At 32.5% G+C, this 59,923-nt stretch overlaps 1 protein-coding gene and 1 long non-coding RNA gene across 3 annotated transcripts; one reads left to right on the top strand and one right to left on the bottom strand.

Moving 5' to 3' along the window:
* Positions 1-17,939: 17,939 nt before the first annotated feature.
* LOC129003921 (uncharacterized) lies at positions 17,940-23,441 on the top strand. Its single transcript, XR_008491660.1, has 3 exons — positions 17,940-18,019; positions 20,054-20,306; positions 23,122-23,441. It is a non-coding gene; the product is annotated as an uncharacterized LOC129003921 (long non-coding RNA).
* Positions 23,442-27,558: 4,117 nt separating this feature from the next.
* Positions 27,559-39,224, bottom strand: LOC129003125 (uncharacterized). 2 transcript variants are annotated; one of them, XM_054431367.1, is made up of 8 exons: positions 39,093-39,224; positions 36,340-36,589; positions 35,527-35,643; positions 33,820-33,957; positions 31,826-31,900; positions 31,254-31,340; positions 29,243-29,329; positions 27,559-28,027 (listed from the first exon to the last, which is right to left on the bottom strand). In XM_054431367.1, the coding sequence occupies exons 2-8, from the start codon at positions 36,577-36,579 to the stop codon at positions 27,689-27,691; spliced, it is 1,083 nt and encodes a 360-aa protein (XP_054287342.1). In that variant the 5' UTR covers positions 36,580-36,589; positions 39,093-39,224; the 3' UTR covers positions 27,559-27,688. The 2 variants fall into 2 exon arrangements, with proteins under 2 accessions (XP_054287342.1, XP_054287341.1); XM_054431366.1 differs by having other exon boundaries at positions 31,826-31,906.
* Positions 39,225-59,923: the final 20,699 nt, after the last annotated feature.

The raw sequence follows: 59,923 nt of genomic DNA on the forward strand, positions 1-59,923 counted from the left end.
AGCTGCGTTTTTGACCGACTGCTTTCAGAGCAGTCGAATCTGAGTTACGCTGCGTTTTAGACATATCTTGTGCAATGGATTTGGAAGTAAATGTTGTACAAAAGGCAAAATTCTCCAACAACAACGAAAAATTGATTGATTTAGTATTACATTTCATATCATTCGTTATGTAGTATTAATTTTCCCATAATGTGTAATAATTTTAAAATTGAATTCCTTTATTGAATGTTCCTGACAATTAATTTGACCTCACAATTTTTTTATTGTTGTAATTTGTAAATAAACCTAATGTTGACAAATATTCTTTTCAAGTCAGCTCAACACCAACTTCCAAAAATAAGAGCCCCCATAATTATTTTAAGAACTCCTGAACATCTTAGTTAATAACCCTATATTAATTACTAAAAGAGTGTCCGTCCTTCACGGGGTTGTCGTATAAGTATGAACTGCTTATTGCAGTTATACCCGTAAAATGTATTTTCGTCTACTTGGTAAATCAAGAATAGGTAAATATAATAAATGTAAAAGCAAAGATGGAGAGGGTAAAATAAGATTTATTGTTTACATTTTAAATTTACAAAACATCCGTGAGGGCCACATACAGTTCCTACTCATGTACTTTTCACTGCTTACGCTTCTTCGAAGCTTTTAATGTCAAAATATCCATTTCATTATCTAAATCATCGTACCTATAACATCATAGTAGCCACTAGTAATCTCTCCCGTAAACTTATGTTACGCACCAACCGTGTGTATTGTACGCAGTCTAGGAAACCACTCACGACGTCTGCGTTTTTGGACCTAGATAAAAGCCGCAGCGCATCTAAACCGCTGCGCATCTATTACGCGTCTAGGAAACCACAGCCTAAAAAAGAATCATAAGATGATAAAATTAGGTCCGATTTCAATTAAATTTGGCTGAAAGGTGTAGGGCAAGATGAACTTGAATGAGGTCGCAAACCAACATGATCGGACCATGGGAACGGGTACATAAAATACCCACTAAAAATAGTTAAGTTTAAGTGTTTTTAATTGCATTAAATATAAACAAATTGGTCCATATTCAGATTGTATTTATCCTTACATGTAACAGAAGATGTGTAGAAAATGTAAATAACTAATTATGAAGATTATAAAAGTATGTAGCCTTATCGGAGAGTATATTTCTTTTTAGCGAATTTCCCTATAGGGAAGTAGCTATTACCGTAGGTGGCATGGTAAGACCTAAGCCCGGGAGCGATTTACTTTTTCATTTTGATGTCCCCAGAGGCCAAAAAAACCATTCCTTCAAATTTTTATATATGTATATATATATATATATATATATATATATATATGTCCGTGAACGCGATAACTTGAGTAATTTTTGTCCGATTTTGATGAAATTTGGTTTAAAGGTGTAAAGCGGGATAAACTTGAATGAGTTCGCGAACCAGCATGATCGGACCATGGGAACAGGGCTTTACGGGGGGTTTTATGGGGTAAAAATTGGTTTTTCTCACTTTTGACCTTCAAAACACAAAGTTTCCCAATTTCTCTTTATACCTTTTTAAAGAGCTTAAAAAACAAATAATTTAGTATATAAAAGTATTTTTGTACGGTTATTGGTAACGGAGAAAATTTAAAAAATTGTAAATTTAAAATTCCCATGTTATTCTTATGGAGAATATTGTAAAATGTTGTAGTTTGGTTGTTTATGGATATATTTTGATCAAACTTGGCAAACTTATTTTAAGCTAATAATATTACTAGGGTTAATAAAAAACACACTTTATTAGTTTCCTTGTAGCAGCAAACCTAGGTACTCGACCTATAATGTTATTTAAATATATTTAATTGAAAATCAATTCAGACAAATGGAAATTCGCTTAGTTGTCAGGTTTGCCGCGACGGGGGTATTTGTCATACTGCAGCAAAAACAGCCGTCTTTAATGCACGCGTTGCGGGCATACTCCCTAGTAAAAACTCCCTAGTAAAAACTCCCTAGTAAAAATCTGCTGTTGTAAACAGCTTCGATTGTTGCGATATTATCGATATAAATTATTTATTGATTGATTTATTTGGTAAGGTGCTATCTATTGTTGTCGATCGCTCGACATATCGATGGTATTAAATACTGTAACACAATCGTAATAGACGAAATGATTGAATCACTTACTAAACAGCTAGATTAACAGAATTGAAAACAAGCTGGAAGTCGTTTTAAGAAGCTATTTTACATTTAAAATATTTCTTTTAAAAATAATAAAATATAACTCTCACAACTGTACATTTTTTAAAGCCAATTAACATTAATCAAGGTCACCGGTTGACGGGTTGAACGTATAACATTTCGTCTGACGATGATTGACTTGTTTGCGACATGTCAAACTAAGATAAATTGAACAGTAATAAGTCCAACTATAACGATGATGTCAACGATACATGTTGATGCACAAACTAAATATATCCATAACTTACAAAAAGCCATAAAACATTACTTAGTATACAAGCTACAAGTATGGTTACAAATTAACTTGTTTTTTGTTATTCACGTAACTACAAAAGCATGAAATGACAAATATTTACGTCAAAAACTGAATTTTAACGCATGTAAACTAAATTGTAAACCTAGATATCGTTTCCATTCGTAAAAAAACTAAGCTAGCAACTTTAAAAAACAATCGGGTGGAAATTTAAAACGGATTTTCAAAACCAGACCAAGGGCAGGTTTTAGATCACAATAAAGCTATGTATAATATAATAAGTTATAGTATAGTATATTTCATCACTAGGGCATAAAGTGACTCTTTTTGACCAAAACCCAAGTTTTACAATCGAGACGAGGCCGAGGTCGGAAAATGAGCGAGGGTTGAAAATACACTTTTTGCCCATGTGATAAATTATATTTTTTGTCATATTGCACATTATTTGAACAAACTGTGTGACAAACTAAAATAATTTTCATTTAAAGAAAACCTCTCAAAATACTTCTAACTTGTTTTCATTTTAACCTTTGAATGGAAACAATCAGCTGTTTGGTAAGTAATACGATAATTTTGTCTATACAACTTACAACTTATTTTGTATATGTTAGTGTACATTGTACTATCGATATGTCTATTTACTATTTACTATTTACTACTATTTTACTATTTACATTAAGACAACAATTGATTAAACAATCAATACATACTTTTGATACATGCAATTTTGTTTACAATCGAAATTTATAACTGAGATTACAACAGCTGATTTCCACTCCATAGGGGGCTAAAAATGCTTTTTCCTACAGTTACCTAACAATGTACATGTTCTCTCACTGATTTGAGAAAGCAAAGTGGCCAATTCGCTCATCAGTGAGACAATGTTAACATTGTCTCACTCCAGATTTGCAAAGTGAAGGCACGAAATCGTGAGCGCATAACATGCAGACAAGGTCGTGTGTGCGAAATACGTTGGTAGCACTTGCTGTAAATCAGCTGGTCAGCTGTTGTACTGTTGTATCATTAAATGCCATATTAAAAGTTCACTTCTGTGTAAAAATATGTTACGTTTCTTTACCAATTTATTTGTGTCATGGTAACTGTAGGAAAAATATAATGTGACGGCTCGTGAGTAAGGATTTCTCTCGAGTTAGGCAATTGCTTACTTTGCTCACTAGCTGCACAAATAGGCCTAACTGTTTCCTTCAAGAGTAAAAATGCTACTTTACACTCGCAAAGCATCCATTAAAACGGTTCTTATTTCTGGAGTACTGTATGATGAAAATAAACTTTCGATTGTAATGAAATGTATAACTAAATTTAAAAGTTCAAAAAGGTCAATGTATAATAAATTGTTTTAATAACATTCTACTTTAATCTCAACATAAATATGTGGAATCAACAAAAAAACTAAGTAATTTTATCTCATCCAAAACTCAAACAGAATCAACATTGCGTTTGTATTGTCGCTCGCTATGATACATTACATTAAGACTTGTTATGTAAAACCCTTTATACTCATTTCACTCTAATTGACATTTGGGAAACGTTGGCTTACACTGTTAACTCTTAGAGGTATTTTTTGAGTGATTTACAAATTGGATTCCTTATAAAGGCAAATTGTTTCGTCAACTGTGATTAAACGACTAAACTATTATTTGTGACCAAAACTAAAGATTATTCCCTTACGAACAACCTTAGATCATTCTAAACAAAAACAAAATGCTAGGGGAGACTGGGGTAAAGGCTGTCATGGGGTAGTGAAGGTCATCACTTCAATGCAGTTGATGTGGATTAGGTTTGTGAAGTGCCTCTGTCTGTCTGGTGGCTTTTTGAGTATATACTACCTGGTTTTATTTCAAAATCCCATTACAGATTTGCGTGCTACTGATGAATGAGTGATTCTAGGCTATCTCTTATAACATTTGATCTGCTCCATATTCAGTTACATGAAATATACTTTGATTGGTTGAGAACGAGAGTTTGGGGAACAAAGATATGATCCATCATATAATTCTGTAGTTTTACGCTTCAGGTTATGCTAGATCAAGTATTTGAGTTAATTTTAATCCAAACCATGCATTTGTAGTAATGATAGTCAACATATTTTGGGTAATGGGGGTCACTGAATTACATGACAACCATCACCCGAAACTATGATTTCCTTCATTTAACATTTCAGATGCCTAGCATATACAACGCCAGTCTAAGCATGTCTTTTTGCAAGATGAAAGTAAAACACAATTTGCCTCAACAACAAAAATAAAAACTCTTATATTACTGTGTATATCCCCCTGGCCTGGGTGCATCAATTGGTGATTAAGATTAATTACAGCCATTATTGATATTGACAAAATGTTAATAAAACAAAAAATACGTTTGTAAAATATGTTTGTATTTTTACCAATTTCCATGTTTCCTATTAATTTAGGTCCAAACCAATCATAACGAATACTGAATCTCACTACACCAAGAGTGAAGGAATGGCGGTCAAAGAAATATGTTAAGTTTTTGTTTGAATCATAAATTAAGTAGTTATTATTAAAATTATTAGGTTTACATGGTGTGAATTGTAGTTTTCGCTACTAGTCCCTAAAGTAGGCTTTTTTGGGACGATATCTTGTTTAAAAATTCGATTAAGTCACAAAAAAGCATTTTAGGACGAGTTAGGAAGAATATTTTTTATTACATTGTCATATATTATAGCAGAAAATACAAACAGTAACACTGAATGAATTGGGTTATGTAAGAAACAAACAAAGTTTGTTTATATATTGTTGAAGCATTTTAAAGGATCATAACAGCTGATTTGTTTTTGTGATAAGCTTTCACATAACCATATGACTAGGTGAAACCCGTCGAAATCGACGGTTACTTTCAAGGTGTTAATTCATCTAACTGCAATAAATTGGGTGAAATATACATATTTTAAGCATTTAGCATTCTTTAAAGAGTAATAAGTGTAAAAACAATAATAATATTAATTGCGTTAGTTGCAAAATTTGGTTGATCATTCAATGAATAAAATATTCCCCATACCGTACGTCATCGGAGTTATTATTAGTATGTTATATGGTATCTCTTCCTTTGGAAGAACCTTTAAATAGTATTAAAATCGTATTAATGGATCTTTTGAAGTTAAACACTACCGTGATTTCATCAGTGTAACATGATTTTATTTCAAAAGAAAATATTATTTTCGAAGACATATTCTAACTTCAAAGGGAGGTATATCTGTTACAGTGTAAGTTTGATTATTCCTTTGTCACGTCGCGTCAGTTCATATCGTACTTCTGTGCAAATGAATGAACCCTCTAGCATAGTTTTGAGAAATTGATTGTGGGGTTACTGTGAAAGATGGAATTCCTTGACACGGGGGATGTCAGTTATTAGTTGTCTCAGCCTTATCAATAACATATAGTTGTCAATATAATCTCTCTACGGAATGTCATGCGTAGTGGAATACTTAAAGTGAAGTTGGCTATTATTCTTGAACTGTTAGGGCCTCCTAGTTAATATGGTCTTGCGGCTTCATTGGCAACAAATAATGCAAATGACGTAGCAATGGGACATTTCCAAAGAGCAAAAACACTGTAAATTGGCTGTTACGTATATATTGACGTTTACATATTGGTAATCAACGTATCTTATAAAGTATTATGTGATCTAGTTTAAAAGGAATATGACCTTTCTGTCATGACAGTAGCTGCTTAAATAGTATTTTCTCTTTGTACCATATTTTACAGCCAAAATGTCGTGTTATTTTCAATAATTTTACCAACCCAGTGTACCAAAGTTTGTAATGTAGGCAGGTGCAAATAATTTGTCAAGATGGGTACCATTTTAGACACGATAATCTTACTAATATTATAAATGTGAAAGTTTGTGTGTTTGTTTGTTTGTGTGTTTGAAGTTCAATAACACATAAACCACTGGACGGATTGGGCTGAAATTTGGCATGATGATAGCTCACATTCCCGATTAACATATAGGCATATTCTTATCTCAAAAATCCTTTCGGGCTCCGCCCCAGTGGCTCTGTAATTCCCCATGTTAACCTTATGAGTATTCATATTTTTAAAGGGAATTAAAGAATTTAGTCAGCTGTTTCAACTAAAAAAGTTGGTTCTAAGATATGGAAAAGCATTAAAAAGTTATAAGATTTACAAACAGGGTGCAGCACTATATTTTTTTGCATTTATGAATACAGCTTTTTTGAACTAAGCAGCAACGAAAAACTGTGATTCGCAATGAGAACTGTCAAAGTAGGATTGTTTACAGTTATGTTTATGTTTTTAATTTCATGAATAATTTGTGATATTTTGCAAATTGTTGATAATTTATTTTTCTCTATTGTTTAGGTGAAGTGGTAGAACATTATGGCTATGGTAGATGTGTAATACTATAGAATACTGTAAATTTAAAAAAGCAAATTTGATCAAACCGTGTCCTCCCTTATTGCAAACGCAAAGCTTGAGTATAACTGCAATAAGCATTTTATACTTATATTCCAACCCCGTACGAAGGACGGGTACTCTGCTAGTAGCAGATATTTCTACATAAATGTTTGATATTATATATATAATATAAGGATGTGTAGAAGAATATGATAAAATGTAGGCAAAAGTGATGAAAAGGGCAGACACCAACCCGTACAATAGATGTAAGATAGTTCAATAACAAATAATTTAAAAATTGCTTTGATAAAAGGATTCTCCACTGATTTTGTAATGGAACGTTATATTGCAAAACATGACATGATAAAGGAGAAAATCAATTTTAAAATCAGAAAATAAAATTGCAAATAATTATTTGGTAGAATTCAGTAACTCCCAATAAATGTGTGTTGTTTTTAATACAATTTAAAAATGAACAGCTGTTTCATTAAAAAGTATTATTCACATGGCCAAAATGTAAACAACTCTTTGGAGGGATCTTTAAAGGCTTCTGGGGCAGAGTCCTAAGGGATTTTGCTTAGTTTTTCTTTTGATAACTCATCTACAGACCAAGACCTTTCTTTGGACACCTCTACCAAGTTTCTACGCCCAGCCGTTCTCTCAAATTAGAAGGGACAATGTTTCCAATTAAATATTAAGATTCCCCCATGTTAATCTTATGGGAGAAACTCCAACTTTAATGGCCTGTGGGGCAAAGCCCGAGGACTTTTATTACATGAATTGGTGAAAGGGGGGGTCTACACGAAAAATTCTTTATTTTGACACGTAGTTTGTACAAATCCGTTCATTATTATCGGAGGAGTAGCGTTTTGTAGAAATCGCCTTCACGTATTATATATAGGCCTAAGGATTCCAGTCCGTAACATTTTGAATAGTCCGCAAAAAGCTATCTTTAGGGACTCAAAACAACCCTTAAGACAGCTGTTTTTGAGACATTGTAATGAGAACAATATTTGGAACATATAACTATGAGAATGAGAGTTAAATTTAAATCCTTGTCTTTATGGTGATTCTCCCTTACGTGACTGCCATCACCCCAGTCTCCCCTAACACAAATTGCTATGTACCCTGCTTAGGTGCAGATTCAGCCAGGACATTTAGTTTACATAGATTTTAAAATGTGTATCAATTGGAGGTACTGAAAAATACCTCCAAAAATACCTTTGGTGTACTGTAAAATATTGCAGGTTAACTTTATATCGTTTGCCATCCATTCACATCCCTAGCGTTATTGCTATGTTTCTCGAGCTCATCTTTGATGCTAATAAATAAGCAGGGGTTTTCCGTCCTACCTTTTTTAAATAACTTCAAGCTATGATTGCAGGGCGGGGCATCATGGCATTGATAATATCTACTTGTCATTGGTGGGATTTGAACCATGGACCTCAATGACTGAGAATAGTGTCCTGCACCTAACCAATGAACCTCATATCTCACCAAACAGATTATAAACATTGTCGAAATCCACCGATGTCTTCAAAAGTGGAATGTCTTGAATAGTGACTCTGCCTTATAACCTGACTTCATGTAGCATTTAATATGATTCCCATTCCAAATCTTTTATGTAAACATATAATTTATTGATTTGATTCTTATTTAATTTTCTAAAGGCATTCACTTAATATTGCGCTAAATAATATTCTTTTAGTTGCTTTTATGAATTCAGGAATTCAACTGGTTAAACTTTCTACAGTTAAAACTTATGTTTAACTGTAAAAAAATTTACAGGCATTTTTTAGTTCTAATTATTACAGTCTAGATTGAAAAGATTAAAGCTTAATTTATTTTTGGGAAATTCTTTTAAGTGCCTTTGGTTCACTGAACAATCTCAAGCGTTCCAGTGCATAAGGTTTTAATATTGATGAAATAATTTAACTGTTCTTCTTTCTAGTATCAAACTTATACTTTTTAACACTGTTCTTTAAATTTTAATAACTCACGAAATGAATACGTATTTTTGTATATATTTTAAAATATTTAAAATTATTTTATAATACAAAAATAAATTTCAGTTTCAAGTTTTTACTTAGCTAAACACAACGGCGAAAACCCGACTCTAATAGCATGTTTCGTTCCGAAGTTACGATTTTTAAAAGTGTAAATCACAATCAATGACATTCCATAGTAGAGATAAATTTAAATACCCAAGGACGATGTCGCGAATGAATGGCGTTCGGCGATAAGGGACCTTTAAACCGATAAGATAACGTAGCACCTCATTCATTCGTTATCTCTTTAAATGTTTAAAACCCGACCTCACTTATTGTTGCTATTTTATCAATATTCGCAATGCTGCCATTTTTGACTCGGTTGTCCGTTTGAGGTCGGGTTTGCGGCTTTGTATTTTTTCTAAAAAAGACCTTTAATTTTATGTGCATATCAAACTATGCTTACCTCGCAGATTTTCTTCTGATACCTGAGGAGGTACCAAAACAAATAGGTAATGTTTAAACAAATCACCACTGAATAATGTTTTAAAATAAAATTTTATAAACAGTGAATTTCTCGATCATGTTGCTACGCAGTGTTTAAATAGATGTCATATACGAGAAATAATCAAATTTATGATTTTTGATTGAGAGTGTCCAATCGAAATCGATCACCACTTACCAACTTTTTTGTATATTTACCGTCTTAAATAAATAAATAAAAATGTCTTTATCAAGCGTTTCTCTGGTACACCAGCTTTTCAGAACAACTTTCGTCACTACGCTATCTTATTCAACAATCAATTAATTATACATAGCAATTTGAAAAATAATTTTTACATAACAACTCAACCTAACAATTTGGCCGTTATTCACCTAGACAATAATTAAAATTTTTTTTTAAGATATCTTAAAGATTTTCTTTAAATGTTTTGCTTTTGTCTTGTGTGTAACAGTAAGCGTAAATATATGTTTTAAGTGTTATAAGACGTTTCTTTATTTACTTTCCGTAAATTTAATAACACGTACGATGCTGATCAAGAAGTTATTTAAAATAATACGTTTTAAATTACGAAAACAATAATTCTGATAATCCATTAATTTTACCAAACCGTAACATTCATTCTACACAGTAAAATCTGGCAACAATATTATTTGGAACGAAACAAAACTAGAGTTCTTTCTACTGACAATAACAACAGCTTATGATTATGAGAAAAGCCTTGGATGTGGGAAAGTTAAACAAGAAAAGTTTTACATCCACTATGCCACATTCTCAATCAAGCTTTAGCTTGTAATCATTTAGATTGCAGTAAATGTAAAATAACAATGTGCATTAGTATTAATTTGAAACTATATTCAGAAGATGTGTAATAAATTTCCCAATTCCCTTATGAGTTCATCTAAGAGTCCTTAGTTCATCTAAGAGGTTTATTACCATAAATGGCCGTAATGGTCACTTATGGTTTGTTGCTAGAATTTTTATTATTTAATAAGAAATCAGTTGTCATTCTATAACCTTTACAATGTGTTTCATGCAAAATAAAATCAGAATAACTAAACGCACCTTAATTTCAAGCATCCTATGGCGCAAATCATATGTTATAGTCGTCATTTACGTAGCGGTGTTTTTGCAAAATTAATTATTCTATGCATCACTGTTAATAACACCGTGATAAATTAACAGTACGTCAATATCGTATACATCAATTACACAATACCAAATGACTTGAACAAAAAGGACCCAACGTTTCTTGTTATTATTACAGTACGACTGGAATTTGTCTTTCGATTAGTAATTTCGCTTTATACTGATTCCTAACAGAATTTTTTCCGTGACTTTACTGACCAGTCACAGCAGGTTTTTGTGCCGGTCTTCGAAAAGATATTGTTAACATGAGAAATAAATATTGACTTTCTGATCGCCAGAATATTACTAACAGCACTCTTATTCCCAGTGATTACCAATCTTATTCCCAGTTATTTTCATTTTCCATACAACTAGAAAAAAACAATATTTATTTGTGTAACTAGTGTGCAAAGTGGCACTTTGCTGCACATGAGAGAAATGCTTACACAGTACACACGAACCGCAGGCGAGTGTTGAAAGTTTCTCGAGTGCAGCATAGGCACTTTGCACTCGTGTTACACATTATATTTTTCCTACAGTTACTATAAATCATATTAATAATCAGTTTTTAAAAAACAATACAACACGTTTTTAGAAATAGAGTCAGTGTATACTTTACCTCAGCCCGGTCACGATCGATTGCCAATGTCCCTTCGTGTTTTTAGTGTTTTTTGTTATGTGTGTCCGTTCCGTGTATCGTGTTTTGTATATGTTTTATTTATTGAACTCTGTTAACGACCTTCGAATGAAGTGATCACTTGACACCTTGATTCCAGAAGATGGTTCAAAACAAGAACCGAAACTAGTTGCCTAAATCAGCAACAAAGGATTACTATATGCATGTATTTTAAACCATTTTAAACACGTGTTTAGGTATAGGTTAAATCCAAGCGTTGAACGAAATGGGAAACACTGCAACAGCTGATCGTAGTCGTAGTATCTTTAAGTGTTGCCAACCTATTTCCAAGCGTACACGAATTACGTGCCTAATAAAGGGACGCTGTTTTGAGTTGTTTGGTTAAAGTTCTAGAGTAGGGCAAAAAAGAGTGGGGCCAAAGTAAGTAAATGCAGCAATTAGCAACTTTCTGAACTGATCGTAGTTTGAATAATTCTTGAGATGTAAATTGTTTTTTTAAGAACTACAAAATGGCGGCTAGCAACTAATATGTACTTTTTCGTCTAAATTGATTAGTACTATCAGCCCCTGAAGTTTGTGACATCCCTTTATGAACAACCTGTATATTTATTAGCTTCGTTTTATAATTACTGCACTAAACATGTGTAACCTCTTTGAACCATTTTAGCCAAAGACCGCAAAGGCTCCTGCTACAATGGTGCTATTGCCTGGATAGTTTCTATTCATTTTGGCGCGATAAACATAAACCAAATACGTTTGGTTTAGTTGCAGTTTGGAACCAATGATCATAAATTTGACACTTTTGGTTAACGATTACGTTTCTTAGCTACAAAACTACTTGATGTGTTTAGTTTGTCAATCGATATATATTAATTATTATTAACTAAGAAGAAAATATAACAAAATGCGTTTGTGTCTGGTGATTGTGCATTATATTCCACAGACTAGAAAACCATACTTATCACCATACACAATTTATACGCCTCGAAATCGTACAGAATAACGTGGACGCAAACAAACGCGGCTTTCATTTTAATCTTGGGTAACTTGTAAGTCATTTTTTTTTTATTTTCTAGCTCCTATCTAAGATTGTGAATCTAAATTCGTGGTAATGGTGTTACAGCAATAATCAATGGTAAAAAACTACGCAATTCGGGTGGTATTTAAAATCCGCCCATTTAGTACATGACAATTAGCATGTTTAAAAAAACCTTTTACTTTGCGAAAGCATAATCTATACGTCTTTTAAATAATACATTTTCAACTAAGTGATTACACCAGTACAGAGCTAAAGATAGCACCTACACAGCTGGGTGTTACGTCATTGTACAGGTGTATTACAAGCCAATGGTTTGGCCTACTACACATTGCAAGTCTTTAAAATTTACACTAACTCGAATTCTTTGGTGCTTGTGCTGGTTTTTATTTAACCAAAGTTTCACTGATTTTAAAAGTTAACTGATTTTTAAGTCATCAATTTATTAAACACCAAGCTACAAAATAAATAAATTGTTGGTCTTAAAAATGTGTGGAAAATAATTTCTTTCAAGCTGTTTCAATTTCTAATTTGGATGGGGACGTCACCTAGTTGCGTATTTAAGCCCAATGGTGAGGTGTAGAATGAAGTCAGATGCATTGTGTGGATTTGAATCTGACTAATACCAGCTGTTTTCAGCCAGGACCATTTAGGCCCAGAAAGGCCAAATGAATGAAGACAGCTGGGTCATGATTTTAACCATCAAAATCTTCAATTTTTGATATGGGAAAATTGAGGTGTATATAGTATTTTACCGTCATTTTCCAATCTGTTTTGGGTTAATTTCAGAACATTTTCATGATTTTATAATCATTTTCAAATACTTTTAGCAATAAATGCGTTTTGATATTATAATATTTTTCCTGAAATAAGAGTGGCATTTTTCAACAGGGAAAACTTTATTACTTACAACGAAGGTAAAGAAATGCAAATTTGTAAAAAGGGACACTTTCAAACAACACATTTCTGGTTACTTCTGCTTTATATATTTTCAAACCACTGTCACGCTTTTTGCTCTTACTTCACGAAAAGGTATGACAAATGACCATACAGAAACCAGTGAAGAGAACCCATTTACAACCAGTAAGTGGACCACTTAGACGACCACTCACAGGAAACGTATCACACATATCCTGTGTGGAATAAGTGTGGAATAGTTGGCATTCTGGTAGAAAATGTTTAGATTTAGAAGATATAATATTGCAGCAAAACAACAGATAATAAACAAATACAGGGTGATTTGTACTCAGTGTGACAAATTTTTTTTTGGTGTAAGTACAAAGTAAATGAAGTGTGATGATGCATATCAAATGTTTCAAGTCTAAAAATTAGCTTCCCAAAAAATTATTTTATGATTTTGAAAAATAACCATGTTTTTAAACTTAATACAGCGATTTCTCAATTACCTGTATATGGATTTGAGTAGATAATGTCATTTTCGTGTTCTACATTAAATTTTGAACAAGAATAATATAAAATGACGGAGGATCAGTTGTAAAAACTCCATTGTAAATAGATTCAAAGATAAAAATTAAGATGTTTGATAAACATTTTAAAAACAATTGTCTACTACATGTATAGAACACGGAAATGACATTATCTACTCCAATCCATATACAGGTAATTGAGAAATCGCTGTATTAAGTTTAAAAGCATGGTAATTTTTAAAAAACATAAAATAATTTTTTGGGACGCTAATTTTGAGACTTGGAACATTTGATATGCATCATCACACTTCATTTACTTTGTACTTACATCAAAAAGATTTTGTCACACTGAGTACAAATCACCCTGTATATTGTCTTATCCCGTAGACATCCCGTACATTACCGATTAAAACTATGAGTTTTTTGTACTTGATCACTCATGTATATACTTGTAGATTACTAATTTATTTTATATAATCAGTGTATAGTTGTCAAATATATTGTATTTGATTGAAATGAGGTCGTTTATAAATACAATAATATTATGATAAAATACAGCAATTTAACTCTAATTAAATTAATCACTTTGTTTTATAAACCATTATACAGCACAATTTGTATCTTATTGATTTGTGTTTATAGTTGTACTAACTATACTTTTGAATTTTTCTTTTAAAATGCTAAGTTCATATTTATATATAAACATATAACAACTTTGTCATTATTTTTCAATCTGTTATTAAATAAAAATCATAATTTTAAAAATCTGGTGCAATATAGGTCCAGCATATTTAAGAATTTCTTTAATAGCTGGCTGTGAAGTGAAATGCTATACGGTTTCGAAGGTTATGTTTTAATTTAAAACCTTGATAAACTAATGACGGAATGAGGGTTTAAGAAAGATTATCCATTAGAAATAATATTTATGGGGCGAATAGCTGAATATAAAATAAAAACGTCTATAATGACGTCACATATAAAAGGATACAAGTACTACTGCCCTTGTATCCTTTTATATGTGACGTTAGTATAGATAAAAAATTAATAAATAAAAAAATCGCGATTTTTTAATTTTCTGATTGGATTTTCACTAAGAGATCAGAAATCAGAATCTGAAAATCTTTATTGTTTCATATTGATTTACAAGCTTATACACAGAGTAACTTAAGAATAACTTAGATTAACTAACTCACACACTTATTTAACTATGAAACAATTCATCCCTAGGTCAAAGACCTGTTTGGGATGTTCTATTACGTATACAGGGTGGTAAAAAAGTCCCAGGACAGTTAAATATTTTAAAATATAATGCAGATAGTGCTACAATACTTGGTACCAAGCTACAGGGCATAAAACTCTATTTTAACACATATTCAGTGATCCAATAACTCTTCAGGGGGACGACCCACAAGGAGTCGGAAGAAAATCTTAAATGGAAGCATAGGTCAATATGCACATCAAATTAAAGGTCTTTTTGTAGAATACAATGCCGCAAACCGCACTTCGAAAGGTTGATTCTGCGCAAAATTACAGTTGTTCAAAGATTCATTTAATTTACATTGCTATTATACGCTTACTCCTCAGGGGGCACAGCCCTAGGAATCGGAAGAAAATTGTTAACGTAAGCATAGGTCGATATGCACATCAAATTAAAGGTCTTCACTAGTAGATTACGATGCCGTAAATTCAAGCTCAAGAGAATGCCTTAGTAAAAAATGACAGTCGTTCAAAGATTCAAAATGGCGGATTCAAGAAATCTTTGAACATCTGCCATTTTGCGCAGGATCAACCTTTTGAAGTACGGTTTGCGGCATTGTATTCTACTAAAAAAGACCTTTAATATGATGTGCATATTGACCTATGCTTCTATTTAAGATTTTCTTCCGACTCCTTGTGGGCCGTCCCCCTGAAGAGTTATTGGATCACTGAATATGTGTTAAAATAGAGTTTTATGCCCTGTAACTTTGTACCAAGTATTGTAGCTCTATCTACATTATTTTTTAAAATATTTAACTGTCCTGGGACTTTTTTACCACCCTGTATACACATATAAAAACAGCTCAAAATACTGATATACTATATATATGATATACTGAGTTTAACGAGTACTTGGGTTTATGGTTACAGGGAAGGTAGTAAAGTGGTGTTTTGTGAAACAAACCTTAATAAATCATACATGATGAAAAAATAAACATGAAAAATTGGATCGAAATATATCAATAAACATGCAAACTACAAAAGTTGACTAATACCCCATGAACAAATTACCGGTACTGAAACTTTCATTTAACCTTTTTTCGGAGTTTTCTCCGTAACCTAGGTGCACAATTAAGCTTCAGTATACTAAATTATTTGCTCTTTCGAATTCTACGACAAGTGTGGTCAATATGGGTAATTTGATGTTTTGTGGGTAAAAATGTTAATAGAATATATTTCATAACTCAATTGGGGATCTCGAAAGGTGTTGTTGCCTGCTGATGCCACGATTTTTTTTTTTTTTAATTAAGGATAAAATATCCAGAAAGTGATTCACTCATTGTACTTCTTAAAAGAAGCTGGCAACCATTTTCAATCTTGAATCAATAATTTTCTTAGTCCAGTGAATAGAACATAATGCTTTGTAAAGGATATTTTGATGTGTGTTATGTTTAATCCAGTTTAAAAATAATATATCTGTTCTTGTATTGATGCATTTATTAGTATAGCATACGAACCTTACACGCAGTCTGGATAGCAAAATGTTGACTAGTGCATCCCCGCGTTTGTTGTGGTAAAACGAAAAAAAAACATCTAGCTTACTATTTGTTCTTTTCCAACAAATTAAAATGTCAATTATATAATATTGTTAGAAGATAACCACAAGAAAAGACCATGACGTCCTAATTTCAAGAGTTTTAACTTTATATTACAGTAATTAGGTCATAAGGAGGGCCTATTCAGTGACTTGGACATAGTTTTACGTTCGTGTAAATCTTGTCTATACAGGGTGGCTGAAAAGTAACTTGCACCCCCCCCCCCCCCGCTTAACTTTTCTACCATTTGAGATATTTGAAATCGGTTTGCGGCGACCTGCTTAGATATGAGGAGCTACAATAATTGTGGTAAATTTTGAAAACTTTGCCCTTATGGGTAGCGGGGGTAGGGGGTAGCTAAAAAATTAAAAACGACAAGTATAATCGAGTTTGTTATCATTTTACAGGTCTTGGCGAAAAAAAACAATTGACATAAAGAAAACGAAAATCGGCCAACTAATAACAAAATGGCGCCCTAAAACGTATCAAATCCAAATAACCATGAGGGTGGCTGAAAATTAACTTGCACCCCCCTTTACCTTCTTAACTATTTGAGATATTTGAAATCGGTTTGCAACAACCTGTTTCGATATGAAAGACTACAATAATGCTGGTAAATTTTAAAAATTTTGCCCTTAGGGGTAGTGGGGGTTGGGGGTAGCTTAAAATTTTCAAAAAGGAAGTATGGTCGAGTTTGGTATCATTTTATAGGTATTGATATAACTAAACAATAAACATAAAGAAAATAGAAATCGGACCTAACAAAATGGCAGCTAAAAATGATTAAGACAATGGTTATTAAAATTAGTTTATGACTGCCATTTTGTTTTTAGTGGTCCGATTTCAATTTTCTTTATGTTAATTGTTTAGTTATGTCAAGACCTGTAAAATGATACCAAACTCGCCCATACTTACTGTTTGCAAATTGTAAGCTACCCCCAACCCCACTACCCCTAAGGGCAAAATATTTTAAATTAACCATCATTATTGTAGCCATTCATTTCTAAACAGGTTGCCACAAACCGATTTCAAATATCTCAAATAGTTAAAAAGATAAAGGGGGGTGCAAGTTAATTTTCATTCACTATCATGGTCATTTGGATTTGATACGTTTTAGGGCGCCATTTTGTTACTAGTGGGCCGATTTTCGTTTTCTTTATGTCAATTGTTTTGTTTAGTCAAGACCTGTAAAATGATACCAAACTCGACTATAGTTGTTATTTGATAATTTTGAGGTACCCCCTACCACCGCTACCCAAGGGCAAAGTTTTCAAAATTTACCATAATTATTATCAGTCCTTTATATCTAAGAAGGTTGCCACAAACCGATTTCGAATATCTCAAATTGTTGAAAAGTTAGGGGGGATGCAAGTTACTTTTCAGCCACCCTGTATACCTTCTCTGCTCTAAAAGTGCCCGACTATTTAATGTACTTGGAAAATATGAATGGTATTACTATTATCCTAAAACTTGAAACCAACCATGTTGAAAGTCTTTACCATACCGAAATAGAAGTGTTGTCATGATTTCGCAATATATCAATAATTACGTAGGACGCAAGTGTTAACCATATTGAAGCGGTAACTTGTAGTATAAAAACCCCTGCACCGGTGTTCACACCTCACTGAGCAGTGACCTAGACAACAGGTAAGTTATTGACAATATAGTCTTATCGCAGCATTTTTTTTAGAACCTTACTATGTAAAAGTGTTTTTTCAAAGTGTTATCCTTCTCTCTGTGGGTGTACCTTGACAAAATGAATAATATTCTTCGAATTTTTAAAAATATTTTAGTAACTGATTTATACTTCTTAAAATAAATTACTACTGTATACTTAAAACACAATCAGACACCGAAATCTTTTTTTCCTGCATTGAAATAGAAGGAGAAAACGGAAAAGAACATATTTTTACATCCTTTAACAAAAGCATTGAAGAATATTATAAAAAATAAATTACTTTTGTACTATACTACTATACTATACTTTGTATTATGTGTGAGATAAAACATGTTTACATTTAGGAAACCCGAGTAGGCTATAACTAGGTTGTAAACGTATTTTTTTATTTTAATTTTATTGATTTAATAGATACATATTATGTGCAAATATACTAATTAGATTGGATAAAAAAACAAGAAAAACATTATAAAACCTGGAACCAATGTTGAATGAAATTTCAGCTCAAGTAATCAGAATGGTTGCGGACAAAACTTACATTTTGTACACAGTTGGGATGAAAATGAAAAATAAGCTTCATCACAAAGAAAATACCAAAAACATATATTTTCTTACCAAACTTTATTTAGATTAAAAGACTGCAGCTCAATTAATTATTGGTCAACAACAACAATGGTTACATGGGTATTTTCGATATTTCAAGCTGTTATTAAAGGCCAGCTGTAGTTTTTTGTGAATTTGTAGCGGTGCCAAATAATATGTTACAAGAAAACTGTACAACCTTTTATTTAAGTGACTAGGTAAAAACTGAAATATAAACAACAAACAATAATCATAACATGTGTTATAAAATTATTAAACCATCTGTCACTACATAATTTATTGGACATTTCTTAAAATAATACAAAATTAGCCTTACCCTTTAATAAATGAATCTTGACCCATTATTAAGTTAAATATTGTTATCAACCACAGAATAATGCACTTTCATTTAAGCGGTGCGTAGCAACCATAAAACAGAATTGAGACAACTATGGTTTATTATTTTTTATTTACAGGAATGTAGTTTTAATTTTATAACTTTTTGTTATAAGTTTTGAATTTAAAACTTATTTAAAAGCTGATAAATTAAGTTTATTTTGTTTTTATTACGATTAAAGTAACCATGGGAACCTATATTTTGAAATTATTTTCAAAAAGTTAGAATATTTGGGAGTAAGGGGCTTAGCCCTGGCATGGTTTAAAATAAGTTAATTCAAAGGCATTCAAAGTGCATACATACAAACATTAAAAACTCAACTGAGCACACAATTACGTGAATAATATAGTTTTTTATTTAGTAATGTGTCGAAGGCAAGCTGAGTTTTGTATGTGGATTCATGGCGGTTTAAGTGTTTTGAAAGTTATGTTAGATTAGGAAGGTACAGTGTAGGTCATAGTGAACCAAGTTGATAATTTATATTACACGTAGGCTGTTTTTGTGCTATTAAAATAGTTGCTTAAACACAAAGAATTACAATTTTCAAAACTGAATGCTATTTAGAAACATTTCAATACTAACAGAATTTTTTTGGCCACGTCTTTTATTTAAAGTTGATATTGACTTTTTTACTGTACAGTTTTGGTTGTTGAAAATTAAAACATTTGACGAAACAATAACACATGTTTGTTTGTTGATGGAAAAAAGATAGTAAACCTTACTTTTGCATGGCAAACATTCCTTTTGCGATGTAAACAATGCAATAATACATTTTCGCAGGTGATAAACACAATATCACGAATACAGAAGATTTCACAGTAGCTACTCTGTCCATTGTATCTGTTGCTTTACCGCTGACGTCATACTATGCCTGTTGGATCATTATTGCATAATAATAGGGACGATACAGAAACCATTTTGGGATATAACTTAATAGTGAATATATAAAAAAAGATTATATAAAATAAATCGATTTAAGGATTTTTTATATCTATTTGTTAACACGTAATTTAATTATTTCCAGACGCCACATCATGAAAGGATTTTTGGCATTAGCTACATTGCTCTGCTGTCTGGCATTGGTGGTGTGCACTGTAACCCCTCCCCCTAGTTTGGAGAACTGGGATCCAAGTAAGCCCATTGACGCAAAAACCCTAAGTGAAATGATCCCAGGGTCAAGGTATACGGACGATCCAAGTGTTCGTCCTGAAGATTTGTTACCCCCTTGCCCTGGCAAGACTAAACGACATTCTGTAAAGATATTTCCGGCGAATCAGGTATTTCCCATCCATACTCTGAATAGGTTACAATTAACTGAACGTAAAAATAAAACCAAGGTCGATATTGTTAACATACAGTGACTACCGTACTATAATCGGCTGTTGTTCTGCGGTCTATCTTGTAATTATTGATAATTGTCTAGTTTGACGGTTCAATGATATCTAGAGGTATTAAAGGTGTTATCAAACCAACCCTAATAATCGCACGCCCTCTAGGTGAGGCACTGACACTTGGCACTATCAATTTAATAGCTCGTGTCTACCACAACCTCGGGCTGACATCCTATATTGTATCCCAACTAGGCTTGACTTTACTGTTCCTTGGGTGACTAACTAAATCTGACTACAAGTGACACTACATCACCCGTATCCATCAGTGCCAATATCGTTAATAAATTTTAATCATAACATAGGGCGTAGGATCTTTACTAGTCCCGTTTTTACCAAGGGTGCTAAAATGTCTAACTTTAAATCAGCCAGTTTTTCTAATCGTTCAGATGTCTCTAGTCTGCATCCCTACCTTGCACCGCGAAGCTCGCTTATCGTTTTCTTTTCAATTACAATTATGGTGATCTTACTCCAGGTTTCTTGACGATAGAAACGTTTTATTGCAATACTATTCAACTATTTGATATTTTCGGCTTCCAACAAAGTCTTTAGGTGTGGCCAGTCTCATCATAATTCCAGCAAATCAACGACCTTATCTTAGCTGGTGTTTCATTTGTAGTTCCCTGACCTTTGGTCTTATTTACTTACCAGTGCATACGAAGGTGCACGAAATAGTACTCTTACTTGGAGGCTATTATCCATGCCTCGCAGTATTGTGGGCATATTTACCATTCATAGGAATTTTTCCATCGTGAGCTCTGGATCTAAAGCCTGTGTCAGAGATTGAGGGGGTTTAATATTCAGTGTATCTCACAAAAAGGCATATACTAAGGCAAACTTTATTATACTTGCTATACCAACGAATTCCCGACGCCTTGCGTATAGTTTAAAGTTAGGGCGCGTGTTCAGAAAAACTCTGTCCACCTAACTATGCTCCATGAAACCACTTCTTCTTCTTCTTATAAGGGACAGAAGGGCTACCACAACACACCTCATGTATTACATCTCATGTATCTGTTGAAAGGCCCACATTTAACTAGATTTATATTCCTTATCATCAAATTAAAGATCATCAAGGGGTCCGAAACCCCCTCAAGAAGTTTGTAAATCCTACCCAGAATCCTTACCCGTTATTCATATACCAAAGTAAAGCACTTTCTAGTTCATGCAGAACTTGGAACACTTCGTCTATAGCAATATACTAACCAATTACATTTTTGTAGTTTTTATAATATTAAATTAAGTTTCAATTTTTGGTTTTATAATGTACTTGACCATTTTACTGCATATGTTTTAAATAGTTGTTTTTCAGTAAGCAGTTTTTGTGAATTGCCACCTTTTGAGGGCCAATTTAGATTTAGAATTATTATTCTTCACTTGATGACGGGTGGAGTTTATCCACCTCCAGAAACGTTGATCAGTTTTAAACTCAAGACACATTGGAAAAGTCCAATTAAAAATTGTAACATGTTTTCAATTGTTTCCAAACTTGTCTTTTAGTTATTTAAGCTGTTTAAAATGCTTTTTGTTTAGGCGTTAAAATCGATAGGTGTTTTTAAAACTAGGCCTTGGCAAGAGCTTATAAATTTAAGAGAACTATGTAATATTTGCTTTGCTATACAATGTATCATAATAATTCTCTATTATTACAAATCCTGGGGCCTTTTGCCAGGAGCTTCTTATCTTTTCTTGTATGATTGACTTGCATAATGATTCGCTTAATGTGGACTGGTCAGCAATTAAATACTTATCATCATATGAAATGTGAAACTTCAATTATATGGCTTATGACATGTGTGAATAATGCGGGGTCACCTTTGAGTGTTCTGAGTTCTGATTATTAAAATGTTTAGTCTAACTTGTGTTTAACATGGTTTCTAGATTTTGATAAATGTACTAATCGTGTTTACCTAGACAGTAGCTGTAAGGTAAACTTTAATTGTGTGATGAAATGTTGCGTCACAATATTAGCTTTGCTGGGATAGTCAAGCGAGATGGGTACACAATACTTTCTATAGTTCCAAAATGTAATGTGCATCCAAAATAGTGTGCCAAATGTTGATTTCTAAAAAATATTTGGGCTAATTGATGTAAATGATTACCGTAACCTTTAAATAATATTGGAGTCTATGAGAGGAAAATACCACTCAGAATCTGGAAGATGGAAGTAACCACTCATTTATTCCACCAATCACAAGCAACATTCCAGTCCCCTTATGTCCATGTTTGTGAGAAAAATTTAAATGACGGTTATCTGGTAAGAAAAGAGTTTTTGGGAGTATGTTTTTCTTGATTTTCTCTTTATTTTGAACCAAGAACCTCTTTACCTGACTTTAACACTGCATTTACTGGACAGTATCATACTGTTCTTACTAGACAACCCGTCCAATAAAAATATCAATTATCAATTATTTAAGATGGGGACGCCACTATGTGCGTATTTTAACCCAAATATGAGTGAAGGATGAGTGTAGGATGAGTGGCGCGATCTTGTAGTCTTGTTAGTGACTAAGGCCGACATGTTCCTTAGACACAGCTGTTAATTAATAGCCCATACAGCTAATGGCAACTAAGGGACCTACAGTTTATAGTGGAATCCGAACCACATTTTTCCTTGTAATTTACGAATTATTAGAAGGCTATTTCGTATTTTTTACAGTTAACGTAAACAAATATAATTCATTTCATCTTCACATTCTTTCAGGATCCTAGTTCACAGGATAACAAAGGACCATTGTTCACCAAGCCTGTTGGCTAAGTTATGTGAGCCCTTCGCCAGGACCACTGAGTTGAAACCAACCGAAAAAAATCAATACTTGTTTTTAATACAAATTTGTGTTTGGTGTACAACACAACATCGGCTTTAACGAGATAAATATGATAGAAAATATGTGGAAAAAATGGATTGTGTACTACTTTCACACTTTAAAAAAATTATGCAAGTATTTTAAAATGGTAGATATAAATTGACTAAATGTATTGCACAAAAACTAACTAGAGTATTAATAAATAAGTATAAAAACATACGATTTTTATTCCCTTTCTTGTGATACAAATCCTATAGCATAGACTAGCAGTGACATAATTATCACGAGATAAGGTACCTATGAAAGGCGAGTCATTTCATTTATTTTTGGAGTTTTATCTTTCGATAAGTTTAGCCGTTATAACTTCTCATCTTAGTTAACTTTTAATATGGATCAATTAAGTAGGCGTATTCTTAGTGTGCAAAAACGCAGTTAGTATAACATTTTATACAACGAAAAGGTTTTTACAAACGAAAATCCTTTGTGATAAGGCTTTGTGCGATTTTACTTTGTAGTAATGAGAAAACTATTTAATTTAGTGAATACATACTAATTTGTTGTCAAAATCACAATAGTACATCATATAGAGCCTAATCACTTATGATTGTTCCTCATGAATGAATAACTGAAAAATACTACGTGTTGAAAAAGCGATTGCGTTAAGTGTGCCCTAAGTAACACTTAAGAAGTTTCATTTTCTTGTTCATTAAAAGTAGCTGTTTCAAGTTTTTTTATCATCCAAATACCCATCGTCAAGTTAATTGAACTCTGATGGCACGTCATCAACTTAACTGCGCTTGACTTTGGATTTGCATAATGTTTTCATCAGAGTCCCAAAAAATATAATTTCGTTAAAACAGCGTAATGACGTTTAAAATTGCAGTGGGATAGGATATTTAATGAGTTAGGTTACATGAAGAAAATAACACTATATTAGGAGGAATAGAAAGTGACAATTCAATGATCATAAATGGCGGTGATCATAAATGCCACATGATCATAAATCATGTGGCAACTTGTTTGGATATGAAGGGCTACAATAATTATGGTCAGTTTTGAAAATTTTGCCCTTAGGGGTAGCGGGGGTAGGGGGTAACTTAAAATTATCAAAAGTCAATGATAGTCGAGTTTGGTATCATTTTACAGGTCTTGACGAAACAAAACAATTAATATCATGAAAATAGAAATCGGACTATTAACAACAAAATGGCAGTTCAAAATTACTTTTAATAACCATGGTCTTAATAATTTTTAGCTGTCATTTTGTTATTATTGGTCCGATTTCTATTTTATTCATGTTGATTGTTTTGTTTCGTCAATACCTGTAAAATGATACCAAGCTCGACTATACTTGCTGTTTAACAATTTTGAGCTACCCCCTACCCCCACTACCCCTTAGGGCAAAATTTTCGAAACTGTCCATAATTATTGTAGCCCTTCATATCCAAACAAGTTACCGCAAACCGATTTCAAATATATCAAATAGTTAAAAAGTTAAAGGGGAAGCAATTAATTTTCAGCCACCCTCATGGTAAGTACATGGTAAAGTTTTGTTTTACTTACCATTTATGAACATTTATGATCATAAATGGTAAGTAAAACAAAACTTTGTGAAGTCCGCTAGCCTAGTCAACACAAATTCCTACTTAGGAACAGATTCAACTTGTACTGGTTAAAAAAATCAATTCGAAAACGATTTAAGCCAATAGCCTTTATAAATAATCGTTAACTAAGTATTTTTACCTTACATAAACCAAAGCCTAACTGCAGGATTCAACAACAAAGAGATTACATAATTGTATCTTCCCTAGATGAGATCTTACCTTCAGTCAGGACTTGAGGTTTATGTTTAGGGTATAAGCTCCGTATTCACACTAAACTTTCAACTACCACATAATCCTATCCTAATAATAATTATAAATCAACATTAAAACATAATATATTACAGTAACGTAGTATGACTTCATACAACATAATACAATAAAATACATAATTAATATAACATATATAATAATAATAATAGAGTCTTTATTTATTTATTTTTTATTTATTTTACGGTAACAACCATTTACAATAATATGCTAATATGCTATAAATTCTAAGAGTATTAATAATAGAGTATAACAATAATACTCTATCAAAAAATCAGCGATTGTATAGTTTGTCATGTTAAATTACAAAATGTTCATCTATATAGTGTAGAGTAGCAAGTACTACACCTAGTCTGGATTTGACAGTTTATTTCATCGTAATTGGCCTGAACATTCAAAATGGCGTACCTCTGAAACAGGTGGTTAATAATTTACAACTCATGTTTTCTGTTATCTGCCTCAATCTTACAGTTGAAGTTTCATTTGACTTATTTTGATACTTTATAAAATAATTTTTAATAACTTGTTATAAATTGACATATTTTCAATGTATCCATTAAGATTTTTTCAAACGTAATTTTCGGGATTATTGAAAAAAAAAAACGCCTTTGTGTTTATAGTAACACTGTTCAACACTTAGGCTTAACCATATAGCATAAACAACAAAAGTCACGCATAACAATGCCATGAGTAAACAATAAATGTCTCCATTCTCACAGACCACGGGGGATACACTCGACAACTTGGCTTTTACACACCTTACAGTGACTTAAGTTAGTTAATTAGTACTTGTACTTTAATATTAAGTATCGCTTGGTGTTTACTAGTTTACGGACGTGTTAAAATGTTTACCTAAGACCGTTTTGTAAAGTAACCGTTTCAGTTCAGTTCGTCGAATAAATAAGTTTCACATAACAGCATTGTTTACTTACATAACAGCATGGTTTAACTGAACAACATGGGTAACGAACCAATGAGGTTCAAGGGTTGAGAGAAAAGAAGTAAAAATGTAAAGCTTCAAATCAGCCAATTTAATAAGTGGTGCAATTAGTGTTTGGTACAATGATTCGTTTGCACGACTGTCAGTGGCCATGAGAGGTTTTGAACGATAGCAAAACCTCTCTTAGAAGTTTTGACTAGTGATTTTTAGTAATTAAAACACTGTTGTAGGTAAAGTAGTGTACGCAACTCGCGTAAATAGTTTTATTGACACTCGTAGAAGTTTTTCTCGTGTCGTTAACGCGATCATTGCGTAAACTATTATTACATACAACTAAGTGATTATAACCCTGGTAGGGTCACCGGTTCGACCCCCTTAATAACTTTTATAGATTCAAAACCAGGCATAGCTGTCCCTTATTATTTTTGTGTGCCCTACCTTAGGCGTTAGGTTATGGCCTAACACCGTTATACACATTACAGCACCTTAAGTATGGAGGGCTGCGAAATGATCACTTCCGTCTATTGGTGATTGGTGGGATTTGAACTCGGGACCTCAAGAGCCACTAGACTAACTTGATCCCCAGTCTTTGATCATTGGGTCACCATTTTTTTCATATAAATGGGTATGATTTGGAAAATCAGACTTATATCAGTTAGTCCCTTTAATCCATGGCATCTCCAGAATTTTTTAATTTTCTTTAGAAATTTAGATTATTACTGGCAATTTTTCCGTAAAAAAAAGGAAAAATCTAATTTTTACAAAAGGAGCTCAAATGGTTACGATTAAAATCCAAACAAAATGGGACAACCCCCATTGCTGTGTAAATTAAGCTTCAAATGTTATTGGAACCTTTGTGGGGTTCCCCATCATAGTAGCTTCCACCGCTCACCAGTGATATACGTTGTTAGCAAGCTTATAGTGAAAGGTATGGGGATTGCTGATACCATTTTGCACGAGACTATTTTTTCACAATTTACACAAATGTGATTGTTTCAGCAGCAGAGTATCAATTTCATGGCAGGTTCGATGCGTCTGGTATTTGGATCCAAAATTAGAAACAACTCTGTATATTTATTAGTTGATATTTTAAAGTTTTTATTGTATTTGATCCAAGTGCATAAATAAATATTCTTTATAGATACGTAAATAGATATCTATCGCCATTTACCATCTATTATGTGTATTTACAATCTTGTGAGTCAACAGTATAAGTGTTTGTATGTTTCAAATGTTATTTGATGTATTTTTTATTTCCTTTATTTAAATTGAACAACACGTGCAATGCCAATCAAGAAGCCAACAAGTAATAACTAACCTACTATAGCGCATTTAAGGAATTACATATAAGAAAATAGTGCCTTCATATAGGAATAGACAACACCAGACCTAAAACACAATAATTACAGCATTCAATAATTTTCCTAGATAGTCTCTTCCTTTAACATCATCAGTTACCTTTATATCTATACACACTAGAAACCGATTTGGGTTTGAAAAAAGTATAGGAATCATAACAATCAATGTTTATTGAATTCTACTCCACTCGCATTACAGACACTCAGGCATTCATGAAGTAAGAATTAAACTTTATGATAATTTTCATGAAATGGAAAAGTGCTTGAGTAGAATATAATGCAAATGTCATGATAATCAATTTTCATGTTGAACCCTCAACAGGACCAGTTTCTCACGTATGTTTTCCCAATATTCCATAAACAAGTCGTCAAAATTGTCAAGAACATTGTGTTTCATCAAATAGTCTCCTACTGTTCCTTTCAAGTGAAGTTTCAACGGCCCGCGCACCTTGATGAGCGATGTATCTGCCTTTTTCAACTGCTTCACAGTGACCATATCATTTTCCATACTTTCTGTGCATAGTTCCATCAGTCTACTGGTCAATTCATTACCCTGACCTAAGTCTTGTACATTGACTTTTGCAACTGCGTCAAGAATGGATTGAGCGAGTTTCTTTGCTGGTCCAACGATTTCCTGTAAAGAGTAAGTTAACTCATCCAACAATGTACATTTATTAACTGCTAAAGCTACAACAACATATAGTTTAAATTTTCCAATGTATGGGGTCCTAATAGAAACCCCAGTTTATTTAATTTAACAAAGAGGATTTTAGCTATCGGTTTATACTCTTTTGAATTGCATTAGGTGCAAAGGATGCATTATGTAATCTAGCTTGAGCCCCTGCTCATATACTTGAGTTCTGAAGCCTGCTGTTTACATCTAAATCTTTATTTATTTATGAGCTTGTTATATATGCGTTAAATACCTCTAACGTTGATTTTTAACTATATATTGAAGCACACGTATGTGAATATATATGGAAGATTTAAATTGGGTGAGGAAATTTTTATATTTTAAACCCCAGAGACCGTAAAGTATCTTTTAAATGTGCTTAACTCACTTTTGACTACCTTTGTTGTATAATCATTATTGCTATTTAAAAATGCATTTAATATTCTTATCAGTAGTCCATTCTCTTAAATTCGTGTTTTTATACACTTTTAGGTTAAGATGTTTACAACTATGAAATTCCAAGGTCACCTTTTACGTCTTGTAAGAGTGAGTATATATCCTATTTTTAGCTAGACACTAACATGTTTGAAAGCCATTAAGAAATTGTAAAAAATATATTGTTTTTAAGTACATTTATAAATAGGGTCCGTTTAAACTACATTAGTGTACACATTTTACGATTAAATATATACATAACCAAGCAACTTAGAAACATGGGAATAGTTAAATAAAAAATTGAAAATATAACCATTTTTTAGAAATTTTACTCGGATAGTTATGGCCATACTCTGAGCAAAGCCTTCTGCGAACAGTTATTATAAATCTGCTTTTATGAAACCCATGAGGTCAGATTGGTGTTTAAAATGTTAAATGTTACGTAGTATACAGCTGGTGTAGAAAAGTCCAATGTCGGTCTGCTGACTATGCAGTATGCAGGCCTACTGCAGCCACAACACATGCCATTGAGAAGAAACATAACTTATTATGTGATTTTTACAGAATTTGTATAATCACTTTTCATTATTACTGACATTTTCATAATTATTTTTCGCAGTTACTGTATTAAACTGCTTTGAATTTGATTTTTAACTTAACAATTCCCATGTTGTTTAATAAGTCCAAAGTTGTTTGTTTGATAACCAAACAACAAAACAAACAGTTATGTTTAAATCATACCGGTGGAAAAGTTGTAGGCGTCTGTTCTCCCTGGTTCGACCCGCCAAGGCTTCCTAGACTGAATGAACCAGTTGATCCGGTCTGCTCCTGTATGTGTGAACCAAATTATTATATTTAAATATGCTTATAGGCTATGGAAACCAAAATTAAATACTCGATTAAAATATATTATATATGAAAATTACCATTCCGAATGGGTAGGAGACAGTGTCGGCTCCTTTCATTGGCTTACTTAAAAAAAAAATATTGCGGCTGTTTAAGGTTCTCTAGCCAAAATATTTTATAAGCTAAGGATCATCCAAAAAAATAAAACTATAAGTTATTTTATAAAAGTATATGTTATTTTACGAGTATTTATTTACAGTACGGTATCTATTTTCGGTAGACCGTGTAGTAACAGCTATTTACCTTACAAGTGTAGGAAGAGCGTTTTTACATCACGCGGGTGAATGTTGTGCAACGAGCGGAAGCGAGTTTCATAATTCACTTAAGTGATGTAAACACGGTCTTGCGTAACGAACAAGATTTTACCTGACCGGAAAATATACAGGGGGTTACGTACAATATTTTTCACTATCCATTTCACTCATCTTCTAACAGTAACGTTCTTTTACAAACAAAAGCTAGGTTAGGAAAATTCTTTAAAGCAAAGCAATAAAATTCAAGCGCACAGCTGATTTCTAGCGTTGAACGTAGTTGGTATATATATTTTTAGTTGAGTACTCAATGTAATTTAAATGGATTTCATTACTTCACTAGTGAGTTTTTTTAACTTCACTTCACTCGTGAAGTAAAGAAGTTTTTTTCACCACGCTTGGGATAGGGAAGTTTAACATAGCGGGTTGGGTAAATATTTTAATTCAGTTCCCATTGTTGTGCTAGTGCAATAGGGAATTTGAGCGAATCACGTTACCATAACATTAGAACTCCTCAGTTATTTATAATTTAATTCTTGCTAAATTAGTCATATAATATTACATTTCACATTATTTTTATTTTTATGTGTTGAAATACAATAACAGCCATAATACAAAATAACATAAAAATCTACTTACAGTAATAAAAAGAAATACTGGGAAAAGGTATGCATTCTATAAAAAAACTTAATTAAATCCTAATTTTTCATTGTAGGGTTTTGGTAATATTTTAATACATGTTCAAAATTAATTAAATTTGAGTATAGTATGAAAATAAAAATAAAAATCACATTATACCATACTTAACCCCTAACTAAACAGACTCTACGTTAAGATGTTTACAACTGTGAAATGCCTTATAAGGACACCTCTTACTTGCAAAAGTGAGTCTGTATTCTATTTTAGCCAGACACTAATATTTTATGAAGCCATCAATAAACCGTTAAAAAAATAAATCGAAGAAAAATATTATTCCTTTTTCCTTAATAAAATCAGGCCGTCGTCTTAATTTTCTGCCTGCTCACGTGAGCGCCAAAGACCAGTTAGTGGAATGTATTTATAAGGAAGAGTGCAATAGTGGACTATAATGCATTATGGTGAGACTGGGAAACTAGATTTACATTGTATTGTGTAACAGGTTGAGCAAAAAAAATTTCAAGTATGGGTTGAATTGTCTTCTTCATTAATTGTAATATAGGGTTGGCAAGGTGAATTGGTATGCAAGTCAGGAGGCGTATTGGGATGTTAATGTAACTACTCTTGCTTATCACTCAGTAACAGTTTAGTTATAATAAGCCACTAAATGTGAGAAGGGGGGGGGGGAGAAAGGGGTCAATGTACCTGGACCTGGGTGAAAATTCCGATGAAGGGAATATGAATTGGTTCTGGTAATTATGAAACCAGTGTAGGGAAGTAAATTAATTCTGAAGAAATGTGACTAGGTCTGAGCTGCCTCCAGGACGCTTCCATCAACCTTCCAGGAGTTTTAGTAAGTTTTGTAATGCTACCATGTGTTTAAGCCTGAGCATAGTTGAGATGGGTTTTTGTATGTCACAGAATGATTATAACAAGAATAATCTATGTCTAAATCATACCGATGGATAATTTGTAGGCGTCTGTTCTCCCTGGTTTGGTCCGAAAAGGCTTCCAAGACTAAATGCACCAGCTGTTTGTGACTGCTCCTGTATGTGTGAATCAAATTATTATATTTAAATATGCTTATAGGCTATGGAAACTAAAATTAAATACTCCATTAAAATATACTAAATATGAAAAGACCATTCCCAATGGGTAGGAGTGTCGGCTCCTTTCATTGGCTAATTTGTGCCATTTTGAATGGTTTTCTAGCCAAAATATTTTATAAGCTAAGGATCATAAAAAAATGTATGTTATTTTATAAAAGTATATGTTGTTTTACGACTAAGCAAAAATATTGTGCTCCAGGACGCTTCCATTGATTAAGTTTTGTTATACTTGTTTCATTAAAGAAAAAATCATTTATACAAAGCCAGATTATTAGATTAGTTTTTTTTGTTTATGTTACTATGTGCTTATGCAAGTTAAGCCTGAGCATTGTTGAAATGTGTTTTCTATATGTCACACAATGTCTATAAGAAGAAAACCCGTTCGCAACTCGAAACTACACGTTTTCATGTCTAAATCATACCGATGGAGAAGGCGTCTGTTCTTCGTTTTTCGTTCCAATAAGGCCTCCAAGACCAAAAGCACCAGCTGATCCGGTCTGGCCCTGTATGTGTGAACCAGATTATTTTAATTAAGTTTACTTATAAGTTATACAAACTAAAACTAAATGCTCGTAAAAAGACCACTGAGAATGGGTAGGAAACATAAGTGTTGGCTCCTTTCATCGGCTTATTTGTACTACAGTTGAATGGCGCAAATAAAGTTGTTCTAACTAGGGATCATCCAAGAAAATAAAAGTATATGTTTAGGACCTACAATTTAAGACAGAACAAAATAATTGTGCTGTCAAAATAAGTTCACACACAACTACGATGTATTATTTTTTGTTGGACTCTGTATTAAGTGGCTTTTGTATTTTAATTTTGTTCCCTTTGTTGCGCTTGCGCAATAGGAACTATGAGAGAATCAAGGCACCACAACAATAAATTGAAATTGGAATACATTAAGTTATTTTTATAGCTCAGCCAGTGTTACATTAGTTACATTACTACCAAGAATATTGCTGTTCATCTGTTTTAATAACATCCGCAGATAGCCTACGATATTATATTGCAACTTGTTTAGTTCAAAATATATATTATATAATTTTTTTTATTGTAATCACCAATTTCAAACATGGTTTGTTTACGTTTTTATTAATATTAAATAAATATAACTATATAAAAAAACTAAATTTTTGGTATATGAAATTTTACAATAAAAACTATAACCAAAACGTTACAAAACAATGCAATTTTCAATAGTGTTTATGGGGTAAAAATGGGGTTTTCCCATTTGTGACCCTAAAAACAAAAAAGAAATTGCCATTTATTTCTAAACCGGTTTGTAGGGCATAAAAAAATAAATAATTTAGTATATTGAAGCGCTGTTGTATGCCTAACGGTCACGGAGAAAATTAAAAAATAGTGTAACTTAAAATTCCCATGTTATTCTTATGGAGAAAATGAAAATTATTGTAGTTAACTTGTTTATGAATATATATTGATAAAATTTGGTAAATTCATTTATTTCATCCAATACTATTGACGTGTAGTCAAAAAAACGCTTTTTACCTTCCCCATAGCAGTAAACCTAAGCATTTGTTAAATCTAATGTTATTTAGGCCTAAATAGGGAATAAATATGTCTTATTTATGAAAATATTTTAGTAAAAATGTAATCAGAAAAGTTGAAATTCGCTTAGTCTGAAGGTTTTCTGCGGCGGGGGTATTTAATATTTAAGTTGAAACAATGGATAAAATGAATAAAAAGATTCGTCCATGTTATTGTTTTTTTTTTTATTTATATCATCTGTTACAATTAATTAATGGTACGATTAAAATCATTACGATATTATTATTGAACAATTATCGATGTATATCGTTATTCATCCATAATATACTCTGTGAAAGTGTACCCCTTGCTTGTTCTTAAACACTTATGATACATATTTGTATACGTTCGAAATTTGTAACTGCCACAAACTACGAATCTGATCATTCATGTGCTACACATTTTTAGTAAACTTACCAAGTTTGAAGTCAAAGAAATAAAGTCCTATATTTTATAGTTGCTACAAATATTTTCATCTTTCCCATATCACAATATTTTTAGTATACACTCAATTCCTGTCAAATACGCTCCACTTTCGCGTATTGCTTTTCCGTGGAAAAAGTAAAAAGTTTACAAACCATCATCTTAAAATGATGGTGTGAGATAAATACCTTACACGTGTGTGAAAATATGCACAAACGTATATGATCTTTATACGTTTATATTAAAGTTTACAATTTGGTTTAAATCATAGGTCAACCTATCCTATTTATTATTTATTTATTTATTTTTGGAGTAAATGTTAGCATCAAACATTTTGACGTACCTGCCGATAATTCTTTTCTCACGTCAAGAAGTAGCCCTAATCCACTCCAAAAGATTACATTTTAAATTCGTAAACACGACCTTATAAGTCAAACTATACCTTGGTTAAAGAGTCAGAATTTGGTTGTTGAGCGCTTCCGAAAAAATCAACTGTTTCACCCACTTTTGGTCCATAGTTTTTACTTTCTTCGTGTTCCTTTTTGAACCTGGCTAATATGGCTTGATTCATGATGGCTGGCTGTTGAAAAATAAAGTAAATAAATTAAAATTTGGATTATTGGAGGTTCAACAAGATGAATTTTAATCAAGGATAATTTTGGTAGCTAAATAGGCTCTGTTTGACTGTTTTAATTCATTTCTGCATTCCCAAGTTATCTTCGTCAAATATATAATCGCACGTGAGTTTACAGAAAATTTGTTACTGTGTTTGAATTTCTGGTTTTGGAAATCTGAAGGAAGGTGTTAATCCTTCCCAAAACCCCCTGTATTGTAATATTTGTAATAGCTTTTTTTGCTTATTATGTGGCTGTATACAAGCTTGAATAAAAATGTAAATAACAGCTTTACCAATATATGTTTTTTTAGTTACACATAACCTATACTTTTAGAAGTAGAAGACTTTAACTATATAGTTTGTTTATTTATGATTCGAAAAATTCTGTTTTATATCACATTTTTTGGTTCAAATTTTAATTAACTATTTGGCTAAGGTCACTGATATTAACAGTCTTCAAAAGTATAATTTATCGAACAAAGCAAATGTCAAAATGACGTATTATTAAAGTGATCAAACTCAAAGTAGTTTGTCATTAAAACTAGCCAATAAATAAAAATTATACTCGTCATAAAATTTATAGGTATAAAAAATCCAAATATATATTAAATTGTAAAAAAATTAAATGACAAATAAACAAGATTTGGTAATTTTTAATTGTTCACTTAAAGCAATATTTTAAAGTAATATCTTAACAAACTAGTTACTAGATACAATTTCACAACTGCAAAAGGGTTAACCTAATACCATTCACTTGACGTAAAAGAGAAAATAATAAAAGTTAATAATTTTCACTATAATTTGAAAACTCTTAACCCTAGATATTCTTTCAGCATGATGATTTCTTTTGACTTTTTAATATGTTGCCATATTGAAAACACACAATTATTTTTTAAGCCCTCCAAATGTTGTTTTATAGTTTATTTAATAATTTAAGGTGTTTTTGAAATACAAATGGGTTTTAAAATGAATATAGTAAGTTAACAGTTGGTATGGAATACAACTTAATATATTTTCACTTTATCCACTTATACATAGAGTAGGCCTATTAAAGAAAAATTATTGTTTTCGTCAACATTTTAAAATTCAAGCTATGGGTGTTTTTAACAAGATAATGAGGGAAATTATGTGTTAGCTTGTCCATTTACTTATAGGCGGATCATTATAAATTGCGAAAACTTGTTTCTTTATAAACCGATGTTTCCGAACAAGGAGCTACTGACAGTATTTATACATACATTTAAATATTTACATTTAATTTAGTTTTAAATCTGATACTGCGTGTAATTTAGATTTTGTCCTTAGTTTTCATAAAATTTTACTTTAAAATGTTAAAAGACTGCCATTTTAAATTTTGTGTCACAAGAAATTTCTATAATTTTTTTGTTTCCTAACATATCTATAAAAATAAAGTGTCATTATGTTTGAAATAAAAAGGGATCCAAAGTTAATACCATCGATTATTTTTATATGTCTTGATTTAATGAAATTTGACGTATAAAGTCTAACTTATGATTTATATGGACAACTTACGTCATCGCTATTATAGGAGTTCGCCGGTTTTGTAGGGCTTCTAGTGAAAGTAGTAGCTCGTGGTAGTTGGTAGTGGTTACTGGTTACCGATGTACTTGAAGGCCCAGAGAATGTTCCCTGAAAGATTGTCAAACACACTTGTAATAGTATTTACACTTAAGTTATACTGTTTACTCACAATAAGGTAAATACATATAAAAGGATAAAAAGGGACTATGTGGCCCTAACTTTGCCTGAACAAATATAGAATTTTTCATTTATTTTATATTTTATTTTACTTTATATACGGCGAAAATTTACTATAAACCTGAGGTTATAATTTTTTGTTTATACTGAACTATTTTGGCTGCACCGAATTTAATACAAAATTAATTAAGCATAGCACAACTAAAATACCTATTTTCTTAAGCTGTAGGTCTAGGGCATAGAACCAAAAACAAATAAATTTATTTATTGGTACTATTTTATTGAATTAATCTGACTTTTTATCGTAACTAGCTTGTTTATTGAATTATATTCAACCATGGTTCATACAGCCAAGCCATTAAGCTTTGCCTATAAAACCTGTTTTATTTAGTTATCACAGTAAACTAAATTCACAATAATTCCTTTGTCTGAAACTATATACAAATCCAATATGTTTATCAATTTACAAGCCTGTCCTAACGACATTGTAAAACGCATTTTAAATATACTTTTATAAAATGTTAAAGTTATTCCTAGTTATAAACAAATAATTTAAAACAAAATGAAGCAGGGTTTATTTTCGGGATCTGTTAATCCTCACTTAATCGTAATCAGTTAAGTGATTACCTTGTTTTGCCAATTGTCATTTGAATGCATTTCTGTACTTTTCGGCAACATTTTCCACACATCATCACCTTTGTTCATAGAAAGTTTTGCCCCTTCAGTTTTTAACATAAGAGTCAAATGGTCAACAGTGTCTTCTTGTTGTCCAGAATTAGTCCGATCTGTGTTTCCAGGTCCATAGTTAGAGGCAGTGACCACTCCCATCCAGCTAAGCAGAGTCACGACTGCCAAACACCCTTCCATTATTTGTTTTCTGGAAACAGTAAAATTAAAATTAAAAACATTTTTTGCATGCAAATTATAGCAATAGACTCTGGCTGTTGTATAACATTGCACTTTATCACTGGGCTTACTTATGAAAACTATACAGTGTGATTGAAATGTCCCGGAATGGTGTAATATATTTCTTAAATTTATAGATAAAGTAATAAAACTTGGTATATCAATAATAACCATAACGTCGACTCTATTAAGCTATTATTACATTTTTACCTCTTAAGGGGGGCGGCCTACGAGGAGTAATACGAAATAGCAGCATAGGTCAAGTTTGGTTTATAATTAATGGTTTATAATTAAAGGTCTTATTTAGTAAAACACAATGCCGCAAACCCGAACTCAAACGGACATTCAAGTCAAAAATGGCAGCTGTTCAAATACTTCTTTAATCTGCCATTTTGAGTCTTTGAACGGCTGTAGTTTTTTAACTAACTGATATTTTCAGCTCAATTTTTCGGCATTGTATTCTACTAATAAAGGCCTTTACTGTAATGTGAATATCGACCCATGCTTACGTTTATGATTTTCTTCCGACTTCTAGCGGGTGCCTCGCAGTAGTCTATTCAAATTAAAGAAATCTTTGAACAACTGTAATGTTTGACTCCGTTGTCCGTTTGAGTTCAAGTTTGTGGCATTGTATTTTACTAACAGGGACCTTTAAGATACCAAGCTCGACCTGTGCTGCTATTCAAGAATTGTGTCTGACTCCTCGTGGGCCGTCACCCTTAAGGGATAAAAAAGTAATAATAGACAGTTTTGGTTGTTGAAAATTGATACAGTCGATATTGTAACAACAACAAATATTAGTTTTTGTTTATGTCGGCAAAATCCAAAAAAGCATAGTAGGCCCTAAACACTCATTTTGCATAGTATTTTTTTTTGCGTTGTAAACAATGTAATGATGAATCTACGCATATAATAAACCTGTAACGAAAACAGGTGACTTCACAGTACTGCAGCAAAAACAGCCGTTTTAAATATATGCCTTGGGGGGCTGAAATAAAGTTCTATTGGGAGTAAAAAGCCTTTTAAGTTTCTAGGAAGTAAAAAAGAGATGTTGTAAACTCAGTTGTAAACTTTGGTTGTAAGCAATCGTATGTATCGAAATTATTTATCGATTAATCGGATGGCTTATTTTTGCATTCTTCTCAATACACTCACACAATCGTAATAGATCAAACGATTGAATCTTTTACTTACTTAAACAGCTGCTTCTTTGCAATAACAAAATTGAAAAAATATGAAAGTCGTTTTAGGAGATAATTACGAAAAGTGGTTTTGTTTTCTCGCTAGGTTTGTCAAATAGTTTTTAAATTTGACTAAAAACAAAGTTCATCACCCAGGGGAAAAGTTTCTTTTCAGCCCTCCCTAATTTTATTGAACGTGAAACTTGAGCTTGGGACGAAAAGAATCACTTAACGTCCAAAAAACCATTTCGTTGTTCTTTGGGTAAAAAAAACCCCGCCGCAGCAAACCTGCCGATTAAGCAAATTTCCATTTGTCGGAATTGATTTTCAATTAAATCTATTTAAATAACATTAGGTTTAACGAGTCCCTACAAAACCACTAGGGACTCCTAGGTTTGCTGCTACAAGAAAACTGTTGAAGTCAGGTTTTTAGTAAAATAATAATAGTTTAGTACAAAATAAATACATTTGCCAAGTTTTATCAAAATATATCCATAAACAAGCAAACTACGACATTTTACAATATTCTCCATAAGAATAACATGGGAATTTTAAATTTACAATTTTTTGAATTTTCTCCGTTACCGAAAACCGTACAAAAACACTTTGATATACTAAATTATTTGTTTTTAAGCTCTTTAAAAAGGTCTAGAGATAATTTGGGATATTTTGTGTTTTGAAGGTCAAAAATGAGAAAAACCATTTTTACCCCATAAAACCCCCCGTAAAACCCCATTCCCATGGTCCGATCATGCTGGTTCGCGAACTCATTCAAGTTTATCCCACCTTACACCTTTCAACCAAATTTCATCAAAATCGGACAAAAATCACTCAAGTTATCGCGTTCGCGGACGTATATATAAAGACATAGATAAAAATTTGAACGAATGGTGTTTTTGGCTTCTGGGGATATCAAAATGAAAAAGTAAATCGGCCCCGGGCCTAGTTCTTACCGTGCCACCTACGGTAATAGCTACTTCCCAATAGGGAAATTCGCTAAAACAATCACTGATATAGGATTAAATAAAATAATACTTTAAATTGAAGAAGATCAAAGTTCACTCTGCCAAGGAAATAAGTATAACTTGTTGTATTATTAAAATGATATTCCTATGTGACACGTATTTTATAACATTATGCCCAAACGAGAGCAAAGTCACGAAAAATTGATTTTCAACCAAAAAATAAATGTATGTTCCTGGAATTATAAAAAATAAAATAAATTAATATAAGTCGTATTAGTATATATTCAAATTAAAATTGACATTTAAAATATATTTGTTGAAAACCTACTTTTTATCCTGCTAACTGCACAGCTTTGAAACTGTTCTAGGCTGCTAAAATGTTGACGCTTACACGTTAGCTAACACTTGATGTCAAATACGTTAAACTGTCTCGGTGTTTAACATATTTCATACACATGTGTTGCGGGATTGCAAACTTTTTGAAATATGTTGCCTTGACAGTCTTTCTACAAGATTCGATATTCGTGTCACTTAAATTTTCGGTGTATTTATTTATTCCCAACGGAAAATTGCCAATACATACACAAGATTGCAAAAAGTAACATGCAATCTTACTATGATGTTAAACATACAGTAACCATAACCAGATAGCAATTGATAAAACAATAACAAAAAAGCTAGTTAACAAGCAGGAGTTAACAAAAACTTAGTAACAAAAACATTTCAACAACAATAAATTAACAACAGCAAATTGCAAGAAGAAATACCCCGCCACAGCAAACCTGCAGACTAAGTGAATTTTGATTTGCCGAATTTGATTTTCAATTAATTCAGTTTAAATAACATTAGGTTTAACAAGTAGGCCTACCTAGATTTGCTGCTACAGGGATCCTAATAAAGTGTGATTTCAAATATAATATTATAATTTTATTTAACTTAGTATAAAATAAATAAATTTACCAAGTTTGATCAAAATATATCCATTAAAACAAACTACAACAGTCTACAATATTCTCTCTAAGAATAACATGGGAATTTATTATTATTTTTTTAATTTTCATTGTAATTAATAAGCGTACAAAATGACTTTAATTATTTGTTTTTTAAGTTATTTAAAGTGTTCTAGAGTAAAATTGGGGAATATTTTGTTTTGAGGGTAAAAATGAGAAAACCCAATGTTTACCCCCTACCCCGATCCCATGTTCCTGTTATATCAACGGGCATGTTCGATCATGCTGGTTTGCGAATTCATTCGGCATTCGAGTTTATCCCATCCTACACCTTAAGGCCGAATTTAATCAAAACCAGACAAAAATTACTCGAGTTATTGTGTTCATTGACACGTCATATACCTTAAACACACTTGTTATAAGTGCGATGTTTATAAAGCAATTTAAATATGGCCGAGAATGTAATCACATACACACACTCGTGTTTTTAACGTACATTTTCGCTACACTTCAAAGAATAATATATTTTTAATTTAAAATATACATTGCTATACTCTTATTTTCATAACGATTAGAGATATTTCAAAACTAATCTCATTTTAAGGTTAGACATGGCATTTAAATTTTGATATTCGTGCAATTTACATTTTGATGTATTGCATATTTCCAAAGTTACGACACACGATGGTCTTCATAATCAACGAACCCTAAAATGTAATTATTTATTAATGAATGTTTTCCCACAAACCTATTCTTATTAGGCTTTTTATGTTCGGCAATACAAAGTCTTGTTGATTTGAAATGACCAAATCTGCTACTGAGTAATTAAAGCAATGGTAGAAAATAAATTTACCACTGAAAAATACTTTCATGTTTATTTAATGTCTTTAAATTGTAGTGACAATCTATGCAATTATTGGTGGCACTGTTTTTATTCGCTTTATACTTCCTTTTTGTGTATGGTTTTATCGTTTAAACGTTCGTATATTCATGTACTGCATGTGAATCGACCACCTTACGAAGTGATCACTTCATCCGTTGACTTGAAGATGACTTCTTGAAAGTTGAAACTAGTTGCGACATTAGCAAACAATTTGGATTACATGGAAGCAGATATTATGAACCGATTTATATATTCAACGGAATCCGTAGGCTAACCTTGAAACGTATTTTGTTAGGTGATAAAACAGTTTAGATCTTAGAACTGTATTGGTGATTTAAAATGCTTACATTATAAAAAACAAGCGTAAAAGTTAAACTAATTGTTGGCAACCAAGGAATATTTAGGATAGTTCATTTGCAAATCTAACGACCCGTAATACCCACGAGTCTGTAATCAGGAAAATTGAAATTGTACTCATTACAAAAAGGTAAACTGAACAAGAAGATTGATTTATTTCAAAAGTAAAAAAGTTACAAGTAAATTCTTATTTCCTCAATTCATACAAAACATATATGTAAGGGTGGTTGTTTTCGAAAACGTAAGAACCTATGTAATCAATGCGTAATATGTTTTACACACTGTAATACATATGAATTGTAACAAGTTTTTTAAGGATTGCGTTAGGTCATATCAAAGTTATTTTTGTGGACTTAAGATTTTGCAAATTATTTATTATATTAAAAACTGATTTTCCAAGAGTCATTAAGTGCTCAGAAAAGCTTAATACCTAAGTGTTTAAAGGGTCAATTTTTGTATATCAGTAACATTAACACAGCAATTAACATTGATCTCATGTAAACCGTGACTAAAGCTGAGTTGTTATTATTTTTTTGCCTAACGCAGTTTGTCTTAACGGTGAGCCAACTGACGTCATGAGGCATAGCCGCAACGCTTGGCTGAGGTTGCGTTTACATTGGAGGCACGCTTGGTCAAGCTTGCCCTTTGAAACAAAATTGTAGCAGATTACTGGAAACCGCTGGCGACCAGTCATGGTTACAGTGCTTGTCAATAATTAAATGCTTATAATGCTTGTCCTCTTAAATCACGAAACAAATAAATTTGTTTTTGAAGCAAGCGTGACTCAGTTTGTTGTGGTTCACTGACAAAGTAGCATAGGTTGTGTATCTGAAAACTGTTATTTTTTATATTTAAGTGTTGTAATAAGTTGTTTAATTGTTCAAAATGGATACCGAGGCGTTGATTGATACATTTATTCTTTTATAACGTTTTTATAGTTATCGCATTATTATTGTTGTACTCTATTTGCAAATATAGGTACTTTAACTTGTCAATCAAACTATATGGAAATTTATTTTCCTATGAAAATATACCTGTAACAATGGTATGATAAAAATTAAGCTCCTCTAGGCTTATTAAAATTACACTGTTTTGGTTAGTATAATTATGTGTTTTTATAAAATAATTAATTATACAAACATTACATCGACTCCTACAGTTTCCCGTCCCCCCCCCCCCAACTCGTTTGAAGTCTAATAATACAAATGTAACTCAATTTTCAAGCACACTGTCCGAGTGTCCGCATCATCTGACATCTAAATTTTGACTCTTTTGTGATGTAGGCCTACTGTGACTAGTGTGGGCGACCACTGTTCTTGGTTGCTCTGCTCTAATGTCGATTGTCTGTGCTATCGGCAACGGCACGCTTGCGCAAGCGTTCACCACCATTTTACTTGCCCAAGCGGGCCTCCAATGTAAACGCAGCTTGACACCTCTCCAACTACGAACGGGGAGAACTCAGCCGAAGTTAGTCCATTCGTTTCTGTCGGTCACCTGAATTCCGCGTCTCCCACTTTCCCTTTTTATAAAAATGAAATCCATCATTCAGAATAATGTCTAACTTAACGTATTGTTGTGTATTGTTACGAGTTCTACTCTAAGATTGCTATTTTTCTTTTTAGCTAAAACTGATGGGTAATAAATTTTAGTTAATTGGATTAAATCGTTCGTTATGATTACAGTAAGTTGGAAGTCAAGTTTATTGTAAATTATTTGTTCAAAGTTTGTAGTTTCATTTGGCAACCTGTCACAAAAGAAATAGAAAATATACTGTTGATTGACTAGGATGGGGAACATTTTTCGCAAAGAAAAATAAATAACACAACTACTTTTGCTGAATGATCTTACAGTTTCGTTTTTGTTTGTAGTTGACGCGTTCTGCCTTGTTATTAAAACACTTGTTGTTAAACACATTTAGACTCTAAAATCAAACCAAAATGGCAATGTCGCTTACATATATTTTTACTTTTCAAAACTGTGTTTTCGAAAATTCTGGTTGTAACGTTGAAGTGTTCACGGAGCAGTATTAGCTGTTTTTTATTCGCTGAAATATATGATAGATACCACTTGTTGTGCGTCATAAACCTAATTCACCTGTCACTTTGACAAATTGAAACATCAGGTAACATGAATTCAAGTTGGTAAGATAGTCAGCCATATGTGGTTTGAACCCGAATCGTTTCAAAAAACTTTTCACAGCAAACATTTAACAATGTTTTTTTTGTTTTATAAAATGATATAGTTTAAAGTTACAGTAACAAATAAATTTCTTTTAGCAAAATTGTCTGCTATGTTATATCTTTTCAACAACACATTTAAACGTAGCGATAGAAGTACTACAATTCACGATCTAATGGCTTTGCCGCTCTGAAAATTTTCATACTTCTTTAAATTATGTGGACATTATAGAATCCGGTTGATAACTAACAACCGGATTCTATTTTGATGAATCACATATTTCACTACTAGTCACGAAAGTGACACCCGAAATGGGACTTAATTGACGAGTATTGAACTATACTTTTTATCACGATGAAAATAAACGGTATCAGCAATCTGACACATAATTTCTCTCATAAGCTTGTCAACAACCTTTATCATGGGTAAGCGGTGAGAGTGATAATTTTGTAGAAAAAAATCACGAAAGTTGCAATAACTTTTAAACCGTGATTTTTACGGAAAATGGGATTGATACAATTTTGTTCAGAATCTAAAGGAATATAACATACTAAATTTTTATCAAAATCGTTCGGGTCATTTTAGAGAAAATCTGATTTTCCGTTATTTTATGGGTTTTTATGGGAAAATCCCCATTAAAATCAAAATAAAAAAAAATGCCTGGAGATACCATATATTAGTACCTACATACAAAATTTCATCAAAATCGGACTACAGGTGTGGTCTGTAGCTCTGTACACATCCACACATACAGACACACACACACAGACATCACTTCGGAAACAACTTTTTTGGGTGCAGGGGGGCCCAAAATTGATATATCCACTCAAAACTCAAACTCAAAAGTTTTGACGAAAATAATACTTTCTCCATATACTATGTATAAGGGGAGAAAGTAAAAACTTCTTCATTAAACTTTAAAAAAATATCTGATATTTCGTAATCTATTCATTTTTCTAATCTAAACACAATACGGCTTTACAATAAATTTTAGAGCAATTGCTTAGTATCAAGGGCGTTATTTTAAAACGAATAACAGTCATAATTTCTGATGACTTTAAAAGATTCGACTCAAAGATTAATACTCAAAAAGGAAATACTCAAGATGTACACAGCAGATCGATATAATCAACATTTGTTGTAAATATCTTATAATTTTTTAAAAGCTGATCTTGTTTTTTAGTGCATTCTTACAAACAGCCTAACTCATTGCCGCATTAGGTTGTCCATAATAACTACGATTATAAATTCTAAAAAAACATTATTTCTATTTCTTCTCCTTGGTGGTGTTCTATGACTTTCCTATGTTTCCATAGTTTGCAAATGGGCTCTTTCAATGATTACTAAGAAATGCAGCACAGTGTTAATTCAGTTTTCAATATATCAATTTATCCAGGCTCTCGCTTTTTCCATTGTAATATTTACGCCAACCCTAATTCAAACAGTAAATATCTCATTTCAACCAAGTCTGTAAATGTTTGTAGTAAACTGTTAAATTAGCAAACTTATTGACTGTTTACAATTAACATATCTTCTCACTTTTAATTTCTTAAAACAGCTGGAGTTTCATAGCAATATTTGTTTCCCAATAATTATTTCCCTAAAAAGAAAGTTTCCTGCACAACTTCACGCTACGCTCTTCCCAATGACACCAAAAACATGTCAATCGGTTCTGTAGTTTCGGAGGAGTAATTGTCACAAAAAAACCTTCTTGCGTATTAAATAAGTATAGATGTTTCCTTTAGGTGTAAATAATCTATTTTAGACGGCTGCTGAGCTCAACAAAAATGCTTATTTCGCAATCTTGAATTAAAGTACATCAAGGTAAAACGATCACCTTACTACCCATTGTTTTTCTTAATTCTTTTAATTTGCCCACTCAATCTTACACAGTTGTTTTTTTCAGTCGTCCATCGTTTATAAAACCACATTCAATTTGACAGTGAAACATTACGATAGCATTCAGGAACACAAACATGGTCAATGGAATAATCTGAAACAGTCATAGTCTAGATGTCATGCTATCCCTAGGTGTTGAATGAAAGATTACTTTTCTCGGTGTCCTGAGAGAAAGTCAATGTTTGTTATCAAATTGATCATAAATTTCAAGTTCAAGTGGTTTGAGTGTCTTGTATATAGTTGCATCCTGACAGTAAACGATGATATAAATATACATATAGATATAAATGGTTATACATATCTAAAACTCTAGTAAAATGTTATAACGAACCATTTTTTTAACATGTTTTCCAATCCTCAACACATGTTTTCGTAATACGTCATACATTTGTCATAGTGACATCGTAAACGTAGATCACCCCTTGACAGCAAGTGTTAACTATCTTCAAACTCGTTTTATCAGAATCAAACCGTTACTTCAGCGTTCAAACCTCGCTGAGCAGTGACCTGGACAACAGATTAGCTATTGAAAATAACTGTTTTAACCTAGAATTTGATTACATTTGTACTACAGTATGACAATTGCATGAAGAAATGTTAATTATTTTGTGTAACTGCAATTTACTCGTTGCTTCACTCATTTTATATAGGTGTTAAAAATAATATTTAACAGAAATTGAATTATTCCTACAGGGTGGTACTCTACTTCGCAACAATCGGAGAGCTGATTAAAAAAAATCAGGTGATATCTATGATATATAAGTTAACAAGTCAGGCAATATCTAAGATATCACCTGATCTTTGTTAATCAGCTGTCCGATTGTTGTGAAATAGAGTCCTACTACTGCGGCCTGTGTTAACAAGTCAACATGCATATGGGGAAGCATGTTATTTGGTGAAAACTCAAAAAGTAAAAGAGGTATGGTTTAAATCTGGAAGTTGCTTGAAATAGTAAGATATATAAAATGATGGGCTGTTTGACATATGATGCTATGTGAATTCTTTGAGTTTTGGCCAAAAAATATTTTCAAAAGCAAATTTGTATGAAAATAATTTTTTAAAGATAATATTGGATCCCTGAATAAAGATAAGCTTATAAGGAATGCGATTTTTGAATCAGGTTAACGCTATCTGAAATTTCAAGAAATAGGCCTATACAGGTTATTCCGTAAAAATCAAACTTTTTCAAAAAAAGTGGCCGCCATAATAATGTAATAATAACTAAATAATAATAAATAATGTAATAATAATAATAACTTAATTTAGTTCTATTTTTATGAAAATATTTATTTTTAATATGCCTTTAAAAAGTTGTATAATATAATTTATGTTTGTATTTATTTGTATATGTTTGCACGTGAACCACCCTGTAGTATTACTCATTACAAGGTAAAAAACCTCTATTACTATTTCAAATAAAATGTTTTGATTTATTTTTATTATTATAATTTTAAACACACAGAAATCATCAAATCTAACCTGCATTGCTACGTAGTGAGATAACGGGAAAGGTAATATTTAAAAAATCCTATATCGCATATTGTAAATATATCAACATAAAATAATTTTAAACCATTGCCTTGATTTTAAGTGTGACAATGTAAATAGTTTTTACATTTAAAATCTTTACATATTGTTAACATATTTTTTTTATTTTATTACGTGTGATAGTGTCATGTAAATTAATTTTACATTTACGATTTGGGCCTAAAATTAATAAAACAATTTGCTTTGATTTTACTGTGTGGGATATTGTCCAATATATTGATTTTACATTATGATCTCGACTTAATATTAATCAAATCATTTGCTTTGATTTAATTATGAGTCATAGTGTAATTGATTTTACATTTACGATGTTGACTTAATATAAATCAAATCATTTGCTTTGATTTCATTATGTGTGATATTGTAATTGATTTTACATTTACGATGTTAACTTAATATTAATCAAATGATTTGCTTTGATTTCATTATGTGTGATAGTGTAATTGATTTTACATTATGATGTTGACTTAATATTAATCAAATGATTTGCTTTGATTTCATTATGTGTGATAGTGTAATTGATTTTACATTTACGATGTTGACTTAATATATATCAAATTATTTGCTTTGATTTCATTATGTGTGATATTGTAATTGATTTTACATTTACGATGTTGACTTAATATTAATCAAATCATTTGCTTTGATTTAATTATGAGTCATAGTGTAATTGATTTTACATTTACGATGTTGACCTAATAGTAATCAAATAGTTTACTTTCATTATATTATGTGTGATAGTTCAATTTAATATTTTACAAAAACCAATGCTTATCACTATAGCATATAACAAAATATTTGTTAACATCTCAATGTATGATTTGCAGACAAACTACTATGGAATGTACTTTGACAGTTGCAGCACTGCTCTGCGGGATAGGTTTGGTCACTGCACCTGTATATATAATATAATATAATACCCCATCGAGTCCTTCTTCTGAAGGAATACCATCCAAACCAGAAACTACACAAACTCCATGAAGCACAATTAATTGTAAGTTAATATTTAATAAACCTATTCTCCTTATCTAGATGAAACACCATTTATAACTATAATCAAGCCATAATTACATTTTCTGTCAGATTAAAGCGATTAATTGAATACATCTAGAGCACACATTAGGACGTACATGTCGTAGGTAGTGACGGCTACCCTCTCTGTCGCTTCCCCAAGCTTAGGCCTACTTTTGTTTTTGATTATTTTACAATTTATTTATTTGCGTCTATATTTGTACAACAATCTAAACTTATATAAACAACTAATCTTAAAACAAGGATTTAGGTTTATTTGATTATTTATTTAGATTTTTCCTCACATCACCTAGTTTTTTTTTTTGCAGCCAATCACGCCATAAGTTGGTCGAAACAAACTCGCCGGAGGCTTGTAGGGATGCGAACGCACGGAACCAACAACTAGTATTCAGTATTTCAGTTTGATCTTATACAGTACTCTAATAGATTGGCGACTCTAGGAAAATGACAGCACGAAGTCCAGATAAGCCTTGGCCGGGGTCAGATTAGCTATCCTAACGGATCGGGAATTAGACTTAGACTCTGAAAAAGTTTCAATCTACACCCAATAGGTTTAAAAGTTTAGTTGGAGGGGGGAAAGGTGGCAGGTGAATGGGTTCTCACTCCGTTGCGCAACCAATTGGTTCAAATTTATTTCATTTATATTCATAAAAAATCTGTCTAATATGAAATAGTTATTAAACTTCATCGACGAAATATCGTTGTTTCATCAAATTATGTTCAATTTATTGGGGCATATCTGGTCCCTTAAACCCCTTTAAGGGCATTGCAGTTTAAAAAACAAGCAAGGCACTAATCGTTTCATGTGTTATAATTTTTAGGTTCTGCTTACTCAAGCGGAGACACTTGCCGAAGCCATACTTGGTGGAGTAAAAAAAATTATTCGAATGAATTAAACAGATTAAGTAGTTCACCACAAGAACTATCACAAAAGCTGATGGATTTTTGCACAACAAAGCTGGGTGAGCAGATGACTATGGAAACACTGAAGGCTCTGAAAAAAGAGGATGCGTCCCTCATCAAAGTCTACTACCCAGCGGGACACCAAATTGAGGAAAAAGTATTGCGATATTTGGTAAATGAATGTTTAATAAGCCAATTAATTGTCCATGACTTGTTTATCGGTTATTGGGAGAAGATGCGCACCAAACTCGTCTTGTTAAGGAAGACTAAACGTAGTAAGCTTTACTTCTACACTCCTTATTGAATTCCATTAAAGTTTGCACATAATGTAATGTATTAATAGTAAAAAACGATTCAATAAACTGTTATCAAATGTTCATTTTGTTATTATCCAACTGGACTGATAAGAAGTCCGAAAAACATATTAACTTATTCATACCCCCGCCGCAGCAAACCTGCAGATTAAGCGAATTTCCATTTACCTGGCTGGATTTATTCTTAAATATTCCCTAAAAATTGCCAGATTTATTTTTTATTTAAATAACATTAATTTTAGTGAGTACTCAGGTTTGCTGCTACAAAGAAGATATTGAGGTGTGTTTTTTATCGCAATGTTGATTGCTTAGTACTAAATAAATAAAACTTTCAAATATGTTTAAAATATATCCATAAACAATCAAACTAAGGGTAAGCTATGAGAATAACTTGGGAATTTTAAATTTACAATTTTTTGAATTATCTCCGTAACCGTTGGGCATACAACAACGCTTCAATATACAAAATTATTTCTTTTTTTAAGCTCTACAAAATGGTTTGTAGAGAAATTATGAAATTCTTTTTTTTTTGGATCAAATATGGGGAAAATCTATTTCTTGCCCCATAAAACCCCGTTAATAAGACTACTAATAAGACCATTTCATTTAGTGTTAAACACTAAAACCAAGCATTTGATATATGAAATTTGGTTTTTTGTTATTTACACAAAAACTAAAAGACATACGAAGTAAGTGTAAATTACAAAGTTGTTGGTAACTGAAAATCCCATAAAATGATGCGCCTTTTGGCATATGTTGCTATTTAAAAATTTTGAACAATCGACATTTGCAAATTTCCAAAAGTTTTTTTATGGGAATTTGTATTACAAAAAAAATCTGTTACTTGCAGCACATCACAGTAAAGCTAATTTCATAACGAGTAAGAAAACTCAACCTTAAAAGGGCTAAGTACATCGGTTTAGAAAACACAGAGTATTAAAAACGTATTGAATTTTCCCAAAAAAACTGCTACCAATTCGAAACGGAAAATATAATTGATTTCTGTTTTCGCTTAAATATTCGTCTATTAAATACATTTATAATGATGTATAACATGACATGTTTACATTTGAAAATTCCAAGATTCGTACTAGTGACCCTCAGTTTTTGGCACACCCTGTATCGGAAAATATTTTTACGTTAATCCTTGGGGATGATTTAGTGGGAAATGATTTTATTTCATCCTTGTATGTTAAGCCGTTTTCCATTAATCAATTTGAGACACCTCACGTTGGTCACTCTGTATACAGGGAATTAACAGCGATGTCGATTACTACATCTACAAGTTGTTCGTTAAAAATGCTGAGTTCTTTCTTTGCTTCAAGCATTAAATTTCCACGTCCTTGGCGAGTCAAAGATCAATTCACTTTCATTGCTCCTTCGAACCTATGTCTGGCTGTATGCAGTACAGTTGGGTGCTGCAGGACTAGCCTATCTGCACTTGCAGGTGCTGCAGGACTAGCCTATGTGCACTGTCAGGCGCTGCAGGACTAGCCTATCTGCACTTGCAGGTGCTGCAGGACTAGCCTATCTGCACTGTCAGGTGCTCCAGCGATTGCTGAGAGATGTCGTGGGCGTGTACTTTTGGTTAAAAGGTCCCACTCATTTTTGAGAATAAAAGAAAGCTAAAAAATTAAAATTCTTAAATAGCAAGGTATAAGAAATTTCATACCACGTGAAAGGTCCTTTTTTAACAAACATTTTACGTATTTAAGTTTTCTTTCTATCTCTTACCGTTTAAAAATTGCAGTAGAAAAACATAAATTTCTATTGTAAAATTGAAACTAGTTTTCTAATAAAACAGCCAAAATTCGTCTCTAGTCACATTAAATAGTGCAATAACTGAAGGAAACAATTCATAATTATTTTTAGGCAGATAGGCAAACAAGTCATTACGTTTTACTTTGTGAAAAACAAGTTTTATAGGTGATGAGAAAAACCCAAACGTGGGCCGCTTTCTGTAGTACCATTGACTAGTCAATGGTAGTACTAATTTCAAAAGTACCATTTCCTGTAGTACCTAATCAAATATGGTGTAAACTTAAAAAATAGACTTTATTTTTACTTATTGGTCATAACAAAAGTGTTCCAGGAAAACTGCAAAGTGTTTAAAAATAGATATCCAGGACTTTAAGCAAGTAGGACCTTAAGTAGACCTTGAGTCATATGGCTGTAAATGATTTAGTTAGGAAGTTTTCTGAAACTGGCTAAGTTACCAATGAGAAAAGAACAGGATGAAGGATCCAAGATGAATTCTGACACACGTAAAAGTCGTCGATCAATTTGTTATGAATCCTACTACATCGTTGAACAAAGTGCAATGTGTTTTATTAGAAAACTAGTTATAATTTTACCATAGAAAATTATGTTTTTCCACTGCAATTTTTAAACGGTAAGAGGTAGAAAGAAAACTTAAATACGTAAAATGTTTGTTAAAAAATTACCTTTCTTGTGGTATGGAATTTGTTATACATTGCTATTTAAGAATTTTGAGTTTTCAGCTTTCTTTTATTCTTAAAATTTGAGATTTTTTTAAAATTAGAAAATAACTTGGAAAATGCCCTTACTACAAGTTATCTTAAAGAGTAGCTCAAGAATAAGCTTGGAAAGAAATTTGGCGCTGTTCCGTTCAGTAGTTAGGGTAATACGGTACTTAACTTCAAAGTCCTTTTTTAAAACGTTTTGACCCACCCTGTAAATACGGTTAAAGATAATTAAACTTTTTTTGCACCAAAATGATCGGGGTGATTAGACCTTTAAATTGATGTATCACACAACCCATGTTTACATTTGAAAATCTTTCAAAAAGCAACCCTGCCCCCCAAATTGGGCCCTTTTGGGGCATTTTTCAAAATTGAAAATAATTTTATTGGATTTGGCATGTCCAAATTAGGGGGAAATGAGAACAAACAAGTGTTAAAAGCCTTACCTTTGCACACAACAGATATGGAAAGTTTTCAAATGAACACCCTGTATATATGGCTGAGAATATAATGATCCACATACACTCATGTTTTGAACGTATATTTTCGCTACATTACAAAGAATAATATGTTATAAAATAAAACTAGCATTGGTAAATTTTTGTTCTTTGATTAGAAATATTTCAAAACTGATAGTATTTTTATGTTATTATATTAAAGCTTCGATATTCGTGTCATTTACATTTTAGATGTATTGAATATTGCTAAAGTTACGACACACGATGATCTTCATATAATAAACGAACCCTAAAATGTAATAATTTATTAATGAATGTTTTTCTACAAATCTAAATAAATAAATATAAAAAGGCCTTTATATGTACGGCAATTAAGTCTTGTTGATTTTAAATGACCAAATATGCCACTAAATAATTTAAAAAAATCGTAGACAAAATATTTCCCCCTGAAAATTTATTTCATGTTTAGTTAATGTCTTCTATGACATGTATGTTGTATGTTATGTTGGCTGTTGGTAGTGACTATGTATGTCATTTACTGGTATAGAACTTTTAAGCATACTCAGGATAAATATAATAAAGCTTAAATATAATACTATGTCAGATTGACGATTTGCTAAGTAGTGTCAATATCGATAACAGTTAACAAGCGTCAGCAACTTATTGAATCATGAAGGATTTTTTCCTTTAATAAAATATATTAAAGTATTACGTGTTAATAATTTTAAGTGTATTTATTTCGAAATGAGTACATTATGCATTATGCAAGTATAAAACTTGTATATAATTATGGTTTGCAGAGAAGGCTTATGTTGATTACAAAAATAAACTAAAATGCCTCTCACCTATTCATTTTTTAAACCAATCCTCAAGATGAAAATTAATTAGTTTGAATATTAGCTTTATAAAATTGAGCTCTAAAAAAGCAAAAGTGGCTGGAAAGGGTTATTGTGCACATGAGTATTCTACATGCTACTCGAAATGATTCGATCCAGACATTTGATTATTCAATTCTTTTTTGATATTATTAGCAAGAATTTATAACTCAATGTAAGATTAGAAATCTACATCCAATTTAGGATTTGTTGTTATTCTTGAGGCTGTCGGAGTATCTTGAATTGGAAACAATAACTTCCACAAACAAACTAGTCACCCACCAAAGCAGTTAAGGACTTCCCAGCTGCATTTTTCTTAAACTATCATTTACTTAAAAGAAAAACATCAAAATGGCAATTTCACAAACTAATAACGGACAAAACCAATAGCAGACTACAAGTTTCATGCATTACAATTAAGATATCCAATACATTGTATGGGCAGCCAAGTGTTCTAGATATGGAGGTCACGGATAATGCCAACCAAGATTGTTACAGACCCGTATACCATTTCGTTATTGGGAAATTTAACTAATTATACTATAAAAATGTGTACAATAGATACAGTAGCACCACAACCATGGTTTATACAGTTTTTATTAAAAAACTTAAAATTTCCAAAGGCGTTGACATATATAAAATATTATATAAAACCGGGTATTATTGGAAATGATTATATTCTAAGTAAGTTAATGATACTAATACCAGTATTCACTAACCAGTATTCATAAATACTCTTAAGAGTCTACTTTCAGATCTCATTTAACGTATGTAATTTTTAACGAACTACAATGAGATGGGATACAATAAATATATAGAAACATATGCAATGAGAGTCTAAAATAGACAATAAGAAATATTTCACAGCTGTAAGTCAATCTGTGTGTATAGTGGATTTCACAAGCCATTCCATAGTACGAAGCCTATATTATATTCCTGAAACAGAACTGAGCGTCACATTTTATTTGGCTTAGAATATATTTGTCAATATATTGTCAATAGGCTCTGTTATCCTCAATGTATTCAGTGAATTTTTGAGTTTAAATGACTATTGTTCTTGAATTAATAATTTAGTGTATACCATTATTTCCTGTTATTTATTATTATTATTATTTATTATTATTACTGTTTATTAATCCATTATTTATTTCTGTTTCTGTAGACAGTTAAATATTTATTATTGAAATAATTCGTTGTATTAATTTTTTGCAGGATTTATAATATTAATGTTCACAAAGAAAAAAATAATAATTTAAAAATCATGATTACGACATTTACATTTCTATAAATAACTGTTAACATTGGTTTCAATCAAATAAAAAAAAACTTCACCAATATTTTCTTAATTTTAGCGAATTTCCCATTTAGGGAATAAGCTATTACCGTAGGTCTCATGGTAAGAACTGGACCCGGTACCGATTTACTTTTTCCTTTTGTGGTCCCTAGAGGCCAAAAACACCATCCGTTTAAATTCATATAAGCACTCATTACATCTCATTGTATTTAAATTGGGAATAAACATGTCTTATTTATGGAAATATTTTAGTAAAAATGTAATCAGACAAGTGGCAATTCGCTTATTCTGCAGGTTTGCTGCGGCGGGGGTATTATTTTTATGAGGCCTTTCGCCAGCCTATAGTCAGACATCACAAAACAGAAAACGCAAAAAGTTGACTTTCAACTCTATGATTTATTGCCAAGGGGCACTCTTGGCACTTTTTTGTTGCGCAATGTCTCAAGAAAATTATTTCAAAGAACTAAAATCACAAACTACGTAGCTAAGTATAATGAGTGCGAGACCAAAACCATAGACAATGTGTTGATTACAACTTTAAAAAAAGAAAATAACTTAATTAGAACCGATAAGGGGAAATAACAAATGGATAAGAACATCTACAAGCTAGAGATTATATCTATGCCTCACAATATAGAGACATCAAGAAAATGCGAAAATCGCTTGGTTAATGGTTTAATTTAAAGCAAGAAATACAATTAAAGATATTCTTGGAAATCCTAAAATTAGAAAATACGACAAAACTTGGCATTTTTTTTTTAATTCAGTGGAACAGTTGCGAGATGAAGTATGTAGGACAAACCAAAAGAAATATATAAACTAAATTCAAAGAACACACTTCTCACATAACGCACAAAAGACCAGAAAAATCAGCAATACCGAAGTTAAGGATCGGACAACACAACTTCTTTTCAAATTATAAATTACTGAAAAATGAAACCAAACTAACGAACTTAACACATTGGAATCATTATTAACAAATTAAATGGGCAATCTAGCCTAATGAATAATGATAATGGTCCCATTCCAAATGTCGCATTACTTACTTGATTACAAATTTTAAAAGTTACAAGTTAAACCTACTTCAGATTTATTTTAGAAATGTTGATAAAATTATTACTTTCATTTTTATACATATAATTATGCAGTCTTTATATTTGTTTACTATAACAAAAAATTGATCACCAATGAGAAAAGCTCGGTCCCCTGGTACTAATAAATACTAAACAAAACATTTTCAGGTAAAACCTTTCTGTAATTCTTAAAAGACGTTGCACTTTCCTGATTGCTGGTAAATATTTAAACATTACTACTGGAACTTACTTGAAAGAGACTATTTGACTTTCAATCTTTCTGAGGAAAATACCTGCGTGTTTAAAACGGGTTCAGTTTACTTAGAACGATATGATTTTGAGTCCGATTCTCCTGTCCTATATGTTTTATTTTCGATCGTCTTATTACAAATTGTATGCACCTTTTTATTTGTAAGACTGTCAGAAACAATGTTGTAGTAGGGCCTACTTATGTATTATGCACAAATAAATATTTGTCTCGTATAGTTACAGTTTGAATTCTAAATTATCATTACATTTTTATAAATGTGTGCATTAATCATAGTAATAATTTTAGCTCCCTTAACTCATGTTTCAGAATGGGCACAGGTCACTAATACAAAATACATCTTTACCTACAAAATTATTATTGTCATTATCTTTTTCATACAAAAAGCCAATTTGTTTATGAGTTTTTAATGCGTTTTTTACCTAAAGTGTATTGTATTGCTAGCTGCAATACAATAATTTCCATCGAGGAGGCTTCGTGAAAGATTTAATTGCTTATTTAAATCTACCGTTTGAAAAGGTGATAAATACGTCCTAGATATTGATAAGAAATTCGTATGAACCGACTTTTTTAAAGTAGGTTTAGTCAACTCACGCGAGTGGAGAAAACGTATTAAGCCACCTACAACGGTTTGTAGGAAGATATATATATGGCACTGAGGCACGTATAAAATAACTTATAATCATTTACAAACGAGTAGTATTTATATGGAGTTTATGCAGTGAGAATTTATTAGGCTACCTAGAAAGTGATTTAAGTAGCACAAATGTATTGTGTGTAGCGCCCTGCCTAATTGTATTGGCCTAGCTCAGGGTGGAAGAGGTTTGCTTGCACGTATTGCCACCCCTGCCTAATTGTATTTGCCTAACTCAGGGTGGAAGGGGTTCGCTTGCACGTAATGCCACCCCTGCCTAATTGTATTGGCCTAGCTCAGGGTGGAAGGGGTTTGCTTGCACGTATTGCCACCCCTGCCTAATTGTATTGGTCTAACTCAGGGTGGAGAGGGTTTGCTTGCACATATTGCAGCCCCTGCCTAATTGTATTGGCCTAACTCAGGGTGGAAGGGGTTTGCTTGCACGTATTGCCACCCCTGCCTAATTGTATTGGCCTAACTCAGGGTGGAAGGGGTTCGCTTGCACGTATTGCCACCCCTGCCTAATTGTATTGGCCTAGCTCAGGGTGGAAGGGGTTTGCTTGCACGTATTGCCACCCCTGCCTAATTGTATTGGCCTAGCTCAGGGTGGAGAGGGTTTGCTTGCACGTATTGCCACCCCTGCCTAATTGTATTGGCCTAGCTCAGGGTGGAAGGGGTTTGCTTGCACGTATTGCCACCCCTGCCTAATTGTATTGGCCTAGCTCAGGGTGGAGAGGGTTTGCTTGCACGTATTGCCACCCCTGCCTAATTGTATTGGCCTAACTCAGGGTGGAGAGGGTTTGCTTGCACGTATTGCCACCCCTGCCTAATTGTATTGGCCTAACTCAGGGTGGAAGGGGTTTGCTTGCACGTATTGCCACCCCTGCCTAATTGTATTGGCCTAGCTCAGGGTGGAAGGGGTTTGCTTGCACGTATTGCCACCCCTGCCTAATTGTATTGGCCTAACTCAGGGTGGAGAGGGTTTGCTTGCACGTATTGCAGCCCCTGCCTAATTGTATTGGCCTAACTCAGGGTGGAAGGGGTTTGCTTGCACGTATTGCCACCCCTGCCTAATTGTATTGGCCTAACTCAGGGTGGAAGGGGTTCGCTTGCACGTATTGCCACCCCTGCCTAATTGTATTGGCCTAGCTCAGGGTGGAAGGGGTTTGCTTGCACGTATTGCCACCCCTGCCTAATTGTATTGGCCTAGCTCAGGGTGGAGAGGGTTTGCTTGCACGTATTGCCACCCCTGCCTAATTGTATTGGCCTAACTCAGGGTGGAGAGGGTTTGCTTGCACGTATTGCCACCCCTGCCTAATTGTATTGGCCTAGCTCAGGGTGGTAGGGGTTTGCTTGCACGTATTGCCACCCCTGCCTAATTGTATTGGCCTAACTCAGGGTGGAAGGGGTTTGTTTGCACGTATTGCCACCCCTGCCTAATTGTATTGGCCTAACTCAGGGTGGAAGGGATTCGGTTGCACGTATTGCCACCCCTGCCTAATTGTATTGGCCTAACTCAGGGTGGAAGGGATTCGCTTGCACGTATTGCCACCCCTGCCTAATTGTATCGGCCTAACTCAGGGTGGAAGGGATTCGCTTGCACGTATTGCCACCCCTGCCTAATTGTATTGGCCTAACTCAGGGTGGAAGGGGTTCGCTTGCACGTATTGCCACCCCTGCCTAATTGTATTGGCCTAACTCAGGGTGGAAGGGATTCGCCTGCACGTATTGCCACCCCTGCCTAATTGTATTGGCCTAACTCAGGGTGGAAGGGATTCGCTTGCACGTATTGCCACCCCTGCCTAATTGTATCGGCCTAGCTCAGGGTGGAGGGGGTTTGCTTGTTTTCAGGAGCATCTTGATATTGTAGCTCGGGGATAGTATTTACAGGTCCACTACTTCAATTGGTAATTCAGAATTAAATCCAAAGATGTAGGAGGCACAGCAAACATTAACAAAATTCATCAATCGGAATGCAATAGTTAATCGTCACCACTGCATGTGCACACATTAGCAAGTTAACATCTGTCTTTCACGTGATCCGTCCAACAAAATTTCAAATAGTAGAAAACTTGAGAATTAAATGTCAAAAACACTCCCCTTTTTCAAGAAAATTTCTCAAACTGTCTTCTATTGATAGTATTACTTTATGTGAGCACTAAAACATTTACTAATGCATAAACATTGAAGGTCAGCTAGAGCGTACACAATAGGTGTGATTTTTTAGGATACTCTATTCAGTCCTAGGTATCTGGGGATTGGTTCGCAAACTTAAATGAATTAGATTGTGGGCGATTCTTCTTTATCACTTAGCACTACACGATGGAAATGGCTTAACACTATACTGCATCTTAAAAACTTCTTGTATGGTTGTGATTTCAGAGGAGAATGACAGAACGCCTTCCGATACCAGAGTTAAAAAAGATGTCTAGTTTCACTTGAAACCTATTGGAGACTAATAACAGTAATCAAAACCCATTTCACATTTTTCATTACAATAATAATACCTGAATAATGTTTGACCACAATATTTGGCTGTAATAGCATAAGTGTTTTTGTCTGAGATCCAGGTAACTGTAATACACAAAATGATCTATTTTAGATCATCAAAGGTTATTATGACTAAGCATATTAAAGAAACAAAAAAAAAAGAAAAATATGCAATACATTTGGACTCGTAAATTAGCAACACATTCCGAAATGGCACTGTTGCTTGTAAATATTTTTACTTAAAAGCTGTGTTGTCGAAAATTATGATTGTAAATTTAAAAGGCGAACCAATGATATAGAAGTGTTCAAGGAGCAGTATTAGCTGTTTTTTACTTGCTGCGTATATTGATAGATACCACTTGTCGTGCGTCATAGACTTAATTTATCTGTCACTTTGACAAATTCAAACATCAGGTAACATGAAATGAAGCAAGTTGGTGAGCTAGTCAGCCATAGGTAAATTTATCTAAACTTGTTTCAAAAAAAGTTTCCCAGCAAACTTTTAACAATGTTACAACAATGCTTTTTGTTTATTAAATGATACTAGGGCAACTAGGGGAACAAAAGTCCCTAAAAATCTCAAATGCAAAACAAATAATTGTAATATTAAAACAAACTAAGAATTTATTAATCAATGTGGCAAGATAGATATATTTGTACACCATATCCTTTGAGTGAAACCTTCTCTTTGTTTGCCTTGGTTTTGTTATTAATTTTCAATAAATAATTGCATTCCTTCCATAATTTTAAATTCGCTAAAACAACAAATGAAATTGTTTGTGTTTAGATACTGTTTACTGTAAAAATATTGTTACATACTGTTAAAAGAATAATCATCAACTGATTTGTAAATACTTTGACACTGGTAAGGGTTCCGTTTTCCAGTTGAAGCAAAATACCATATTCCTTTTCATCGGCATCGACACCTTTATTTTGGTTAGTTTAGGAAATTAAGGACACGGAAACCATCTTCTGATGTTACTGTTATGTATGTATGCTCCCTTTACTATATACTATGCATTCTATGATATATTATGTAAACCTCTTTTTACGCAGGAGCCGCAGGCGAGTGTGGATAGTTTCTCGAATGCAGCAAAGACAATTTGCGCTCATGTTACACGTTATATGTTTTCTCACAGTTACTATAAAACCTAGAAATAATTAGTCTTTCAAACACTGTACAATACGTTTTTAGGTTAGGTTAATTCGAAGCGTTGAACGAAATGAGAAACACTGCACCAGCTGATGGTAGTCGTAGTATCTTTAAATGTTGACAACCTATTTTCAAGCGTGCACGTATGTCGTGCTTAATAAAAGCACATTGTTTTGTGTTGTTTGGTTGCAATACTGGAGTGCGCCAAAAACAAATTAGTGTGGCAAAAGTAAGTAAATGCAAAAATTAGCTACATGGAGTGCTATAATCAGTGCAAGAAAGCCCACATTGTCAGGTAACTGTAGGACAATGAAATTGACTCATAAATTAGTAAGTAATAAGATAAAAAATAATAAGATTGGTTGTA

Source organism: Macrosteles quadrilineatus, unplaced genomic scaffold (assembly GCF_028750875.1).
Source record: "Macrosteles quadrilineatus isolate MER2022 unplaced genomic scaffold, UCM_ALF_1.0 Scaffold_9__3_contigs__length_116548681, whole genome shotgun sequence".
NCBI lineage: Eukaryota > Metazoa > Arthropoda > Insecta > Hemiptera > Cicadellidae > Macrosteles > Macrosteles quadrilineatus.

What these genes read in the sequence shown, in the direction of transcription:
- LOC129003125 (XM_054431366.1), bottom strand. Translation starts at nt 36,579, where the DNA reads ATGGAAGGGTGTTTGGCAGTCGTGACTCTGCTTAGCTGGATGGGAGTG. An exon ending in AACAGACGCCTTCTCCATCG is followed by an intron (nt 31,341 to 31,825) that starts GTATGATTTAGA and finishes TCACACATACAG; the next exon opens with GAGCAGTCACAAACAGCTGG. An exon ending in CGCCTACAAATTATCCATCG is followed by an intron (nt 29,330 to 31,253) that starts GTATGATTTAGA and finishes TCACACATACAG; the next exon opens with GAGCAGACCGGATCAACTGG.